The sequence below is a fragment of the Carassius auratus genome, unplaced genomic scaffold (assembly GCF_003368295.1).
Source record: "Carassius auratus strain Wakin unplaced genomic scaffold, ASM336829v1 scaf_tig00214653, whole genome shotgun sequence".
Classification (NCBI taxonomy): Eukaryota; Metazoa; Chordata; class Actinopteri; order Cypriniformes; family Cyprinidae; genus Carassius; species Carassius auratus.
In genome coordinates, this window is record NW_020527751.1 from 24,753 (window position 1) to 96,841 (window position 72,089).

General features: G+C 35.9%; 6 protein-coding genes and 1 long non-coding RNA gene across 9 annotated transcripts in view; 3 read left to right on the forward strand and 4 right to left on the reverse strand.

Moving 5' to 3' along the window:
• Positions 1–24,498: 24,498 nt before the first annotated feature.
• Positions 24,499–25,704, reverse strand: LOC113092544 (uncharacterized). Its single transcript, XR_003287599.1, has 3 exons — positions 25,623–25,704; positions 25,388–25,497; positions 24,499–24,723 (listed from the first exon to the last, which is right to left on the reverse strand). It is a non-coding gene; the product is annotated as an uncharacterized LOC113092544 (long non-coding RNA).
• Positions 25,705–27,340: 1,636 nt separating this feature from the next.
• Positions 27,341–29,989, reverse strand: LOC113092543 (beta-crystallin A3-like). 2 transcript variants are annotated; one of them, XM_026258150.1, is made up of 6 exons: positions 29,888–29,989; positions 29,110–29,176; positions 28,897–29,015; positions 28,659–28,800; positions 28,421–28,563; positions 27,341–27,786 (listed from the first exon to the last, which is right to left on the reverse strand). In XM_026258150.1, exons 2-6 carry the CDS (start codon positions 29,146–29,148, stop codon positions 27,639–27,641), a joined length of 591 nt encoding a protein of 196 aa, XP_026113935.1. In that variant the 5' UTR covers positions 29,149–29,176; positions 29,888–29,989; the 3' UTR covers positions 27,341–27,638. The 2 variants fall into 2 exon arrangements, with proteins under 2 accessions (XP_026113935.1, XP_026113936.1); XM_026258151.1 differs by having other exon boundaries at positions 29,897–29,976.
• A 1,153-nt stretch (positions 29,990–31,142) lies between these two features.
• Positions 31,143–34,295, forward strand: crybb1l3 (crystallin, beta B1, like 3). Its single transcript, XM_026258149.1, has 6 exons — positions 31,143–31,306; positions 32,372–32,445; positions 32,576–32,694; positions 33,627–33,759; positions 33,853–33,995; positions 34,104–34,295. Exons 2-6 carry the CDS (start codon positions 32,380–32,382, stop codon positions 34,267–34,269), a joined length of 627 nt encoding a protein of 208 aa, XP_026113934.1. The 5' UTR covers positions 31,143–31,306; positions 32,372–32,379; the 3' UTR covers positions 34,270–34,295.
• Positions 34,296–36,186: 1,891 nt separating this feature from the next.
• On the forward strand, positions 36,187–43,865 carry unc119a1 (unc-119 lipid binding chaperone a1). The gene is made up of 5 exons (XM_026258153.1): positions 36,187–36,627; positions 41,978–42,091; positions 42,281–42,380; positions 42,802–42,974; positions 43,075–43,865. Exons 1-5 carry the CDS (start codon positions 36,513–36,515, stop codon positions 43,185–43,187), a joined length of 615 nt encoding a protein of 204 aa, XP_026113938.1. The 5' UTR covers positions 36,187–36,512; the 3' UTR covers positions 43,188–43,865.
• Positions 43,866–45,248: 1,383 nt separating this feature from the next.
• LOC113092545 (forkhead box protein N1) lies at positions 45,249–52,459 on the reverse strand. The gene is made up of 8 exons (XM_026258152.1): positions 52,037–52,459; positions 50,846–51,163; positions 49,760–49,867; positions 48,878–48,996; positions 48,204–48,300; positions 47,570–47,777; positions 45,868–46,332; positions 45,249–45,781 (listed from the first exon to the last, which is right to left on the reverse strand). Exons 1-8 carry the CDS (start codon positions 52,172–52,174, stop codon positions 45,591–45,593), a joined length of 1,644 nt encoding a protein of 547 aa, XP_026113937.1. The 5' UTR covers positions 52,175–52,459; the 3' UTR covers positions 45,249–45,590.
• Positions 52,460–61,931: 9,472 nt separating this feature from the next.
• Positions 61,932–67,029, forward strand: LOC113092541 (proton-coupled folate transporter). Its single transcript, XM_026258147.1, has 6 exons — positions 61,932–62,378; positions 63,384–63,775; positions 63,858–64,318; positions 65,628–65,711; positions 65,813–65,969; positions 66,163–67,029. Exons 1-6 carry the CDS (start codon positions 62,091–62,093, stop codon positions 66,224–66,226), a joined length of 1,446 nt encoding a protein of 481 aa, XP_026113932.1. The 5' UTR covers positions 61,932–62,090; the 3' UTR covers positions 66,227–67,029.
• Positions 67,030–67,071: 42 nt separating this feature from the next.
• LOC113092540 (sterile alpha and TIR motif-containing protein 1) overlaps positions 67,072–72,089 on the reverse strand; it is a 10,100-nt gene continuing 5,082 nt past the window's right edge. For both annotated transcript variants that reach the window (XM_026258146.1, XM_026258145.1), the window contains 6 exons: positions 71,386–71,598; positions 70,331–70,422; positions 69,918–70,244; positions 69,237–69,426; positions 68,521–68,642; positions 67,072–68,332 (listed from right to left, as the gene is read on the reverse strand). In XM_026258146.1, the coding sequence (XP_026113931.1) occupies positions 68,212–68,332; positions 68,521–68,642; positions 69,237–69,426; positions 69,918–70,244; positions 70,331–70,422; positions 71,386–71,598 (1,065 nt within the window). In that variant the 3' untranslated portion in view covers positions 67,072–68,211. The remainder of the gene's footprint in view (positions 68,333–68,520; positions 68,643–69,236; positions 69,427–69,917; positions 70,245–70,330; positions 70,423–71,385; positions 71,599–72,089) is intronic.

A 72,089-nucleotide genomic window follows, 5' to 3' on the forward strand; every position in this document is an offset into this window, starting at 1 on the left:
ATATATAATAATATATTCAACTTAATAGAATACGATTAAATGATACCAGATTTAATATAGTACTGGAAATGAATTATCCTAAAAACTACAGGTCTTTAATCGAAATTTGACAGTCTTTGACAATCTCCTGACAGTTCATGGCATTAACCCTAATACTTATTTAATGAAGAGGAATATGACTGTCACAATTTAAAATAAATGTTATAATTTTAACTTTTAAATAAATGAATGGCAAGCAAGCATAAATATACATTTGTCCGTTGTGTTCTGTTAGTACTCATTTGAACAGAAACAACAGACAGAAACAAAATCACTATACTGGATTACATTGATAAATATTCGATAATATTCATCTGTGTTTCGATCAACTTAAAAGAAACTGTCAAAACAACTTAAAACCAATAAAGATTACATTTCATTAGAGTTCAGTTAAGCAGTGATAGTATCATCCATAATAGAAATGTATCATCCAATGGAACTGCTGTTTGAAGAACAGAACAAATGGTGTCCACTGCATGGACCAAGACAAAAAAAAAAAAAAAAAGCATTGCTATGGTAAAACATTCAGTGCTATGCAATTGTTCGTGAAGTGTTTGGCCTCAGTAGTCAGTTGAGACAGAAACAACATGAGGTCAGTTGCCTGATATATGATTAGGTGTCTGTGAGATGACCAGAACCCGGCTTCAGAATGTCTTACTCCAATCTGAATAATCACAAGAGAGCATTCTAGACCCAATCGATGCACTATCACTATTATCCTTTAAAAGAGCCGCCTCATTTTCCCTCAAGTGGGCTATCAGTGTTGTTCCTAACCCATACATTTCAAGGCCTGGCCGAAGTTTCCATCCTATCCCTCCCCTCTCTGAATGCATTTCAAGGCCGTAGCTCATTGCAGTCTTGCTTGAGAGAGAGCTTGCAGGTTTCTCCAGGACACAATGTGCTTGAGACCGACACTTCCCAACTATGATGCAGAGGTTTTTTTAGAATACAGTCAAAGCCTCAAAGACTGAGACATTGCACAGAGTGGACGGTTACACAATGGATGAGCAATCGGAAGGCTTTTAGAAGCGCTTCCCTTAAGGTTTTATTGAGGAATGGGGCATGAAGTGATGTTTGGTGATGTGGCTCATTATCTACATGAGGATCCTTGAGTAGCAGATCCTATAACCTCAATGATTCATTTAAGCTGTTGTATTTATATAAACTCAATCACTATTGACTAAAAAAAAAAAAAAAAATATATATATATATATATATATATTGAACACAAGCACTATTCAAGGTGAATCATTTAATCCCTAACATCAGGAATACGGCACAAATATGAAAAGCAATGACCAGAATGATATATTGCAGCCAAGAAAACAAGCAGTGTACAAAAGATCTCATGAGTGCAGGGGAAAAACCTGACCAGATATGCATATCCAAGTCTTTGTTTTAACAAAGAATTACATGATGTTACCATGATCGATTAGGCAGTTTACATTTAACATTTACAGATAAGGTTATAATCACAAAATGAAAGTTATGCATTGGGAAAACATCTCAACATTTGAAAGACTTAATAAAGCATTCTTATTTTTAGTCAACTAGGGTCATTTTTTAGCTGCATTTCATCCATAGAAATGCATTCTTCTCTATATTAAAGTGACTTTACTGGCTTTCTATGCACAGCACAGAAATTTTATTGGGAATTCTTTTCATTATCAATTAGCTGTTGCAGTCCTACATAAAACGTCTTTCTGTGGTCTTGGCATTCATTGGTGACTTGAAATGGGGAAGACAGACATCATTAGAATATTTTCTTCAGCAGAGTGGCTATAATAGGGCCATGGATTTTATACTTATTCTGTCTGAGTACAGCACATTGCAGCTTCCCACCCAAGCACCAATCATTATATCTAAAGCAGCTGTGACATTCATTATAAGGAGGCACCTTGCCTTGACCATTCTTCTTGCAGCCGATGTCATAAAAGCCTCCCCTCAATGCCTCGCTAACACTCTTATCTTATGACGGCAATGCAACAAGTCTGTAGATATATGCTAACCTGTTTAATTCCATTTTATTCAACTGTCTCCTTTCATTCTCCAACTGCTCCCAACCTCTTAGAATAATTCTTCAATGCTAAATGTTCAAAACCTCATTCTGTAAGCGAAAACCCTAAGCTAATGAATCGCAAATGTTTTAAATAAAACTTGATGAATTAAATTTAAAGAGATTACTTTACAAAAAAAGATTCACACACAAGCGCTTTAAAGAAACGCTACTGACAAGGAATTGAAATGAACTGAAAGGCTGAGAGGTCCGAGGCTAGAGGGTTTTCTCTCTTTTTTTGCACTACAGGTCTGTCTATGGCCCAATACTAAGAACTTAATGCCATCAGGGACCATGCTATTTGAATGCAGGGGCTTTTTTATCAGGAGCACAAGTGGTGCAGAAAAAATTGCTTGGGATTAATTTGGGTGGCGGGGAACACACAGCTGGGATCAGCGCGTGCAGCTTTTTGCACCCATGCTTGCGATATGCTGGGGTTGCATGGTCTGTTTATTAACGGTGACTCTGCTCCCATTGAGGAGCGGAGACTGGGGGCTGGAGTCAGTGGTGCAACTTTAAAAGGCATTTAGCCAATAATAACATACATGTACAATACGATAAGGAAATTAAACCTTTTTGGCCTCTCTCATCTTTGCAGCCACACCTAAGAACAGCCAGTCCCCCTCTCCTCTTTATCCATGTCCAATGCAGAGCTCGGCTGTATCATCTCAAAACATGCAGGATCATGTGTTCATGTGTGTAAATAAGGTGAAAGCGTATTGTGACTGTGTGTGAAGAATCAAAGCATCCAGTCCATGATACAACCCTATTGGGGATGTGAATGTAAATGCATGCTACTGTATGTTGTGGATGTTTTATTTCTCGGTCATACCAAACTGTTTCTGCAGAGTGCGGATGGGTACTGTAGTTAATGGACCAGCACTCTGAGGCATGGCTGAATTTCATTTGGCCTGACCATAGCACTTTTACAGCGGTAGTGGATGATAGGCTTTGAGCAATGTTTGTGGTTGGCTGTTCGTACATTTAACTTAGTATCTCAAAGCTGATGATGGTGGACCCACTGTGGAGAAAACGGCTTCATGGGTTCAGCGGCAGCTTTTCATAATGTAGTCTTCCTTTAGTGAACACCATACGGTTACTGCATGCAGAGACGATAACTATGGCTAAGCAACATATACAGTAACTGATTTTTTTAACAGTAAAATATAGTATATTATTTTACTATGTTATCATTGCATATGAGCATATGTTTTTAATTATTTGATTTAATCCTTTATCACTTTGTTAATTTAGAGATGAACAATTAGTAACAAAACAATTGATAACTTGGAAAATGGATACTTTTCCAGGATACATTTTTCACCATCACATTTACATGCTCACGTGATATTGCTGTGCTAACTGGTCATGAAAATGTACAGTTTACACGTGTTTTTAAGCATTGTGGTTTAAAAACAAGTGATTTTAAGCCATTGAAATGCAATAAGCAGCAAAGGATAACTAATTTCACTATATGCACGCGCTAGGGCTGTAGTACTCGAGTCCGGTCTTGGACTCGAGTCCGGACTCGAGACATTTTTCTGTCGTCTCGGACTTGTCTCGGACTCGTTGAATTTGCACTCGGACTTGTCTCGGACTTGGCCATTGGACTCGCCAAGTCTTCTAGTTGGTCTCGACCGAGTCCAGCAAAAAAAATAAAATAAAAATTTCTCCTTCAAAACAAAACCACATTTGCATGATGTCGCGAATGAAAACGTGTGGAAAACGCTAGGCGCGCCGCTCTCCTTTTTTCCAAAGCACTCTGTAATCTGCGCTCGTGCTCCAGTGGCGTCTGCTGTTGCTGGGCAACCATGACCCGCTCTTCATGATGACGCAGAAGTTTCAGCAAAGAATAAATGGAATTCCAGCACTTAAAATCCCTTGCAGTAGCTCTGCTAATAGATTCATTTAAAAAATGGCTATCCTTGTACAACTATGATCATCTGTTTCTCCATCTTGCCTTAGCTTTCAGTATTGTTCCGGGAAAGGATGTGCATGACCAGCGGTGCACTTACTGCGACCTGAAAAGTTTAGATGTTTCTAATTTAATTTTTTACCTGTTAGATTGTGTTTTATTTACGTCTACACCTAGATAGCCTTTTTTTTATCAATAAACGCGTATTAATGTATAGCCTTATGCAACAATTACATATGCAAATTTTAAAAACTTTATATATGACATTACATATTTAAATTGTCATGTAACAGCCAGTATTTGTATCTGTAACAATCACAAAATATTTCCTATCTGCATTCGGATACAACATCGTACAGTTACTTGATAAGACTGTTATGACTTCTTATATATTTTTTCGTAGTTATAACTGAACAAGTATGTCGTGTTAAACTGAAATAATTATTAATTTCTAAAATAATATTTATCATGCAAGCAGAGAGATGTCATGACAAACGTTTAGTGATCATTTGAACACGACTGAATTCATTCGATGCACACATTCTCATTACGCAGAACACTTTGAGCGAGTCTTAATGTTAATGAACTTCACTAAACAGATGTGTGTGTTCCGCGCAAACCAGCAAAAGGTAAATATGCAAACATGTAGGACAAGTAGACAATGTATCCGTATCGAAGCTGATTATTAGCCTACTGTTGAGAGAGAACTGATTTGGTTTTTGAGAGACTGAGACGCGCAGCGCGGCTGTTTGATTGGTGAGCGCGCTGTGCTTCGTATCATGGTAGCCTAAGCTTTCAATATTTGCCTTTTAAATATATACAAATAATATAACGTGTAGATATGATGTATTATTATAGGTAAAATTACTCTTGCAATGCTCTGATTTCTGAGAGATAAACAGAGAGGCGACGACAATGCGGTGTTTGATTTGTGCTCTTTTCACTCATAAAGTTTACATTCATTCACTTCTGGCGCTGATGCCCTGGCTCACCTGTTATCTAGCAAACACCAGACTCTGTCAGCTTCAGCCGAGTATTCAGGCAGAATTATTCCTTGAGCGTTATTCGTTTTTTAAGCCATTATACTTGCCATTCCGAATAAGGCATTCGGCTTCAGGCACAACCCTAATTATTACATATTTTATTTTTACATGCAACATAGATAAGGTCATATAGTAGTAACAGCTCCACGCAATATTGTAATTCTAAAATTCACGTCGTACTTGCAAACACTTTGTATGCATTATGGTTAATGCATGCTGGAGTAGTTGAGTGTTTCCGACAGTGCTCGACTAGTCTATGCAAGCACTAGCACAGTATGACAAAAATGTCGCTGTATTTATGTGCGCATGGCCAGTAGAGCCAAACGTATCCATTCTAGCCTTGCTGCGCGCATTTGTCATATCCCGAGCTTTGCGTGTGTCTGTGCACTGTGCCAATTAGGCATAGTCATATACATTTTTGACCACAGATATAATGTCAACAAAAAATAAAGTACATAAAAATGATTTGACCTTACAGTTCCAAACTTTGTTTGTTTATCCAAGTTTAGCTCCCAGGGTCGGACTGGGGGTAAAACCAGTACTCATTAGCAAGGCCCCAAAGGAAGAGAGGGCCCTTGAAAAGTATGAATCTGAAATATATATTTTTTACCTGGATATTTTCATGGGTGGGGGCCCATCAGGACTGCCTATGTATGCATAGGGCCCGGGATCTTGTTTAACGCCCCTGTTAGCTTTAACCCTAATTATACACACTTGAACCTAATCAAGCTCTTACTAGACACACTAATCTTCCAGGTGTTTTAAGGCCAGTTGGAGCTAAACTTTTCAGGACATTGGCCATCCAGGATGTAGTTTGGAGACCCCTGTCCTACAGAGTTGTTACTTTGCACATGCTTTTTGATCATTACAAATAATAATGTAAAATGATTTTCTTATAATAGGAGATATGCTGTCTCTCGCATCACAAACATTATCAGTAGTTAACTATGTGGTCTTGAAGAGGACCCTTTTTTCTTTCATTTGGACTCGGTCTTGGACTTGGACTCGAAACTTTTGGACTTGGACTCGAACCTCTTTGGACTCGGTCTTGACTCGGTCTCGACTAGTCCTGGACTTGGACTTGACTTGGACTCGACAAAGCCGGACTTGACTACAGCTCTAGCACGCGCTGTCAGAAAGGCTCATGTACTGGTAGTATTGGGAGTGTTGAGTTATTTTTGACACTTTATAGGCCTTAAACAATTAAATATTTACACTTATATGCTTCCAGATGCCCATCTTGGCAAGTACCATGGTAAAAAACATAATTTAGGTCTTGGTCGAAAACAAACCGTTAAGAAAGAAAACACATTTGTAACAGTATATTGGATCCAGTGACAGCACTCTAATATTCCTGTTGTCTCTTATTCATGTTAATCAAAAACAAAAGAGTAAAAATCTCTCACAGCTCCGACTAAATCACTTTTGGAACTTTAATAAAAGTTACTATTGCTTGTAATTAATTTATAATGAGCATTATTTTATTTATTTTATTATAACTTTTTATTTAGGCTTCTATTTAGTATTCATTTTTTCTGAAACTGACACTGGTAACAAGAATTATAAAATTTATATGGTATCAACATTTTTGATATCATAAATATCTTAAAGCAAAAATAATTATATCATGATATATATTGTGAACAAAACTCCTACAAGTAAATGAAATGTGTGACTGATGAAGAGAATGAATAAAAAAAATCCCAATTCAAATCCATTTTCGCCATAAATACTAATCTTGCACGTTTTCAACCAGAGGTCCATGTAAGCTGTAATAGGACACTTAAACAGTCAGTGACTAGTTCTCCCTTAGGCATCCATGGTTTCACTGCAACTATCACTGCAATAACGTGAAAGCATACTGCATTACACCCTCTTAGAGAGGTCACGTTCAAATGAGCTTTGCATCAGGCGTGCAGCCACACATATATGCACACATCCTGTAGATGAGAGAGAACTTAGAGGAAATAAGCAGCGTCTCACCGAGGGCAGAGTGCTATTTCACAGCATAACTAACTGACTGATGGCTCAGTATGTAGTAAGAAAAGATGAGAGAGGGACAAAGAAAGATACAGAAGAGACACATCCTCCATTATTCCCAATGGAAAAAGCTGTTAGGTTACCACATTATTTCTGGAAGCAAAACTCAGTCCAAAGTGTATATTATAGTCAGACAGTTTAAACAGAATTATGTAACGTACATTTGAACATACATTCATTATAATTTTGTCCTGAATATAGTTGAGCTACACTGAAGAAAATTTGTTGTAGAAACAATTTTTTGTAAATTACACGAAAATGATGAAGAAATGGCAAGTAACACATTGAATGAACAGCATGAAATTCTAGTAAAAAAACCTAAATGTTTTTTTTTTCCTTGTAAACAATCAAATAATCTTTGTTTACAACTTTGAAAAATGTGACCCTGGATCACAAAACCAGTCATAAGGGTTAATGTTTCGGCATTGAGATTTATACATCATCTGAAATCTGAAACATTAGAATTAATAGGTTTCCCACTGAAGTATGGTTTGTTAGGATATGATACTATTTATCAGAGATACAAGTATTTGAAAACCTGGAATCTGAGGGTGCAAATGTTTTTTTGTTTTTTGTTTTTTATCAAAATACTGAGAAAATTACCTTGAAAGTTGTTCAAATTAATTCCTCAGCAATGCATATTAATAATACAAAATTTAGTTTTGATATATTGACAGTAGGAAATTTACAAAATATCTTCATGGAACATGATCCTTACGTAATATCAATGATTTTTGACAAAAGAAAAATCGATCATTTTGACCCATACAATGTCACAAATCCTTATTCATGAAGTATTCATGAGAATGCGTATTTGAATATTTAGAATACACCACCATGGTCAATTTTAGTATGGTTTTTAGTATGATCACATGACTTTTTAAAAGACTCTAAATAATTAAATTTATAACATTTATTAAAATAAAAATGTTAATAATTATATAAATGGTCTGAATGACACTGAATTTTTAAGACATATGTAAACACTTGGTGTGTCTCTATTCTGTATCCTTTATGTTTATTGAACAACCATTTCTAGAAGCAGACAAGACTTCAGTTTCCCCTTTAGGTCTAAAAAAAATAATAATAATAATAATAATCTAATTCAAACTTAAATTTCACAAATTAAATTTCACAAATCTCACACCGCTCACTTTACACCTAGACATTTATGTCAATTTCTAAACAAACTTTCACTTCGGTCGGCTAATAGAATGTAAAGTAAAGTGATGTGAAACGTGAAACAACAACAGACTTCCAGTCTGACTCACAGGAAACCACCACATTCAAAAAGGTGGTCAGTAGAAAGCTCAAAATAAATCCTACCAACAGATCTGGAAAAGAAAAGCGTGCTAAACAGAGAAAAGAGAGGTAAATTGTAAAAGTGACAGGGTGAAAGTTAAACAATTCGAGCAGTTTGCGAGCATGGCAGTGCATGAAGAAACAGGAAACATTGTGTGCGTTGGATTTAGTAAATGTGTCTGAAAGCAATCAAACAATGTCCGGACCAATACCGGCCTCATCATGATAAGAGGCAGCCGTGAGGCTGAGTGGCTAGCAGGCAGCTCTCTAATCAGAGGCCGGACCGCCATAATTGCCTGCTACAATCTATCTCTGCCAGCGCTGGCTCCATACTTTCCGTTGTATTAGAAGGCTGCCCAGTTCATTTCAATACGCAGCGCGCCGTCAAGTGAAATTGGCAGGGTAAATAGGAACCGCTGTTTATTTCCTGCTTCCTTCTGTCGTACTGGGGCCAAACTCAGAGTAAAAGAAAGTGCTATTAGCTCCGGCAGAATCCACACAAACCGCAGAAATTACTGTCAGTGGGCGACCCTCTGCAAGCCACAAACAATAGACGGCATCCAAATTAAAGCACAATAAATCACAATGCGTTTAGCTGCGCCGAACCCGCCGGAGTCTCATCACTTTATATGCATGCACGCACGTGTGCATTTTGTTTTTCAAGGAGCCGAAGGCCTCAAGCACTGCATGCTGTGGCAGAAAACCTGGTGAAATCTTAGGTCATTATCAGGAGGCACATTCGACAATTCACCTCACACTGCTTTTAAACGCTCTCTTGAAAATAACGCATGTCAAACAAGTGTAATGGCTTACAGAGAAAATAAGACAATAATAGTGAATGGTTCTGGGTAAACAATGAGGTTTTGTTACTTATATTGTTGTTGAAGGGCGAATTCGGCTCATTGTGTGCAACACTAAGCCAAAGAATGGATTTTCCGTCCGGACATTTGTTTTCCACCTTGTCACAAAAAATAAAAAACATGCTGAAATGTTAACTTAAGAAACATACCTAACAAGTACACTTCAGCATCACATTCTCAGTCTGATGGAAGTTTTGCTTTCAGATAACTCCTGCCTGAACCGATCTATAAGGACAAGAAGACAACTAAACAAATGATACAGTTCATACAGTGGGGTGCGAAAGGTCAATGCAATCACTTTGATATTGTGTGTACAATCACAACATTTACTCACCGCATACATCCCAGTCACTGATCTTCAAAAGATCTGTAATTAAACTGAGTAATTACATACCTATACTTGTGTTCAGACACCTTCAGAGGTCCGATGTAATTAGTTATCATGACCAGCTCATAGTACGCAGGAAAGAACGAATCAATATCCCATTCTAAACAACCTCATGAACATGTTACAAACAGACAATAACACAAGCCCTGGAAGCATCCGCAGCGCCTGTAAGAACTCAAGGCTGACCGGATATGTATAGAAAAATCTCAGTTACCTCAGGAAGTCAAATGCTTGTGCCAATGAAATCTTTAGCTTTTTCTGTACATTAAGTCATTGTGTTGTAAGTTGAATGGCAAACATTTGGCAATATTTCGACAAGACTGACAGGGAGTATTTTACATCATCTTTTTTTCCCCAGGCTACTTCAGTGCTTTTACGAGGGCGCTTGTGCTTTTTCAATCAGCAATAACAACAGTATTTGGCGCCTACTATTCAGTAAGAGCTGCAAACAATAATGTTTGAACTCTGGGTTCAAAAGGCCTAGAAAAAACATCATTCAGCCTCACTTTTTCACTTTTTGGATGAATTCAACAATTGAGACTGAATGGTGGCTTCTTTCGAAATACGCTTCAGTGCTATTCCTGAAAATGACCTCTAATTACATGAAAGATATTTCGAGTCTTTTCAAATTATGACGTGTTCGCCATTGGCCTCCACTTAAGACTTTTTATATATTTTTTTGTGCTAAAGAAAATGGGCGAACAATTTGAGTTCTCTTTAGTCAACCCAAAATGGCTTTCCAAGTCGGTTTAGAGGGTCTGCAATTGGTTGGTGCAGAGCGTTGCTCCGTTAATTCTACTATCCACCGTTTCAAATTAACATGCTGAGCACAGGGTTATATCTTCCAGAGATAGACTGGGTTATGTAGGTTACAACCTTTATGTTCTTTTTTCTAACAAAAAAAAAAAAAAAAAATCCAGATGTGGTGGAAGTATTGCACTATACCACCTTCTAAAAAAAAATCAAGGCATTGTTTCATGTTCAAACTGCAATATTAAGACCACAATCTGCCCGTTATGTAGATCTTCTCAGATTAATTACCACCAAAGTCTAAGAAAAGGCTCTGGCATCTAAAGCCCAAGGAACATTACGGACAAGAGCCTTGACTAAATCAGATTCTAACTGCTAAATCAATGCCAATTATTGTGAGACAATTGACAGCGATGCATCTGAAATGAGCCTCTACATTATTTCTGCCACTCTTTAACAAGGACTAGAGGAAAATATAAGACATTGAAATGTTGGTTTGGGTGAACTGTATTGGCCTGTCCATTACAGGATTATACTGATTTACAGGAAAAGGATGCATCAAGTATGTGTGCATACATACAATATTTTCACTGGAGTGCTCACAAAACTGAATAAACCAATCTGTAAACACAGTCACTTGCTCCAGGTCATCCAGTCATACTGTCTTTGAATACATCATTATGAAAACAGTATGCATTCAAGAAATTAAGTATATATGATTCAACCACTTTGGAGGCTGTGTCTGCCGTATAACTAATTAAAACCTTGTCAGTTCCCGAATACTTTAAATGCATTTCTTTTTTTGAATTGGGGACGTGGGTACTTTTGCATTGGGGTCTCCAATGCATTGCAGCGACTCTCCATTTGGACACACCACAAATCACAGTCATACATTAATACTACAAGAGTAATCGATTAATTCTGAATGTTGGGTCTTTCACAGTACGCTCTATTATTTCTAATTACCCAACGGGTCACGGAAGTATGCCTCTGCAATTGCACAGCCCCTACCAGGTATATAAAAAAGGAGAAAAAAAAAAGAGCCATTCCAGCTCTCCTGTCCACTCTTTTTCCTCTCTCTTTCTCACAGGCAGGTCTCAGTGGCCCTCTACCAAAAGATCACAGCTCCACCTAGTGCAAGCTACAAGAAACATATGGCACAACTATGATCTCTGCAACACGTTTTACATCATATTTCCATTAGAAGTTATTCTTTAACCTTCAAAAGTATAGACACTTTTTTTTAATCGCTAAATGAGCAATTCAGTTAAAATTATCTATATTTCTATGCACAACTTTTTCTAGACGACTTATAAATAATAAAATAAACCAAACATCTACTGAAAGAAAGTACAATGCACACTACTGACTTTTACTGGCTGTCCTGACAGTGTTATTGAGACCCTAAGACCTTACATCTGAATCTATGTGTATTAATTAAAAAAAATAACAATGCACTATTTAACAATTGCAACATGCAAGTATATTTATCTCCCAATGTTAGTCTATTTACTACGAGAAATGACAAAAATCTGGTCAGATGCTCTGCTAAAACCTTTTCACAAAAGGAACAAATAAAAAAAATGAAGGTTTAAAAAAAATTTAATTTATTTTATTACACATTTTTTTGTGTTGGCACAATACTGTTGGCATATACTGTTCAAAATGGCAGGTTGTGTGTGAGTAATATATATATATATATATACACACACACACACACACATATACACACATATACATACATACATAATTATTAGTTTTAATTATTTTAGCTCATATCAATTCAAGTAACGACTTCCAGAATTTAGTTATCTAAGCATTATATTTCATTTCTTGCTATCTTTATATTTTGCACATATACAGCTGTTCTATGCACAGTAGTTAATTTAATTTAACTTTAACGGAAAAAAGTATATGAGCAGTATTTATGCATTTATGAACAGAAAACGAACATCTATTTTTGTACTGTCACATCTTGCCAATCAAGAGAGCAGACCAAGCTGGAAAATAGGCTCACCACACACACACACACACACACTTTCTCTCTTCACACAGACACCCTCTTCACCCGCTGAGTTCCACAGTCTGGGCCTGCTGCACCGAGAGGGAATTTACATTTTAATAGGCAGAGCTGCTCGCGCCGACTTCGAATGAGGGTATATGCTCAGCTGAACAGCGGGAAATGCACCCCACAGCAGAAGTTTAGAATGAACCTCAAGACAATTCCTGGTGCACAAAGACAGAAAATGATATATTTTAGCCCATCTCTGTCGTGTATACAGTAAAATATGCATACGTATAGAAATCATTTTCTACCAGACCTCATCCAAACCTCTCCAGGTTTATGCAACATTTCTGCATTTAAGCAGCAGCTTTCAATGCATCTTGTTGAGAACTCAACTGGGATCGAATGCGCTGTGTGGAAAAAAAGGTAGAGACCTGCAGAGACTTCCAGTATTAGAGTGCCAATATCTTGATTTACTAAAATAAATAAATAAATATTTAGTTACCAGAAACTTAATAGGTGCAGTTCTTGATATATATTTATATATATATATATATATATTCTATACAAAATATTGTGTTCGCTTTAGCGAAATTTCATTTTGCTTAATTCATTCAATTAATAGACTTTATTATACTTGTTATTACTACAACAAAGTGTCTTTAGGGTGTTTTCCATCTGCCCTTGACTGCCCTTAATTACTAATGCGACCACAAATGCACCTGTTTAAAGCATCCAAATTTACATTTAAGTTTATGCATTTCCACATTCTTGGAAGTAACCATTCTGTCCTCTCATCTTTCGCTTTCCCTCTCTTTTTTCGTCTCTCATTTCTACACCATGTCATGACTGAGTGTGAAACAGCACAAGATGTCACTGCTCCGGGCAAGCAATCAAGTGGAGGGCCCCTCCCAGCTCTAATTAATAACTATTGAACACGCTAACAACAATCAACACTAATTAAATACGAGCTTGTTGACAAGGTGCAAACCTTATCAAAAGACACCCCCCTTAAAAAAAAAACTTGCTTTGGAGAAGGGGGATGAGAGGAGGGTGCTCCTGTTTTCCGTAATTAGTTAACGAAGAGCCCCGGGCCACTCTTTCGATTGAGGACACCGCAAGCCAGTTAGGAGTTGTCTGACGCCCTGAACAGAAGAAGCAGTCAGCCTTAACAGCAGGTCACATGACCATGAAGAATCTTCACTCCGGTTTTATAGAGTAAACACTACAGAGCACTGAATGAATTGCTTTCGGCTTTTGAGGTATTTCAATGTTGAATATGACAGAAAATGTTATTTTTTTGTTGCAATATATGCAGGAGTGCAAAATAACATTCACCAAAAGCAAAATGAGAGGGAAAAAATGGCTTTAACAAGTAAAAAAAAAAAAAAACACTGCCTGAACTTCCTGTAGTTGTGTCTTACATTATTATTATATTTTTGCAATATTTTAATTTAAATATAAATTGAACTGTAGACAAAAAACCTACAATGTTATAACAAAAAGTCATAAATATATACAAGCAATAAGCATTGCTTATTCATTTCATATTTTTTATGCCCTACATTAGGCATCTTTAAATAAAAATAAAGACTAAGTTCTACAAAAAAATTTTTTTATATAAAAATAAGAATGTCTTATTTCTTGTTAACCCAAAACATTTGCCAGAGCAGTAGCAGTAGTAATAATAATAATAATAATAATAATAATAATAATACAGAATAAACAAATACAAAACAAAATACATTGATATAAATTGTTCTTTAAAATGATAAAATAATTATTGTTTGACACTCTTCCAACACTCAACCTAACTAAGTCCACTGCTACAATACAATATAAAATAAAGAAATGAATGAATTCACAAAAAATATGCTAGAATGCAATGAAAAAAGATCCAAGACAACAAACTGACAAGAAAGCCCAAAATCAAAGTACCCTTTACTTGTGGGCAATATATGAATGACATTATCTGCCAATGGTAGCAGCCAACTTGAACACACTCAGCAAATGTCACAAAAGGGCAGGTTTGTGGTTTTAGGAAGCTGTTCAAGGCAATACAGCTTTAATTCAGACTATGAAGAAAAGGAGTATAGTACAGAGAATTTGAAAGTTTGTTGAGCACAGACAGGTTACAGTGGGCAGTCAGGGGCACAAGTTTGCCCTCCAGTGCCCCAGTAACCTAACTGACATGTGTGTGTGCAAAAACAGTGCCTGACGCGCTCCCAAACCGGGAGTAATACTGAGTGACAGCTACCACAGGGTACAGCTCTTGCATCGACAGCAGCCGTTTGTTTCCATGATCGCTCCCTGATAGGCAATTGAATTTGTCAGTGACCCTAAACAATTGATCCGATGAGATCCAGCAGGCCTTTCCTCCCACTGGCCCCACTGCCCATCCTGATCAATACAGCCGATCAATGGCCAGCGGCCGATATTGATGACTATGTCCCGTCTGCTGCCTGCTCCACAGAAGCTTTCCAAGAGGGCAGTGGGCCTCTGTCTCCCTGCACTTGTTGATCTCTGTCGTCCATTGTTGGAACTGATGACTAAATAATGCTGTGCTCCAGACTAAATCGACAGAAACAGTCAAGCTGAAATTCCCTACCGGCAACCTCAAAGCATTGCAGCCAGTCATATGTTCAATCAAATGTAAATCAAACAAGATGGTGTCAAGCTTAATACTTATTATTAAATAATGAATTAACATTTAAATTATGATTATTATTAAGTATACTTAGAATAGAGTTAGTGACAACAGAAAATTTTATTGCTTTTTTAATCAATTGAGAAATAAATAATAAATTGGATTAATTTGGGTAACCCTTTGCAATATGGGTTCAACTTATTAACATTAGTAAAAATATTTTAAAGCAATGATAAAAGGTTTAATTTTGGTAACACTTTGAAATATGGTTCATAAAACAAGGTTTAAAAAATATCTAGATTAAAATTACTTTCCAAATATACCATTTCAGATTGTTATAAATTATTAGAATTACATATTATAGTTTTATAATAATAATTTTATAAAATTATAAACAAAATTAAATTGTTTGCTTTAATATATAAAAATACATTTAAAATGTCATACTTCTTGTCAACACTTTGCAAAAAGGTTAACAGTTTAAATATCTTGAAACTATTTTAAACATGAATCTAGAAATAATTTATAAAAATACTTTAATAACATGATAATTATAAAGAACTTAACGGCAAAATTGCATTAAAATAATTTTATAAATAATTTTGGTAATACCTTCAATAATTATGGTTAAATTTGTAAACTTTTTTATATCTAGATGTTCCTTTCATTTTAAAATAATTCAGTTTTACAACTTGTATGTACAAACTAACATTGAGAGTAATGCATTTAAAAAATTGCTCCTGCTACCCAATACTTTATTATAAATTTTAACAATGTATATATGTACAATATATTATTTGTATGGCCTGAGCACAGTAGTTGTCCATCTTGGACATGAAATGGCATATTTAACAAAAGTCAGGATTGATCAACACTATTCGGAGTTGGACAAATGTTCCCGATTTGTTGCTAGATGCTAGGCTGAAAAGTGGACATCCCTACTATGCTTTTCTGACATTTATCACTTTTATTTTTCTTCCCATTTCTCTGTACAAGTGGACAGCTTCATGGAATCAGTTTGTACATAGTTCTTTTGAACAGTGAACTGTGATTTGTTTCTGAAAGTGAAATTAAATCTGAATAAAAATGTTGATCACTGAAAAAAAAAAAAAGGTCAGAATTGATGCATCCGCTCAGTTCCGCTGGTTATTTTAAAGTAGGAAGTTTTCCGAGTTCCAAGATGTCTAGACGTCACATGAGTTTACTTTGCCACTGCAAGCATGGTCAATCGATCCTTCCTACAATAATGAGCACAAAAATGTATGTGCGTCAACGAGTGGAGATCAAGGAGACCCCATGAATCCAATCAGCACACCCCACCTGATCACCATTGAGCTTGGGATACTATAGTAAAAGCAATGGTTCAATAGCATCAGGTAGGGGGTTTGGAGACTGACAGAGTCCCAGCTGTGAGGCCTGTGCATCTGGGAAGAGTCTGGGGAAGCAGGGAACCATAATTAAAACCCTACCTGAGCTCCACTCTTGATTCAGAACAGGGATCACTAGCTCCCCATGCGGCATATCTACGCCGCCCCCTCTACGTCACGCTCCCCAAACCCTCGGCCTCATGTGGTTAAGGATTTTCCACCTTATTAGATAAATTGCTAGTGATCAAAAGTAGTCCTCCCAGTTCACATTTCCACCCATAAATATAAAGGCCTCTTGGCTACGTGGACCTGCCAAGACACACTGACCCAGAGACTGACACCACAGCAGATACGGCAATTAGACTTGACTAACAAAAAAAAAAAAAAAAAGATGTAGAGAAGTATGAGCAACATAACTTGCAGCACGTCGTTGCGAGATGATGTGGATTTTGTTTTCCATCCCATTGCCTCGCACATCTGTTTGTGTTTGTTGCCTTGGCATGGTCCCGCCATCACCAGAGCCAAGAGGAGTTAGTTCACCATGCTCATTAATTAACAGATTTAGCCCCCCTGAGAAAATGGCTCAAAGGCACCGCTGTCAAAGCACCAGTCCCCTAGCAAACAAGCCATCATAATATTCGACCGTTTAAATATTGTGTGCAATCAAAAAAAATGTATGCTACCTTACAAAAAGTTTGGGGGCAGTAAAATGTTTGGAATATTTTAAAAATAAGTCTCTTATGCTTAACAAGGCTGCATTTATATGCTTAAAAATACAGTATATTTTTTTTAAATATTATTACAATTTAAAACAACTGTTTTCAGTTCCAAACAATTTAAAATGTAATTTATGCTTGTGATGGAAAAAAAAACTGAATTTGTCTTCAGTGTCACATAATGCTTCAGAAATCATTATAATATGCTGATCTGGTATTAAAGAAACATTATTTATTATTATCAATATTGATAACAATTTGGATTTTTTTTTTTTTTTTTGAAAACTGATTTAAAAAAAGGTCAGGGCACCTTGATAAATAATTCAAAAGAAACGCACTTATTTTAACTAAAAAACGATTCTAAATGTTTTTACTGTGATTTTTGATCAATTTAATGTATCCATGCTAAATAAGTATTAATTTCTCCTTAAATAAATAATATGTATATGTCTTTTTAAAACACTCTCTTGTTAGTGGCACATAAAGGAATTTACCCAAAATTATAAAAATGAAAAAGGTCTGTCCTCATTTACTCACCCTGACATTATTCCAAACCTGTGTGACTTAGTTTTTCTAACTTTTTTTTCTTAACACACAATGAAATTCAAAGGCTTTCAAAACACTGAACACTGAATCCCATTGGCTTTTACTGTATAGACAAAAACACTGGGACAATTTTTTGTTGGTAATGGGTTCTTTTTTTGTGCCCCACAGAATAGAGGAAAAATACATCAACACAGGTTAAGAACAACATGAGGGTGAGTGAACAATAACAATTTTAATTTTGGGGTGAACTTTCCTTCTAAAATGCTCTAAAATAAGTCCTAAACATTGCTTACTCTTTCACAAAGAATGGGATGCTAATAGCGCAGCTGATGGGTATGTTTGATCCAGCCTTCCTTGAGAGGCCAAAAGAACCCTATTTATTTTCTCAGGAGTCTAATTAGCACCCAATCAATAATCATGCTTCCTCTAAATTTCTCTATCAATTTTCAAGTGGGTTCAGACAAAGAGGAAGCCTTGAACTGTCAATAAGGACTTCTTGTTTACCTTCGCAGCAATGTTAACGTTTTCGCCGAGGTCCCCAACCGAAGTTGTTTGCGCATAATTGGAATTCTCTCATTGTCTTTGAGTAACCGGGACGATCCACACCTGACTGGGCATTTGACAAGAAAAATGTAACGGTTGTTCATGTGATGCATCACAACAAAAGCAGCTCCAGAGAAGCTGTTATCCATTCAGAGTCTCACCTCTCCACTGTAAAACACACGGAGCATGACTGTTGCACCAGCCTGTCTTTTTTTTAAAAAGACAGGTCTTAATGAATGACTGTCATAACTTGACTATTAAAGATCTAGAGTATTTCCTTCTCTTTGTTTAACCAAAAACGGCCTGACTAATTATTAAACAGCTTGCTGTTTGGTAATACATTATGTATTCTCAGGAGTACGACAGATTAAAAATGAAAGTAAATACTGCACGTGTCATGTGCGTTTCAACAGTAAATTGTGATTAACAGTGATTCGGTCCTCTCTCCATACAAATAAAAACACATGAGATGGATTGACGACGCTTCATAGCTATCTTCGCTCTGTGTTGAAAACACCACAAGAGATCACATTCCTCCTTTGGGACGGCGTTAATGTTTTTTTGCAAATATCCTGTACTCGTTTGAAAATGAGTGATTGCTTAGTAAATCTCTCAAATAAAAGAAAAAAAAAATGCCACTTTATTCCAAGGTAGCTAATTGGCAATTAGTAAAACAATTGTGGAGCATTGTAGCATCAGCCTAATTGATAGCGTTTATAAAGCTGACTTACCCAGCAGCATGCTTTCAGAGCTGTGCACAGCAAGCTACATTTCTTCATTAGATTACAGCAAATTGCTAAAACAAGGAAATGGGCTCATTTACCTAAATGGTGTAAATGAATGTATGTTTATGAAGCTTTTACGAAACTAGCAATAACATGCTTGTCTATTTTTTAACGCACTCCTGTCTCCAGGCACAGTCAAAGAGCAACAAGCTCATTTAAAGCAGCTCATCGGGGGAAAGTTTTCAACACTATATATACAGAACTCACATCACACAGCCTCTATTGAACAAGCAAAAGGGTCAAATAAATCCTAAAAATGGCTATAAAATGAACAACAAACTTAAAAGGGGAGTATATATTCATAACTCTTTTTGCAATGTCCTGAAGGAAGTACCAGTGCTTACAAGACCGCAAAAGAATAGTTTTAGGTTAGAGGCTTTGGTTCTGCAAAAATATTTAAAGCACCTTATGTGATGCTTGTGCAATGTAAAAGGTACAAATGGGTAAATAGATCAACCTCAATCCTGTACAAATCCCAAGTGTGAAATTGCACAATTCAGTATGCATACATTATTATTTTGAATGGTAAACATTGAAAAAATGTATTACATGTATACTTTAATATTAAAGTAGAATATAGATATTTACACAGAAAAGAGATTTAATATTTTCTGTATAAAGTCTCTTAAGTTAAGAGGTTTGAAATTAATCTATTGTTGAAAATAAGAAAAAGATTTGTTTACTATCCAGCAATAATGCATCCAATTTAAATAATATAGATCAGGGAGTAAATATTGACATGTATAAATCTATAATTGCATACAGTTAGGTCCATATATATTTAGACACAGGCACACTTTATTATTTTATCTGTTGTCCAAAACATATTCAAGTTACGGTTATAATGAATATGGGCTTATAGTGCACACTCTGAGCTTTAATTTGAGGGTACCCTCATCAGAAATTTGAGGAAATGTTAAGGGATTACAGATGTTTAATTTGCACCACCCCCTTTTTCAAGGAACCAGAAATAATTGGACAGCTGACTCAAAAGCCCTTTCATGGACAGATGTGGGCTATTCTTTCATTATTTCTACATCAATTAAGCAGGTAAAAGGTCTGGAGTTGATTCTAAGTGTTCCATTTGCATTTGGAAGCTGCTGCTCTGAATGCACATAACGCAGTCAAAGGAGCTCCCCATGCAGGTGAAAAAAGACAATTGTCAGGCTTCAAAAACAAAACAAATCCATCAGAGACAGCAGGAAAAATGGCCAAATCAACAGTTTAGTACATTCTGAGAAAGAAAAAAAAAAAACAATGTACTGATGAGCTCAGCAACATAAAAAGGCCTGGATGTCCAAGGAGGACAAAAGTGGTGGATGATCGTAGGATCCTTTCCATGGTAAAGAAAAACCCTTTCACAACATCCAGCCACGTGAAGAACACTCTCCATGTGAAGGGCATATCACTGTCAAAGTCTATAATCTAGAGAAGACTTCACAAAAGCAAATACAAAGGATTCACCATAAAGAGCAAACAAGGCCAGAATAGACTTTTAATGGCTGAAATTAAGATCAACCTGTACCAGAATGACGAGAAGAAAAAGGTATTGTGAAGGCTTGGAGCCAAAGCATACAACATCATCTGTGTAAAATGGTGCAGTGGCACTGGGTTACAGTGATGACTTGACAGAGGACAGAAGCAGCTGGAAGAATTCTGACGTGTACATGGATATACTGTCTGCCCAGATTCAGACAAATCCAGCAAGTTGATTGGGCGGCACTTCATAGTACAAATAGACTATGACCCAAAACATACAACAAAAGCAACACAGGAGTTTTTAAAAGTCGAATATTCTGCAATGGCCAATTAAATCTCCTGATTTGGACCCAAATGAGCATGCATTTCGCTTGCTGAAGACAAAACTAAAGGCAGAAAGACCCACGAACAAACAACAACTGAAGTCCGCTGCAGTAAAGGCCTGGCAAAGCATTACAAAGGAAGAAAACCCAGTCTCTGGTAATGTCCATGACTTCCAGATTTAAGGGAGTCATTGCCTGCAAAGGATTCTCAACAAAATATTAAAAATGAACATTTTATGATTATATTTATATATTTATATATCAGCTTAAAGTCTGAACTTAAATTTCATTTTGATGGTTTCATTTTAATTCTATTCTGGTGGCATAGAGAGCCAAAATTTTAAAAAGAAATGTGATAGTGTCCAAATATACATCTAACTGTATATAAAAAAAAAAAAAACACAGAGACACACAAAAATAATGGATAAATTGAATACAAAAACTTTTTGAGCTTCGAGGTTTTTTTTTCACTAACATTCAATTTTCACTAAGATTGTATAATTTATAATAAAAAAAAAAGTGTTACATTTTAGTAATAAAAAATAGAAGCATAGTCAATAGTGATCTCAATCTTCTGGACTGATTTAAATTAACAGTATTTCGTTTTTTTTGCCTTGTTGTGATGTCAACTGCTTTAGGGGTCTGGTTTCCTTCTGCCACCTGCCACCCAAACCCTTATTACTAATCCGGTACACAATAGCAGGGAAGAAGACAGATGAGAGAGGGATGGAGTAAGAGGAAGGTGTGAGCTGCTATTCTGACACTCTTCGGCATGTGCAGCGTATTTGTAAACATCGTTAATCACAGATTAGCAGATGGGGGTGTTAATTGCACCTGTGGAAATAACATGACCCAAAGGATGCTTCTATTTACCGCCTTCAGATGGCATTTCCGCACGGGGCGGGTGAGATGGAAAAATAGGAAGGTTTTGCTTGTGACACAAGCAGCCTATATTTGAATGAAGCTCCAAAATGTTGTCACCCAGTCTCATGACTGAACCCCCTTCTCTTCCTCACACCTCACGTGTTACTCTAAAGTGAGACCTAGCATCACTTTGCTGTTCTCCCTCCCCTCAGACTGAGATTTTCCCCTGACCACCTGCTACCCACCGCACTGAAAACCAGACACTGTACACACTGAGCCAGTAAAATAATCTCACTGCCCACAACCAATTAGAGATGTGTTATTAAATATATGAATCAAAAATCTCATGAATCTGCTTGAAATACCCTAATAGTAGGAAACATGCAGAGTTTTTGACTTTTTAAATAACCAGTTGGTTTAAGTTACTTCACAGTCATGCAAATGGCTACTTGCCATTAATCAATATTAGAGGCAGGACATTAACATACTAGTATCTGATTGGACGAGAGCCTGTGTAGTGTAGGATGAGTCATCAACTTTTTTGGGCCTATATCCCTGAAAATTGTCATTTTAAGATATGTATATTTTTTCTTCATTCATTGTTGAATTATGATGTGATGTTTTGTCAGTTAACGAGAAATAGAAATATAAATTGTAGTGTATTTTGCAGCAGTAGCACCACATAAAATTGTAGCACCTTTATCTAGAGGTGTTTCCTAAACGCGACTACCAAGTTTACCAATAAAAAAAATATAAAGAATGATTTCAAACAAAATTTGCCAATGTTCTTTTTTATCACTTAAAATACACTGTTTAATAATTAATTTAACATTTTACATTATTCATTAAAATAAACATTTTAGAAGATAAAATACTGAGCTACTTTACTGTGATGTATAATTATAGTGATTACATTCTATCATATGTTCTATTATATTATGAAAATTAAGTTATTAATCATTTAATAATAGTTCTCAATATAATACTTTGCATTATATCTTGTATTGTAATATAATACAGACAAGACAATACTGCATTAAGAGAACTATTATAATAGTGCATCATGTCTCTATATAATATATTCACATTCACATCTATATGAGACAACTGTTTTAACTATTTCAAAAGTATAATATATTTTTAAAGGGACATAACACATAATATAGTTGGTCTCAATAAATTCTATGCTATCATATGATATTTTATTATGATGGCAATTAAATCTAATTTAATAATAGTTTCCATTATAATGCAATACATTATATCTACTATTCATAGAAAAAAAAGTATAAGCAAAAATAACTAACATACATACATAAATACATACATATATATTATTGCAATCTAGAGATTGTTTTAAATATTTTAAAAAGACATTTTGGCTTTATCAAATCACAATCACGTGACAGTTCCAGGTATGCATCATGCATGTGATATCCTTACAAGGTCAACAAATTCTGTGGTGTTTTTTTTCTGCTATCATGCAGTGAAACTAGTCCTTTGAACTAATTCTCAAGCAGCTGGCCACTATGTTCTCTCTCTCTCACACACACACACAGCTGCTTCCTACACTCGCATGCCCCAGCATGCCCCACGCCCAGCCTTAACAGCAGCTGCAGTCTCGATCAATCAGGCTCCTCCCATGCAGTGATTGCTAATTGATGCACTAATCCAGTCGTTAAGTACTGTGCCAAAGAGCTCGGGAGTGTGTCCAAAGTAAACACCTGTCGTCACTCATCAATGTGTTTTGCTTCTACAAAACGAATCGAAAGGGGACGGCGGAGTTCAACTCTTACCGTGCATGAGAACCAACACGAGGAGGAGGCCGAGATATGATTGCCATGATCAGTGTGATATGACAACACAATGCATTTCATAAAAACAGCATGAGTGACAGTCACTGAATACGAAACTTTCAGGCTAGAAAACAATAGTGCATAGAAGAGACTGAGAAAAATGTTTTGGATAAAACCAGATTCATTCACCTGGACAGTGTACAGACCCTCAAGGCAAAGAATATTTCATATATTAGCATATATAGATATGATGCTAGGTCTAACACAATGTCAAAAATGTGACAATCCCAGTTTGAGGTAAAGGATCTATTAGCAACGGGGGTCTGTTGAAGATGCATGGATATGGGTAAGGGTCTAAATAACAAGTCCTCGTTTTGGTTATCCCATCACACTAAATGGCTGTAGCCCCTAATGCCCTTTTTCATTCAGTGGAAAAGCAAACTCTAATATTATATGAAATTACTTCTGCAATTCTCAGTGTAATCTAACCTACTTTATTCTAATGATTGTCATCTTGACAGAGGTCTCTGCAGACTCTTCAGGTTGAGTCGCCCCTGAGTTGAAAGCTGCCAAATGTGACCCGCTACTACCACCAAGTGAAACAAAACAGTACAACACCCTGACTAGGCAAAAAGAGCTCAAACACATGAAAGAAATTGATGTTCTCAGATATTTTTACTTTCTTCATATGATTTTTCATTTTCAAATACATAAGATATTTGAATTGGTCACGTGCTTTAAAACAAATATCCAATGGTGGATGCAATGTGATTATAAAAAAATATGTAAAACATTTATGCATGTTCATATCAATAGCACTGTCATAAAGATATAGTGCAGGGATAGAAATATTCATGAAATGTAACAAGGAGATAAAGATCTATATAGATTGATATATATGAAAGAAAGGATTAAAGAAAGTTACGAAACATTAAATACACGTATATCAAAGAAATTAAATATGAGAAATAAAACGATAGATAGTTAGATAGATGTTCTACAAACTTGTGTCTGTTGACCAATCTCAGCTGTGATAACACTTATAAAGATGAGACAATAAAGAAAATGTAGGGGGGAAAGGAATAATAAAACTTGTGACAATAGCAGACAAAAAAAAAAAATGATGCCCAACTAACCTGGATGCAGGCAATGGCAAGTGACACTCGCCCCTTCCAGTCAGTTTGCTAACTCACGGGTAAAGAGCACATTACACAGTTTGCTGTAGCAGTAGGCTCTGAACGCGTGCCAGGATGATTGACCTGTGACCACATGTGTTGAGGAGGTTGAAATCCACAGACCACAGCCAATGCAGCAGGGTAGACAATTGCTCTGTTAGTTCAGTTAATTTAAATAAGTGAGAACACTGCAATCCGAACCTTGGTGTGCACCAAAGAAGCAGCAGACCAAAACCCAATTAACAGGCGAGTCTCAGTATACTTCCAAAAGCACTCTGGTGCAGTTCAACTAAAATATGAATGCATGCAACGTATGGACCAAGTCATCTAAACAAGCCAAAAACAGAACATGATGTCACAAGAAAACAGGACAGAATCCTCAAGCGAATCTGGTTCTTCTCATGATAGGAGCCATGTTTCCCATTACAGTTGGATGCTTTGGAACCATCATCTCCTTGCAGCAATGGTGGAAATAGACACATACAACAAGAGCATTTGACCCATCATGCAGCAGTTTTAGATGTTGGGTAAGATTGTAAAATACAGTACATGTCATAAAAGCTGCCCAATCATGTGTTCACAGTATTATGCCATTTGTTTTGTATCTTTAGGTTCAGTTAAAGATGACAGTGTGAATGCTAAGCAAACCAGCACTACATGTAGAATTTAATTTTTAGATCCAGTTCAAAAGAACTAAACTACAAATGTAAACTTCCTGAAAAAAATAACGAAACTCTTCTCAATTTACCTGCATTGTTAATGAACAAGTTGAGTCTTGAAATCAAACCAGCAATGAGAAACTTTTAAACTCTTCTGTAGGCTACCTCTCAATCTCTGCTCCTCACGGACACCATAAGCCTGACAAAACACTCACAGTTAGTCATTTCTAAATGTGTTCACCACCAATCATATTTTGAGTAAAATTATTACCCAAAAAATAATTTCCCATATAATTTTATAAAAAGAAAAGCCTTCCAACTTACCATCTCGGTCCCATGAAGATAAAATGACAGAACTACAGCTCTGTATAGTAAATGCTGTTCTCCCTGAAAACAGGTGATGGAGATTTACTGCTAATCACAGAACCAGCTAAACTGACTAAATGTGCATGACTATTGCAATCAATCACATTCGATTAATCGTGCAGCCCTACAGGCAGTGATGCAGCTCTCCACAGTGCAGGTGTAGAATGTTCTAAGGATGTTGGGGCTCATGACAAGCTTCCTCAGCAGTCTCAGGAAGAAGAGGTGTTGATGTGCCTTCTTCAGCACTGCATCAGTGTGTGTGTAGACCATGTGAGATCCTCTTTGGTGTGGACTCAGAGGAACTTAAAACTGTTTACCCACTCCACAGGTGTCTTGTCGATAAGTGTTCTCTGCTCTGTTTCCTAAAATCCACAATCCTGTAAACAGCACAAACAGCATTCCTACATAGGTGTTCTTATTTTCCAGGAGGGAGAGAGAAGTGTTTAGTGTGAAAGCAATAGCATCGTCTGTAGAACGGTTGCTATGATATGCAAATTGTAGCGGATCCAGTGAGGCAGGCAGCACAGAGCAGATTTAGTGTCTCAAAACACTTGCTGAATATGGGTGTCAGAGCAACGGGCCAGTCATTTAAACATTATTTAATTTTTTATTTTTTATTTTTTTTGTATAGGAACAATAGTGGAGTTTTTTTGAAGCACGAGGGAACCACAGACAGAGAGACCATGCCAGGTCAGATGCACTGGGAAAAGAACTGTGCTGTTATGGATCTTTCACTGCATCTTCAGAGATGCGCAGTTCAAGCCATGGGCAAGGCCATGGCCACAGTGGTCATTCAAGAGAGAACAATGGCTTAACTTGGCAAATCTCTCTGACAGAGAAAATGAAGACATTCTGTCACAGTATGACAATCAGCAAGCTATGTATGCAGCAAGCATACCGACCCGCACTGACAATAGCACAGACATTATACGTTGCAATTTTTTCAAGTTTAGGAAAGCACATGTTTTGCTCCGCTTCTTTCTCCAGCCTGTTACATTGTTAGTTTGCTAAATAGAAGCGACAGCTTCCTGAGCTTTAACTTCTGACAAACGCCGGATGGCGCTGTTCCTCTACGTCAGGCGTGAATCTCAAGAAGAAATGTCGCATTTCTCGAAGATAGCAGCCAAGATAGCAGCCAAGACCTATATATATATATATATATATATATATATATATATATATATATATATATATATATATATATATATATATATATATATATGTATATATTGGTATATGACAATTAATTATTATGTCTTGACAAACAAAATGTAAAACTGGTTCTGATTGTGATGATTAAATTGATTAAAGTAAAAATCATTTGAATCCAACTTTAATTCACAAATTTCTCAAAGTGAATTGTCAAAATGTATAATATTTGGTACATTGTTTTTGCATGTCACCATGACCTGTGACAGGCACGGAAAATCAACACTGCTCCCAAAAATAGGTGAAAATAATAACTCCTTGATAAATTAACTTTTATTTATTTTCATCCTCTTTTGTCCCTATCCTAATTTGTCTCAGAACTCAAAGATCCTTGGTCATTAAGTCTTTTTAACAATAGTTTTAGGATATTTTGGTGGTAATGATGTTCCAATTTTGTGACATTAGAATTTGGGCCTTTTAACAAAGCTTACTCTATACATGCATCAAACAAACACAATAAGTAGTTTCCATAAGTGTTCCTTTATTGATCTCTTTTGCACAGACTGCATCATGACAGCAATGAGGAGCAAAGCTTAAGTCGCACAACTGTGCCGCTCACAGTCTGCTTGAGTTCTTCCTCTCACTCTTCTTTCAAATCGATGGCACGCAGAAAGAAGAAAATGCTGTTAACATCTACCAAATGCACCAGACGTTCAGCCTGTGCCGGGCTTGCTGGTATCGAAATGAAGGGGTGGAGGTGAGGAAGAGGTGGAGGAGGAAGAGTAGGAGGTGGGGGAGGGAAGAAGGGAGCTGGGCGAGCTGCCATCACTGCTGAACCCGGCGGAGGGACTGCACCTGGAAGGTCTGAGCGTGGGAGCCCCACTCCCTGTAGTGTTTGTACTTGCCACCATGGTGGTCACACTCCATGATGTACTGGTAACCACGGTAACCGGGGTACTGGTAACAAACCCAGCTACATGAAGTGAGAAAAAACATGACAAATGCAAACTGAGACCCGAGTATTCCAAGCATCTCAAATATTACAACACCTGAATCTAATGGTGTATTGCAGGGGTGTCCCTAAAATGAAAAAAATGAATAAAAAAAATATTTAGGATATATTAGTAATCTAATAGATTGCATTAGTAACTATTAATGTCATCATGTAATTTGTAATCAGTCCAGACTATAATTTGTAAGTAATCTTCCCAGCACAAGTATGAATATTGGTAAAGTTAATCTTAATATGGTCATGTAAGCTAAAGCTTCAGTTGTGTTGTTTTACTGCCATTGACAAATCCTCTCCTATGGCCTCATGGGATAGCAATGTGTCCATCAAAGGTGCACTTCAGAATCTCTTGGGAAACAGTAGGTCATCCAGGTACTTTTCACCTACTATTTTCTGAATACTGTATAATCAGACATCCTTTTTTTTTTTTTTTTGGTGCATATTATAGAGTAGAGAAGTATTAGATTTTTTAGTGCAATACTTGTAATGGTTTGTTTGTGTTTAATTAGGGTCGTAGCTTAACTCTGCAGGACAGTGGCCATCCAGGAACAGGATTGGACAAGCCTGGTGTAGAGAGAGAGACAAGTATGGTACTCACGCCCCACTTTGCACCTGCATTGATCCGATCTCGTTGGAGGGCCAGCCCATGGACTGGAGAGAGGGGTAGTCATCGGTTATCTCCCACTGGTGTCCAATAAAGTTCTCCTGCTCAAAGACGGTTATCTTTGACTCCTTGTGGTTCTGCACAGATCATAACAACGGGAGAGTTTATATTTTATTTGGAGTGACTGCTAAACTGTTTCACCACTGATCAGTTGACATGGTTTCAGACTCACAGCAGAGCAGATTGGCCGGAAGGACGTTAGCCTCTCAATGTGGTAGGCATTGCTGCCACTCCAAGACTCCCAGCGAGGGTAGTCACCTTTTTCCAAGACGAACTGCTGCCCACAGAAACTGGAGTGTTCATAGCCCACCCAGCTGTTTAAATATAGACACATGCACACAGACAATTGGCATAATACAACAACAACATGGGTTCTTTTAAATGTGTGTGTCTGTGAGTGTATGACTTACGCGCCACACTCCACCTTCAGAGAGCGGATATTGTCCATGCCACATTCCATGATGTTCTGACAGGCTGAGGTGAACTCCATGCGCTTGCCTTGGAAGTTCTCTTGGTCATAGACAGTGAGCTATACACATATTCATAGACATAACAAAGATGGGATTCAAAGCATTCTATAGCATCATGCATCATGATTTCATAGCCATCAATTGTTTACTTGCCTTCCATGGCCCAAGTGGCATAGGGTTAGTCAGAGCCATCCTTGAAGTTATCTCAATGCTGATAGACCTGAAGAACAGAGATATGCAAAAAAATAAAAAAAAAAAAAATGTGTGGGTTCTATATCATATGTGACATCTGTACAAATAGCCTGGGGATAATGAACAAGAAAGTTATGGCAGCCAAATGCCTTTGTTGCTCCAACAAGTTAGACCTAACAAAATAAATCACACGCTGATTTAGATGATATATTCCAAACATAACAGAATAAAACCACAGTTTACTGAAATAGAAAAGACAGGTTTATGGCCAAAACATGAGGCCTTAAAAAAAGTATACACAAACTTACAAACTGCATAAATTATATCAGATTTAGCCAAAAGCATTATAAAAAAAAAAAAAAAAGAAATTGTCAAAGCATAGAATGCTTAATCTTTTTTTATTTTAAATACATTCTAATATTTTCTGAAATGCCAATAAGTCATTTTATTTTTTCTGAAATGCCAATAATAATCATTTTAATGTAATTTAATAATTTAATTGATTTATTTTAATTCTAATTTAATATTTTGTTTTACATAAAATTTTCTGAAATGCCAATATGTCAAAAACATATCCAAAAAATGTGTCCATACATGTTTTGTGAAAACCGCCCACATATATGCTTGCTATGTTTGAGATTTTAATTGTGTATACAGGATAGTGCAACCCTCGTTTGAGTTTGCAAATTATGCTAAAAGATGACCACATTGGCTGAAAGGACAACCATGAAGGGCTTACCTGACCTACCCAACAAATAGCTGCAAGCGCTCAGGAGTTCCACACAACGGTCTCCAGACCACCAACTAAGGGCTCTATTTATATGTAGCATGACAGAAAGGGAAGATTGGCCACAGGGCAAGCAGGAGTCAGCACTTTGCCCCATGCCTCATTGTTTTTGACTGAGCCTTTGGCTTTACCCAGCTCACAATGCCATCTGCCGTAGCCAGGGAGACATCGTGCCTACTGGCATCTGCTACAGGAGAGGATGCCAGCCACAATGATTCCATGCATGTTTTTACATATGACCGGAGCATACAGCACAACACACATGCTTGGATAAATACAAGCAAGCTGTTTCGACTTAAGATTGTTCTACCAAAGACAACAGAAACAGTGACTTCCAGGTTTTCGAAAATAGTTGGTAAAAGCATCACAACCACCAGTAAAGCTTAAAGATAGACAAAGAATGGTGGTTTTTAAGTGTTATCTGTCATTAAAAGTCCATTTTTATCCTGCATTGAGACTCGTCTACCCTCTTCTCACCACAGTTACAGGCACAGAGTGATTCAGAGACCCACTTCCACCTGCCTTTACATACTCGCACACATATGCATACATACACAATAGGCCCTTACAAGCACATCCATTCAACATCCATGTCCTGCCCACCTCTTTGACTTTATGCAAAGCAGGCTGCATGGATGGGGCCCAGTGTCGCACTAGGAAGTGCATGACTAAGTAAAATGAAGAGTGTGAATGATGGCATTCAAGTAAATAAGAAGATTAATCATTTCAGTGTCAATGTGGTTCTTCAATGAGACAAACGTTTTTATTGTCAAATGCTTTTGACTGTCTGAGTGATTACATGCATCACTATTTATAATTGTTTAATATTTAATAGTCTGGCATATGTTGTGCATCTGTTTTTTACTCCTAACTTAATCGCCAAATCATTGACATATTAAAATTTAACTAACCACCAAATAAAACTGCTGAAATGTCGCACAACCACAACAAGTCCTCTTTATCTCAGTGGAGAGGTCTGTGGCCAGTCTACTGAGGTCAGCACATTGCTTGCTATACTGTAGAGAGTGAATGAGTGCATGTTTGAGAGAGAGAGTTGAAGAGATAGGGGTTGTGGAGAGCCACACTTTCTGCTGATGGAGGTAGACATCAGACATCCAGCCGCGGCCTGAAACAAAGCAATGAGCAGAGTCAGCAGGGTCACAGAGATGAGCCTGCACTACAAACCCCTCCAAACACCCATCACTTTTAGCCAATAGCCTGGTCTCATTCTGCTCTAGACGTACTGCTGGCATATATGTATATAAAACCCTTTCGAAGCCTGGATCCCTTTTACATTCGGGCCTTGGCATCCTTTCCTCTGCCAGCACTCCTATTGCATTCCATTGCTCTGTGCCTGACTGCAAAATTTTGGTGAGATTTGATTGGGGAGGTGGACATTTGAGAATGGCCACACTTTAAATAAGCTTGCTGTGATTGGAGAATGTATAGCGATATATGTTTTTGACTGATTTGAGTACAAAGATTACTAGGTATTGGGATAACTTCTGAAGGAACATGTTACACTGAGGACAGCAGTAATAGCTGCTTTGCCAACAGGAATAAAGAATATAAAAAAATATTTTTAAATAGAAAATTGTAATAACATTTTTAAAAAAAGTTTTTTTTCAAATTCAGTAATCTATTAAATAAGCTTGTTGTGAATGTATAGAAATAGATTTTTTTTATTGATTTGACTGATTTGAGGACAAGGATAAAATATTAGAATAAATTCTAATAAATAATATTGTAGACTACTGCAATGACAATTTTGCTATCAGGAATAAATTATAACTGAAAATATATAAAAATCGAAAACTCTTTTTTTACTGTAATAACATTTCACAGTATTACAGTTTTTATTTTATTTCTTTAAATCTAATTTAATAAGAAACCAATTTTTGTTATTTCAGAGTGGCTGTCCTTTAAATAAGCTTGTTTGGGGAACATACTGTAAAGATATAGATATAGATTTAGATGTTTTTGCCTGATTTGAGTAAAGATTATTTAGATATTAAAATAATATCTGAGGGACCATGTGACACTGCAGTTTGAGGTAATGGCTGTAGTAATTTGGAGTAATGCCATCAAAATAATACATTAATATATATGTATATATATATATATATATATATATATATATATATATATATATATATATATTAAAAACTATAAGATAGTAAACAGTTATTTTAAATTATAATAATATTTCACAGTATAGTTTTTACCCTTTAAATAAACTTCTTGTGATTTCACTGATTTGAGTAAGAAAGATTCAAACTTATTGCTTTATATAAAAGACCATTTTAAAAAAATTACATAACTGATTTCCCAACACTGATGATGATTGTCTATATAGTGTGTGATTACAACAAATTATTAATCTTGAATCAATCTTTTATTTAAGCTTAACTTCAATAACTCTTCTGTTATTAACAGCTTCAGCCATGTCACACACTGCTGTACAAGGAAGTATGGGTAGTCGCTATGCCACAGGAAAGAGCTCCCACAGAGTAAGTCCAATCTGCCCTATAACATGTTCTTACTAGATTCTCACTTTTTCATCTAATATTGCCATTACATGTGTGATGTCAAAGATGCACTTGCTGAATTATTTCACTTAACTGTGTGTTCTCTAAACAGATATATCTGTTTGAGTATGAGAATTTCCAAGGGCGCATGATGGAGCTGAGTGGAGAGTGTCGTAACATCTGTGACAAGGGTTTCAATCGTGTGGGCTCCATCAGAGTGGAGTGTGGGCCGTAAGTACCCATGTAACAATTCATATGCATGATATTAATAATGATAATCATAAGATGAAAGAAAAATAGAAATATATGGGGGTGGTGATGATGATGGTGATTATTATTATTACTATTATTATTATTATTATTACACACACAAATTATGTACACTGCATTCAGATGTTTTGGAAACATTCATTTCAAGAGATTTGTTAAAACTGATCAAAAGTGACCGTAAAGTTTTCTGTAAAGTTGCTTTGCAATGATTGTATCGTAAAAAGCACTATACAAATAAACTTGAAGTGAATTGAATTGAATATTACAGTTTCCATAAAAATATTAAGCAGACGAACTGCTTTCAACACTAATTATAAGAAGAAATCTTTCTTAAAAACGAATCAGCTTATTAGAATGATTTCTGAAGGATCACGTGACACTAAAGACTGCTGAAATAGATACGTTATTTTAAATTACTTAATTGGTTTAAATACTGCACATTTAAATAACTTAAAAAATAATGCCAAATTAAATTATTAAAAATTTGTTTACATTTTACAATTTTTAATCCTGGTAATACTAATGGCTATTCATCTTTCATTTATTAATCTGAATTAGAATACTATTTCATACTATTACAGTTGTATTATTTATTTATTTATTTATTTGTTGGTTAATTTATTTTCTTTCTTTTAAATAAATAAGCTGCACTAAGCATAATAGAAAAACATTTTAAAAAATCATAACAAACCCAAAATGTTTCATGGTAATGTTATAAAGGAGAATTCATTTTTATTTGTTAACTCCACATCTAATCAATCACACAAAACCACTGTTAACTAGCACTGTTTATCATAAAATCTATTTCATAAAAACAAAATTTTCTCCATAGTGTAAATGCATGAGATCTAAACAGAGTATTTACAGTACATGTGCCCTTTACTATCTTTCAGATGGGTAGGTTTTGAACAACAGGATATGACCGGTGAGATGTTCATGCTTGAGAGGGGCGAATACCCACGCTGGGACACTTGGTCCAACAGCTACCGTTGTGATCGTCTCATGTCTGTCCGGCCCGTTAGAATGGTGGGTGACCGTTACATCACTCCATTTCCCACTTCATCCCCAACCAATCAACACAGGAACACAGTAACACACTAATGGCCTTTTTACATGCAGGACCCACAGGACCATAGGATCTGCCTGTATGAATGCATGAACTTTGATGGTCGTAAGATGGAGGTTTCTGATGAGGACATCCCAAGTTTGTGGTGCTACGGCTTCCAGGACAGAGTCGCCAGCATTCAAGTAAATGGTGGAACGTAAGTGATTTAGCATCTCTTATATATTACAAAAAGATGATTACCTACAGTAGCTATTTGATGTCATCTTATCAATTAAAATATGCTATGACCTATGACCTACTTTAGGTGGGTTGGATATCAGTATCCAGGCTACCGTGGATATCAGTACCTGTTTGAATTTGGATCCTACAAACACTGGAATGAATGGGGCGCACATCACCCCCAGATCCAGTCTGTGCGAAGAGTAAGGGACATGCACACGCATCCCAGAGGCTGCTTCGAGATGGCATAAGGAACGACAAACAGCATGGACAGGTGGACACAGTAAAACCTGAAGCTAATCAGAATCAATTTCTAATTAAGCTGCTAAACCCTGCAGGGAATAGTCTTTGAACCAGAAATAGGTGTAATTCAGCACTTCAGCATACTCAACCTTCTCCTGCATCATCACAGCACATCTTCTAGAATCTAGAAGCTCCACCAGTATCGTGACCATCAGGGTTCTCAACATGGCAGGCTGGATGGGAAGAGGAGAACTGCTTTTTTTCTTGTTGTTCCCAGTACAGATTTCAGTCATCCTTTATTTATGAAATAGAGGAGATCCTGCAACACTTTATCTTTCTCAGGGATGCTGGCATCTAAAAACACATTTACTTGAAAATAAATAAACAAAAATAAACTATGTTAAAGGTGTCATACAGTATGATGCAATTTCAAGTTTTCCTTTCTCTTAGAAACATTACAAGCTCTTGGTGCATAGAAGATCTGTAAAGTTGCGAAGACTAAAGTCTCTAATCCAAAGAGATATTCTTTATCAAAGTTGAGTCAACCACGCCCTCCTAAAACGGCTTGATCTAACACGCCCCACATGTGTTGTGGGAAGATTTGCAAAACGCTGCCCAAATGTTCAAGCAAAGAAAGAAGGTGTAACTTTTATTATTACTGTTGCCATATCCTGGAGAAGCTGTGTTTTTCATTGTAATAGCGAAACTACTTTGTTAACTTTCCGTCACACGCTTGAGGCATTCAGCCAATCACAACACACTGGATAGCTGGCCAATCAGAGCACACCTCGCTTTTCAGACCAATTTGCTATGTAAAAAACGACATGTTTCAGAAAGGTGGGTCATTGAGAAGAAAAAAAGAATGTACAGTATGTGGAAAATAATGTGTTTTTTTAACCTTAGACCGCATAAACACTATAACATTACACCAAATACACAAAATAATGCTATTTTTAGCAACATCATATAACCTCTTTAAAGCACAATTATTGTACAGTGTCCTTAATTCATTTTTCTGCTCTCATACTAACAGTGTTTAGACTTGAGAACGCATTAGATGAATACATTATTTATATCATTCATCATGCATAATAAATGAGGTAACAAGAAAAATGTAAACAACTGATACACACTAGTTTGTAGTGGATGGTTGATATGTGAAAAAAAATCCTTTATGGAAAATTAACTATGGTTTTATTATAGTAAAACTGTAATAGTAACCATGGTTTTTTTGTTGTATTGATTACGATTTGTATAACCAGTTTTACTACAAATACCATGGTTAAACTATAGTTCACGATCTTGCCTGCCTATCCATTCCTGATTGTTAATAATAAACAAACATGGCTTGCCGTACTTAATGGAAGCTCGAACCTGAGGCTCAGCTTCATTTAGTGTTGCAAAACCATGGTTAATTTGTGGTTACCATGGTTTAACTATAGGGCCATGTTGGGGAGGAGCTTGCATGGCCCCAGGGCGTCAATTCTTCCGGCATCCCTCCACCTCCCCATCTCCTCCTCTATTTTTGTTTTTCAGGTAGTACCGCAGTGGGGGTTGAACTTGAGCTGAAGCCTCAGGTTCGAGCCTCCATTAAAGACAGCAAGCCAAGTTTGTTTACCATTAACCATCAAAAGTGGACTGTGTGGGCACACAAACTCATGAATAGTAGTAAAACCAAAATTCATTTTCATAAGGGTTAATAGATAGATAGATAGATAGATAGATAGATAGATAGATAGATAGATAGATAGATAGATAGATAGATAGATAGATAGATAGATAGATAGATAGATAGATAGATAGATAGATAGATAGATAATTTCTGTGTGTGTGTGTTTGATATTTAAAAAAGAAACAGCAAACACTAGGCTACTTTATAACAGAAGTGACTTTCGAACCGTCTACCCACTTCCTTCCGCTAGTTAATTATACTGTTCATCTCTCTCGGGTTTTGCTCGCTTACATGAAGTGGTTGCTTTAATACCTTCAGCAGCAGACAGACAGGCAGATTACAGAGCGAGAGCCACTCGCCCTATAGGAAAGAAGGAGTAAAATATCTCAATATATTTCGAAGACTAACTGGCTGGGGGAGGTGAATGCGCTATTCTTGTATCCGTAAAAGCCTGCGTTAAATAACGACAACGAATAACACAGCAGAGGTGAAGCAAGCAAACAAACAAACGGCCCTTGCCAGAGAGGTTTGCTGCGAAGACTGCAAGTCGTGCACGAACAGCAGCATCGTATCGCAGAGATGAAAGTCAAGCAAGGCTGCGACGCGGGTGTCCCGTGTACGACTGAAGAGGTTTTGTTAAAAAGCACAGAAATAACGCCGGAGGATGTACTCGGGCTGCAAAAGATCACAGACAGTAAGTTCAGTAACATCAGTATCACTCTCTAACAGGAAGCTTCCGCTCACAAGCTGCTCTGCTAACTTACTGCACATTTACCAGTGCTAAATTTCAGGTTTCGCTCCTGCATGTTTAGTCTCGCGGTTTGTGTTTTATTCAGAATCGCGCTGTGACATTCTAAGTACGGAACGTCATTTAAAACGGGAAGTCTTCATTCAGAATGTGACTTCGATGTAACGATTTCATTTAGCGTCTGCGTCTTTGTATGGTCTTCATTTTGGCCGAGCCAACCCAGTGATATGGTTTATTCGGCTCTTCCTTGGCAAATAAACAACACTGTGGACGAAATGACATTTCCATGTAACCTACTGACTGAGAGTGACTGATGAATGGGCTAAGAATTCAGAAATATATCCATTATGTATGGTCGAAGCGACGGATCACCGTGGTAAAATACTCGGAGAGTGATTCCTTCATCATGACTGTTCATCAGCGTTGCGAATGAATGACTCTTTTGAGCCGGTTCTTTTTAGTGAATCAAAACACGTAATCACTGTGTATTAATCTGACGTAGGCTAGTTAATGAATGGCTGTTCATATGAAAACATCTAGTCAAAGATATCACTTTGAGTTGTAATCAGTGGCATTTCATAAAATAGTCTGAAAGAAAAAAGAAAGAAAGAAAAAAGGTATGAAATATAGGCTAGTTATTTTTTGTTTTAATCAACAACACATATGGCAAAATTTAAAGGACCTCTAAAAAGTCTGTAAAAAAAAAAAGTAATTAAATACAAAAGTTACATAGTCCTATCCGTTAACTGAGATAGCCTAACTGTTTTTCATGTGTGATTGTTTTGCAAAAATCAAATTTTCCAGAATCTAAATATAGCCTATCTTATATGATTAGGGGATCATGTGCATCCATTATTTATTTTTAATGAAGGTTTTTATGTCCATGTGAGATTACAGAGTTATTACTCTTGCTGAAGCTCATACTGTCTGGGAAGGTTTCCTCAAAACAGGCTTCAGTATTTACTTGAATTGCTGTTTAAGTACTGTAAGTACTGTAGTAAACACTTAAACATGTGGTAGGGTTATTACAGTTAACTCAAATTCCATTACAGTATTACTTGAAATAAAATCTATAAAAGCTAAAAATATCCAATAAAAACTTTATTTCAGCTAGTTAATCTGATCCTGATTTGATGGTGATTCATAATGCAGAGTGTTAGAATTTGATCTGACAAATTATATTCTGATTTACTCATTCAGGGACTGCTTCTTCTTCACTAGTTAGCTTACCGTTAAATTACAATTAAAAAGGACCTTGTTGGTCCTGTATATTATAATTTTTGAATGTATCACTTCACCATGAACTCAGATGCTAAGCTTTAGTATGGCTGGTTGACTCATTTTTGCTTTGAGCTGTTCTCTGGCTGTTCTTGCTCATTGCTCCAACATGCAAGCAACTCTATCTGGCACTTAAACAAAGATAACTGAGTGAAGACCAGATATGTTAAATGTAAATGCTCAGTTTCTACAGATTTCAGATCATTAACAGTTTTTACAACACTGGCACTGTCCCAACTTAAGACATTTGCATTACTGTTACCCTTATCTCATGACTTCTCACAGCCCATAAAGAATATTTCACGTGGAAATAATAGCTACTCTGTCTCATCTTTGTCATCACTTGTTGTCAGTCATTAGCTCTGAAATGTGAAGGGTTTGTGGTTGACAAAATAAACAGTGTATTCTTATCCTGAGCTTTGAAACATCTATTTGAATAAATATATGCACAAATGCGTGGAAGAGGAGTGCTGAGAAATCACTCTCTTTTATAAAAAAAAAAAAAAAAAAAAACAATGTCTGGCTAATCACTTGGCTTAGCGCTTTAAAAATAAAAGCTGCTCTTGATTAAGGATACAGGCTTCTGTTCTTAGGAAAGTGGAGATTTCAACTCATGTTACTGTTATAAACAAGAATGCAGAGTATATTTAAGTGATAAAATTGTATATATGTTGCGATTTCATTAGGGAAATGGGTTGACATTTTAGCAAATGGCTACATCCTTCTAACTTTGGTTTAATTGCTCCGATTGGCACTTTTCTTAGAGTGTTTGGAAACCTAATAAAGGATGAATTATATGGTGTTTAGATACGCACATTATGCCTCATAAATCTAAATGAACCTGTGTGGTCTTGTAAATGAACGCTTGATCGAACATAATCTGTGTTTGTTATATGCAGCCGTTCCTTTTGTTTACCCAAAAATAACAGGTGGTAGTTATCCTGGATTGGATTCAGAAGATATGTTGCTAGGTGACAGCATTAGAAGCAGTGAAGCGAGGCTCCTTGGTGGCTTGGAAAGAAAGATACACTGACACTTGACTGCCACATTGCTCTGAATATTTCTATCTTGATAATGATTTGCACACATTTGACGCTTTGTCACAGAATCTAACAATCACACAGATACAGCTTTATATAAATTAATTGACTTGGCTATGTTAGGTTACAGAAGCAAATAAATCTTTAAGGAACGAGCAGAAATAACTAAAGTAACAATAGCACATTTTCACTTTTTTATAGTTCACAAATAAAGCAGATGCTTTATAAACAAACCAGGAGCTTTGCCCACTTGATGTGAGGTTTTTCAGGCAAATGTCCTGATATTGGACCACTGGGCTTTAAAATCAAAACAATTTACACTAATAATGAGGCCTCCATCATGAAAACTAAGTTATGAAAACTAGATATTTATTCTAAAAATGTATCAGCCAAACATATTTATGATTGACTACACTTATAATCATGCATTCACCATAAAAATATTATATATTATTTTGTTGTTATATTAATATTTTACCTTATCAATATTAAAAAATAATTGACTACACTTATGACGCCTGCAGCATGAAAATGTTGTTATAGAACTATATAACTAGATAACAGTATTTTTTTGTTTATTTGTTTGTTTTATCAGCTAATTTAATGTTAAAAATACTGTGTTGTGTCCAGATTATCTTTTTGATTTTAAAGCATACAACTCACTAAATAAAGTTTAAATTATAGAGATTTACACTTAAAAGTATGCACTCTTATTTATGTTGACATGAACTGTGATCATCTGTAGTAACTCTTTACTTCTTCACTGACTATTTGTATTTTTGCACTCACACACAGCAGTGTTAGCACATGTACAGTAGATTGGTCCCAACGTGTGCCAATTCATGAGGTGAAGTAAACATAGCAAAACATTTCCCTGAACCATTTATTGAGAGCTATAAAATTGTTGATATAACAAGCAAGTTTTGTGGTATAAGCAAGTGCAGTAAAAAAACGGAGAAATATGCAAAGTATCTGTTTCTTGTCTATTCAAGTTTCAGTGATCCGCTCTGAATCGGCTCTTGTGCGAATGTGTCAATCTCATCGGGACATATTTGAAAACGACTAATTCCGTAGGACATTTTTTATATATATTTTTTTTTATATATTACTTTTTTTTAATGAATAATCGATGCTTGATTGCTTAACACTAACATTCTATCTGCATAATTATTTTCATGTTTGTATGAAATGGTTATTTCATTGATAAACCACAACAGCCAGTTTAAAAACAGCCTGAACAGATGTAAGTATTTTGCCTTCCCTTTCTCAGCTTGGCAGACTTCTGAAACAGACAAGCTATAAATATCTCAAGTGATTGGCTAAATCCAGTGTTGCCCATCTGTTAACTAACAGGAAGCTTGGGTAAAGGATAGGTGGGACGTCTGCACTGTCCCACGGGAAGGAAGTGATATACTCAGCCTGTAGTGGGGAGCTCATTTCAGTGTCATCCTAGCAGAGATGGACCTCTCAAAAGTTATCCCCTTAGCATCTCCCAATCTGTGCCATGTGATGGTGAACAATGTAAGCTTCTTAAGTATAATCCATCCTAGGGAGAAGAGGGCTGACACAGCTGCTCCTCGCACCTCATGTGCCTCCTCTGGGAGTCTGGCATGAGGAAAGAGGGACACATGATAAGACTGGACTGACCCTAGTCATTAACTGCAGGCCACAAATAAATCACCACATATAGTATTTGGACAGTTAAGTTGCACTGTCATTGCATTAGATTTTTAAACTGGGGTCCAGGGAGGAATGCTATGCTCATGGGTTGCCATAAAATTTTAATCTAAAGACTCAAAATCAGTTGACATTTATACTATAGACAGGTGTGCTCAGCCCTCCAGTACTAATTCCAAAACATCACTTTAGAACTAGTAACAAACGAACATTGAGTTGCTTCATTGAAAGCTGTTTTAAAAGCTCACTATGTATGAGTATGATGAGAGATGGACTAAGCAAGTGTGCATCTGATACATCATTCATTCTTCAGCTCAATCTCATATTCACAATAAAACATTAGTTTGAACGTCCACTGAGGAAAGCGCTATCTTTGTTGTACTATCCTTTCATCTTTTAATGATTTCCGATGACAGCATTGCTCAGTGCATTTGTTGGCCGCATCTTAAAATGTGTTGTCGAAAGCAAAAATATTATCTTGTTTCCACCCCTGTTTCAGTTTCTTTAAATATAAATGTCTTTACTGCTGACTCACTCATAAAACAGTCACTTGTCTCCATCTAATGGCAGAATAATGTAACTAAAATCACTGTCACAAACACATACACACTGTTTCCCAATACAAAATAATATCATTAAATAATTACTACTGTTACATAAAATATTACTTAGTATATAATAATAATTAATAAACATGAACAGCCATTATAAAAGTCAAAAGTACAAAGGCAGCCCTCTGATATACATATAAATGAATACACACTACTATATTATTGTCATTATAATACAGCACATTATTACTAAAGCAAACCACAAACCATCTGCCATTTTTTACATAAAACAGCACAATCATACTGTTAAAGACAGCTTCAATTTTGAATCAATAGGCATATGTTTATTAATGTTTGTCTGTCAGTATATCTCTTTTCCTGTTGTTCTGACAGTATTTCCAAACAGTATCAGTCCCTGCAGGCAGGTAATGAATCGAGAAGGTGTATGGTCGTCATCAATGTCATTTCCACACAACATCAGAGAGAACAGAAATAGCTCTTTTTGTCCCTGCAGTGTGTCACTCAAGGGTACGGCTCTCAGCCCTGAGGCATGTCTTTGATGCATGTGACCTATGTCACACACACATAACCAGTGTTAAAAGTGATTGGCTTTATATTTTGAAATGTTACGACAAGTCTGGAGAGACTCACATTGTGTTAATGATCCCTTCCTATTTCATTATCTTACAAATGATGACCTAATGAGAGTCAGAACTAACGGCACATCCTGGTTTGTTTTTGTTCCCACAGATTACCTCTGTGGTCCAGAGCAGAACATACACAAGATCGACTTCACCAGGTTCAAAATCCGAGACATGGAGACAGGCACGGTTCTTTTTGAGATCACCAAACCCCCTACAACAGGTAGGCAAGGAGCCAGCAGACCTCTCAAATTCACTTCCTCACTCCACCTACACAGACTGCACATTTAAATCCTAGGCTCTTTTAGATTTTTTTTTCCTATAAAGCCCTGATTTCCATTTAGATGCAATACGCTGCACAAGAGCCCTTCAAAGGCTTGTTCGGTAATGCCAACCCCTTTCTGATTCACAGAGAGTGGGGAGGGCAGGACGGACTTTGACCAGAATGCCGGGCGCTTTGTGCGTTACCAGTTCACCCCCGCTTTTCTCCGACTACGCCAGGTTGGCGCCACGTAAGTGTAATCAGTGTCAGGATTACACTTGATCTTAATTGCAACCTAAAATTAGCCTGAAATCACAGTTAAATCTGTTTGACTTGACCTTTAAAGGGGTCATATTATGATGTATCAACTATTTCTTGATATGAGATAAATGGGTTATACTTTAAAAAACATACAGGTTACTGTACTGTAACATGTGAACCATTTTCAAAGGCAGTAATGAGAAGAAAATATGATACCATTAGTCCTACACACAAGAATAATCAAAGATAACTAATGATAAGAGAAAAATGTATTAAAAAATTGATTGGTTTAGTAAAGCAATTGTGAGATAAAGATATTAAAATATTAAGCAGCACAACTGTTTTCACCATTGATAATAATAAGAAAAATCTTCATGTCCCCTTAAATGTGTCCTTTCCCACCTCCACAGGGTGGAGTTCACTGTAGGCGATGTTCCCATCAACAACTTCCGAATGATCGAGAGGCACTATTTCCGTGGGCAGCTGCTGAAAAGCTTTGACTTTGAGTTTGGTTTCTGCATCCCGAGCAGTAAGAACACCTGTGAACACATCTATGAGTTCCCACCACTGTCTGAAGATATAAGTAAGCTCTAAATGTTTTTATCAACTGTTTGCTGTTAATCAGTTTGTGATCTTTTGGGTGGACCTAATCTGTGGCACTGTGTTTTTGTATCCCTCCATAGTGCGTGAAATGATCCTTCACCCTTATGAGACGCAATCTGACAGCTTTTACTTTGTGGACAACAAGCTTGTGATGCACAGTAAGGCAGATTATTCGTACAACGGCGGACCGTAGGAAGTCATTCTCACCTTTTGCACTGATTTGCAGTGGACCGGCAGAGGAACATCTACTGAAAGTGTCATCTAATCTTATATGTGATGATGCATTCGGTTAAAACAAACAAAAAAACACCCCAATCTCAGGATATGTATGTATGTGTGTGTGTGAGAAAGAAAGAATGTTGCTCAAAATGGGCCAGTACTACTTTGTACTACCAATTTCCTTAGGATCGTGTAAATGTGAAAACTGTCTCTTCGAGGATATGAGTGTGCCTGTGCACATGTGCATTCGTTGCAAGCTCTGTTTTTTATGTTTTTCAAAGCCCAAAGCCAAATAATTTTAAACAACTGTTTATACAGTGATTTCGCTCAAGGCTTCTAAAGCATAAAAAGAGCATCACGTTGATTTGGTTAAAGATACAGTGGCCAATGCAGTGTATAAAGTAAGGGATTCCTTTTGGTATCTACAAATAGGCCTGGTTTTGCTTTATTTTTCTCACTTTAATTTTTGAATCTTCATAATTTGGGCGATGATGTAAGTCTATGTTATTTATATTAATATGCTCTTATTTATATTGATATATATGTTGTCACACATATTTTAATAGCAAATTTTGTCAAATGATAGTGATAGATATCTGTTTCATGTGATTTAACAAAAAAAAGAGAGAAATAAAAATAGTTCTTTAAATTATGATAAGTTTGATTTAATTCATTTTTTTTTTACACATAAAACTCCTCCATAGTGGTTTCGTTCATATAAAACAATATTTAACTACAATTTCATCCGAAGGTTTGAGACTGGTAAGAATATTTAATAATAAATCCCTTATGCTGTCCAAGGCTGCATTTCTTTTCACAATTATAGTAAAAACAGTAATATTGTGAAATATTATTTCTATTTGAATACATTTTAAAATGTAATTTTGCCCAAGAAACATTTATTATTATTAACACTGACAAAACTTTTTTTTTTATATATATAAATTGATAAAGATAAATTGAAAAAAATAATAATTTGAAATACATTTTTCGTAACCATGTAAAAGGTTTTGATCAATACAATCAAAATTCTTGCTGAATAAAAACTTTGATTTATAAAAAAAAAAAACTGACTGACTGCAAACTTAATTGTTCTGTAGAAAAGAGTAATATATGATACAACCAAGGGCAAAAAATAATAATAATTTACAGTAATACACATTGCTATATGCTACATGTTCAAATCCGTTCCAATACAGCAAAATGCATTGATCTGCTGTATAAAGTCTATTATTATAACACAAATGCCTTGATCGTTTATGCATCAGATTAAAGATTATGTTATGGTAGTGCAATAGATCAGATGAGCCCACCTCAGGTGTATTATGAAACTTTTAAAGAATTTTGACAAACAAAAATAACTGTGACCTATGCTTAGTAAAATCCTGCAATTCAGGAGATCTGATTTACTTTGTTATAGTGCTTTCAGTGTGTGTTGCTATGGCAAGTATAAAAGAGGCAACCACATCCCCCAGTGGATGCCATGGCAAATGCAACAATCAATACTAATTATATAAGTCTAGAACACCTTATTTAAATATTACTAATTCAAACACTTTTACACTTAAAAACACACAAAAGCAACTAAATATTAATATATTGTTGAATTTCCACAAACAATATAAGACGATTTTATTTAGGCCACATTCAAGTGATTTTGAGCATTAAATGCTTACAGAACTTTTTGGAATTTCCAAAAATACCAATGGAATTATTTTAGAGCCCACTAAGGGGGACTCCACAAACTTATAAGGGAACCTCAGAATGATTTAAGATTAACACAAGCATTAAAATAAGCTAACAAATAAAATATATATTTCTTATTTTAATTCAACGTCCCAAAACACAAAAATTATGTGAATTAATGAAATCTTATAACTTCATGGGAATTCTATATTTTTTTTTTAGTTATGCCAAGGTCTAGAATATTTTATCAGGTAGAAATTGTGAGTAAAAAATACTTATCTTTAACCATTATCTAGTATATCAGGAAAAGCCATGGCATCTTAAAATATTCTTCTAGATAATGGGGGTCTCTGAGTCAAAAAGGTTGTAACTAAAATAAAGATTACTGGAGTATGTTAGTTTTTCTACTAAATTGTTACCTGCTTTGTCGCTAACTAATTGTGAAATGTCCTAGCAATTTCGAAGTAAAAATAATTTCTAGACTGAATTTTTCAGTGTAGAAAAACTGGTTTAGTGGGATTTGACATTTATACTGCATTTAAGCAATAAAAACATTCAAATTAACGTCATTTGTATAACTCAAACACACCATTTAGCACAGAAATCATACTTTTAGGCATTCAAAAATATTAACTTTTTTTCTATTTTGAACAGCAAAGATGACGCCGGGTTTATTTGTTTTTAGTTTTTCTCAAAGCAGAGGAATAGGGGTTGTGTAGAGCCCGCTGAGATAAAGCTCAGAAATACTGCCTTGCATCCCAGCATCAGTCTCTGCTAAACCCCCACAGACCCCCACACTATCCCGGTTTTGATTAAGACCGTCCATGACTACCAGAGTATCCGGAGCGAGGCTGTCGTTCCTTAGCTCCTCCCAAAGATTCCCTTTAAACAAAGACAGACAACAAGTCGTGAACAACGAAGCAGCTCGACCTCTGCAAACGTGCCCAATGTTTCAAACCCGATCTTACCATGTATTTGTAGATCTGTGAGGCTGGGATTTAATGCATCGACATCATTACTGGTTTCTCCATCCAGCAGAAGCTCCTGCATGCTTGCTGTAGCGCTGTGACCAGCCTGCAGGGCGGTGCTGTAGCTCGGTGGGGTGTGTGCTGGTAAGGGGGAATCCAAGCAGCCTGTCCTGGGACTGGAGGGATGTCCGGCACTGGGCTGATGGGTGACAGGGGGGTAGTATGAGAAAGATAAAGGACCAGGGGATAAGTAGGGGGGAGGTGGGATGACAGTTTGAGAGGGTAAAAGGTTGTAGAGAGACTGCTGATGCGGGAAGCTTGTGTCATGGACAGGTTGGTGGCTGTAGGCTGGATGCATGGCAACTCTTAAAGGTTGAGAATGTGTATGGCTGCTTGGTAGACTAAAGTGAGCTCCAAGAGACTTCAATTTTTCAGGTCTCTCCCCAAGAAGACGTTCCAGTTCCTCTAAAACAATGAGCATAAATAAATATTTTTTAATATACATTATATAAATATATATTTTACCATATAAACAAGCAATATTGTGTAATATCTAAAACATCTGGGGTCAGTAGTTTTTTTTTATTTATTAATATTTTTATTCAGCAAGGATGCATTAAATTGATAAAAAATGACAATGTTACGAAGATTGATGACTCAAATAAATGTTGTTCTATTGAACTGAATATCAAATGTAACTGAATGCATCACAGTTTCCCCAAAAATGTTAAGCTGCACAACATGTTTCAACATTAATCATAAAAAAATATTTCTTGAGCACCAAATCAGCATATTAGAATGATTTCTGAAGGAGCATGTGACACTGAAGACTGGAGAAATGCCTGCTGAAAATTCACCTTTGCCTTTACAGAAATAAATTCCATTATAAAATATATTGAAATAGTAAACAGTCAATTTAAATTGTTACTTTACATTATCAATGTTTTTACTTTATTTTTCAATCAAATAAATGCAGTCTTTGTGAGCATGTATAACAACACTTTAACATTTAAAAAACATACAACACACACACACACACACACACACACACATATATATATATATATATATTATTTAACCATCAGTAAGGATGCATAAGGGAATCGACATACTTCTGTCTATAGAAAACCTACTGATCGAAATACTATTCTATGGAGAAAGTTTCTTAATTAGACAGTTTCAATAAATTGAATGCTCTCTCGTATCCTGGTCTTAATGAAGATATAGATTTTTCTCAATTTCTGTAATTATTAGTTTTGCTTTCATGTCCTTTTTATTTTTATTTGTTCAACAGTGATATATTTACCTAGCTTTTAAAAAATATACCTCTGCATACTTAAAAAAAAAACAATTATTTTTATATTTTGGACTGTTTGAATAATTCATGAAGACATCTAATGGCTTTTTATTTTGCTTACTATGCAAGTACCTGGATGTGGATCTCTTTGTATTTTGCTAAAGGAAATATATTTAATACTTTGTCTTTCTTTGTCTATTCTGAACATTTGTAAACATTTTAGCATTAAAATATATATATATTTTTTTATATAAAAAGATAGGAGCACACGCATTTAAAATAATCATCATGCATAGGTGAATTTGGGTAATCTGGGAAATTGATTGCACATTTAATGTTCAGACCAACAAATATGACCTTGAATATGACAGTATTTGCCTATTGGCATCTGACCCCTTTGCGCACCTGGTCGGGCCATGCTCCTCCGGACAGTCAGGGGATCTTTACGTCTCCACTTGTGAAGTTCCTCCTGCATCTTTTCTACCTTCGCTGGGTTCAGAGCCCACAGGCAGCCCTTTCGAGAAGAGTTCCCATTCTTGTTCTCCACTTTCTCAAAGCATTTGTTCAAAGAGAGGTTGTGTCTGACAGAATTCTTCCAGCCATCAGGTGCTGTCTGAGGAATAACAAAATAGTGGTTCATTATGGCATTGTGAAGAGGTTGTCAAGTTGGTTTCTAGAATATTCTAAGGTGTTCACAGAAACCCCATCATCTTTATAACTTACAGCCCTTCCCTCAGTGAAATCAACACTGGATCTGCATGTTTACCTAATGATGAGCCAAAATAATGTCACACTGTAAATCCCTTTACCAGCACAGCTTCAAGAGGAGGGTGAACCAAACCATCAGGTAAATAAAGATCATGCCACAACAGGCATTTTCCACAAAGCCTGAGGAAATTACTCCTGGTAAATAACTCTGATTGCATTCTGTATTTGTTACATTAATCATGCACAGGCTTCTGTCGGGATCCAAGGTATCACTGTAGATCAAAGTATATTAGATGTAAAAATTATTCTGAGATGCGGTAGTGCAGTTTACCTTAAAGTAGGGGAAATGCTCTGTCATGAAGCTGTAGATCTCACTTACTGGTAGACTGCCTGTTTTGCTATTCCTCAGAGCCAGGAAGATGAGAATACTGAAAAGAAATGTTCAACAATGAACATTACCAATCAAACTGTGATGCATTGGTTTATTTTGATTTGTTTGGATGTGGTGTAAGTTACATTTTTATGCATCTGGCGGGCAATTTTATCCAAAATGACAGTACATTCACATGAATAATGATAGGAATCAAATCGTTTTATTACAGACTGCTGGTTACATAGTTTCGCTGTCTGCAATTTAGTTTTTAAAAAGAATAGTAAAATAATTTTAAATAGAATGGCAGTTAGGTTGTACTGTAAATGTTTTGTTCCTGAATGGAATTTAAATTTAAATTTAAATTAATTCAGTGACTTACTCATTGTACTGTCACTTATCACCACCTACTGTATAACTATATGTAACCTACAGAAAGAATCACTGAAAAATCTCCATTACTAATGCACAGACTGACAGTCTGACTAAAACAAACTTGTATAATATGTTGGGCCCTGAGACTATTTAGAGCTAACAGGTTTCAGATGACAGTGAACAGATGTTTTAAAGAAAGAGCTGCTTTGAAAAGATGCCTGCGTTTACCAGGATAGAAGAGTTGAAGTGCGCAGACGTACCTGTAAGAGTAGACAGGTTTAGGGAAGAGTGTCTGGACAGAATTGTCTTGAGATGTTTTTGATGAGAGGCTTTGGTTATAGTAATGTGAAACAGTGTCTATTCCTCTTGAAGAGTAAAACTAGAGACAGACATACACATAAAAAACAATAGTGTGGTTATTAGTAGTAAAAAAAAAAAATTACATACTACACCCATATTGAACAAGAGTGAGTCTTTGTTATTTGTCAGTCTAAAGATGTAACAGAATTTCCTGCCAATGTTTTGACTGTGAACATGCATCCAAAACCATTTGATCATTTCTACCTTACACATGCCAAGGCTAATACAGCAGTCATACTGACTTCCTTATAATTTATAAATAGTCATACATTACAGTTTAAAAGTGCAGGATGCGTTTTTAAATTGTTTTCATCAAGAATGATGCATTAAAATGATCAAAAGTGACACTAAAGACTTTTATAATGTTACCAAGAAATTTATTTCAAATAAATTAATTTTTTTCAAAAAAAAAAAACATGAAATAACACCATGGTTTCCACAAAGATTTAATGCAACAGCTTTCAATATTGTTAATAAGAAATGTTTCTTAAGCATCAATTAAACATGATTTCTAAAGGATCATGTGACACTCATGACTGGAATAATGGGTGCTGAAAATCCAGCTTTGCCATTGCAAGAATAAATTACATTTTTAAATATTTCTAAATAGAAAACACATGATAATATTTCACAATCTTACAGTTTTTTCTGTACTGTATTGATTTGGTGAGATATGAGACTTCTCATAAAGATAGAAAATTCTATTAACCCAAAACCTTTGAATGTTAGTTTAAATAACCAGTATATCACACATTCTTTCACTCTGTCACTATCAGGTGTACCTGATGTTGTTGAGGACTGATGGGACTGTATGTCTGATGGTTCACTGACGTGTAGCTGGGAGGTTCTTCAGAGCTCATCTGAGGCTCATTGTAGGGTTGTTGAGTTCCCTGCCCCAAGAAAAGACCAGGATCTACTTAATGCTGACATATCATATATTAATGTGTCTTTAGAAAGTGTAATAAGGACATCTGCTTGCACATCTGCCTGGCTTTTCTCCTTTCCATGTCTTTTGCCCCTGGCAAGAATTTAAAAGAGCTTTCATGCCATGTAGGTTATCTTGACTTTAGTAGGACTGTCAGTTTAACACGTTAACTTAGTTATCAAAAAATAACGCAATTAAAATACTTAAACACAGTTAATTCACTGGCCCTGCCCCCAAATATGTACGTCATCTTACATTTCACACAGTTGCCTTTACTAATCTGATGCAGGGCCATAGCAGAATTGTTTCGCATCTCCAAGTACCACAGCGTTGTTTGGTTTCTATATCAATCTGCGTTTTGAACGAATCATGTGAATCAATGAATCAAAGGCCAATTCATAAAGAGAGCCATTTACTTAATTCCTGAATGAATAAGACGTTCGAATGAATGACTCATAAAGACATTTACCGCCACCTGCTGGCAGATTTAGTTTCTTATTTAGAGCATCATTTAATAAAATAAATAATAATAATAATAATAATAATAATAATAAATTAAAAATAAAATTCTGTCATCATTTACTCAAACCTGAATGATTTACTTTCTTTTGTGGAACATGAAAGAAGGTATTTTGAAGACTGTTGGTAACAAGGCTGTTTTGTTACCAATGACTTTCATTGTATGAACAAAAAATACTGAGATGTTTCGCAAATCATTTTTATGTTTCATAGTTTATGTTAGGCCATTGTAGCCTAAATGTTAATGTGTAATAACTTTTATGTTGAATCAAATCAAATAATTCTAAAGCTACAATTTACAGTCTACTTAATTTCTCATTTAACATGAAAATGGCTTAAAATAATATTTTGTGGAAAAATCATATTTTTTTCACCTGAACAAGAAATCTTAATTTTTTTGTGTTAAAAAGTCCCTCATTCTCACCATGACACTGGTGGTCTCCACATCAGTGTTCAGTGGAGTCCAAGAGGATTGTTCTTCCATTCCATCAGTTGTGGTGAGTTTTCCAACCAATCCAGCTCTTCTAAAACAACTGAAGGTTTGAACCTCACTGATGGCTCCTTCGCTGAACTGACGCCTGTATGGATGGTAGTGATTGTTCTCCATTAGGCCAGATTCTTGTCCAACAGGGCTTCCATCTACACTGTGTCTACGACAGCGCTCAGCACTCTTCTGCCTGTAGGGAACACTTTCTCTTTGGGAGTACGGTGCAAACCCTTCTCCAACATTGCTCTGGTGACACTATAGATTAAACAACAAAATCATGTAAAAACCTCTATCAAACCTGCATCAATAAGACATTTCATACAACCTAAAATTTTATGGTATCAATATATGTGAAACATATTCTGTGTAAAGCCGCACTGCAGTTTCATTTCTAATTAATGCACTCTAACATCAAGCAGTTTTCCAAGAGGAAATGCAGTAGCACGTAAAGATCTTTCATCTGCTAAAGAGTCCATAAAAGCATTTAATGTGACATACTGCCTTCCCTGGGGGCCATAATTAATTAATATTAAATCAAAAGGATTTGACGAAAAGGCAGGATGAAATACTTCTATTTCTGCCCTGGGGTCTTGTGTCCTTGAATAGTGCCTTGTGCAGGGGTTCGTGTCCTCATCAAACCGTAATAATTATGACACAGTGTCATAATCAGAGCAGCTGGTGAGCAGCAGTTTTTAAAAAGCGGCAACTACAGAACAGTCTGGACTTATCAGACAGTTTCATCTGGATTCACATACAGAAGATAGATTACCTTATATGTCATTTTTCCAAAACATTTTCAACATCTATCTATCTATCTATCTATCTATCTATCTATCTATCTATCTATCTATCTATCTATCTATCTATCTATCTATCTATCTATCTATCTATCTATCTATCTATCTATCTATTTATCTATCTATCTACTTTGTATTTCAATGTAAGTAGAAAGATAAAACATCTTATTTATTCATTCATGGTCTGTCTATTACCTACCTGTTTATTGACTGGTTGATAGTTCTGTAAAAAGAATAAAAAAACAAGTCTATAAAATGACGTAATTCAAAACAAAGTAATACAAAATTGATTGAAAAATGAAAACAAATCCCAAAATGCAATGATTAATACCTGTGATTCTGGCATCTGAATGCAGGGCAACCCTAGATGGTCGAAGGACTGAGGGTCGCCTGGAGAAGGAATCGGTGAGCTGCTGCTGCTGCTGCTGCTTACAGATGGGAAATGCAGGCCCTGGGACTCAGAGGACATCGTCCCTACAACCTGCTTTTCAAAATACCACAAGTATACATTGATAATTAGCCCAAATAGAGAAACTGTAATATGCAAATATGCCCCCCCCCCAAAAAAAAAAAAAAAAACCTGCAGCAATGTAGGTTACCCTCAAACATTTTCACACCCATGTGTCAGGGTCTGTGGTGTTAGACAGAGGAATGCTGTCATGCTTGTTGGCTTGTCCCTTGCTTAATTGGGGGCACACATGGTCCTGTTTTCAAGCACATTTCACAACATAGGAATATATACCCAGTTACACATTAATGCAAATACATCCAGTTAATGCAAAAGCATCTTACTGTGAATATTTGCACATTATTACCGCAACAATCAACCTTAAGTCATTTTTTCCTAAGGCATTTTTCATGTCTCCAAACAATCTGTCTCCCTAGCTATTTGGCCTTTGGGCAAACCTACAGTTTTACGTGCCATACCTGTGTAACTGCTTGTAATGAAAATCCCTTTTCAACTGTCTACAAATGCTTTTTCTACAACAGCGCTGGTCTATGTTCACTTTTGCAGTGAAAGAGGCCCGATTTGCTGTATTTCACTGCCCTGGCTGCTATCTGATCATAAACAGGTAAAACATAAGGCCACATAAGTATCCGGTATTCCGGGAAATTCAGGCCGCTCTCACTTTCTGTCAGCAGACTGTGCTGTTTGAGCCAAAAACTCATTAAAATTATCAACAAACCATGAAAGAGAAGCAGAAGTGTGTTAGTGACATGAAATGGAGATGGGGGAGTTTTGCTCCATCTGAAACATAGAGTGTAATTCGGTATTGGAGAGGAAGTTGAGCTGGCCTTTATGGTCCATCACTGTGACTTTTAATCTGATCATTTGACCTGTGATGGTTGAGATACAAGTTATTTCTTGAGAGAAAACAGCTGAATATGCAAAAAGGTCATGGGGTGCTTGTGTGTGTGTTTAAAAGAGAATTGGGCAAGCAAATAGGGCAGGATTACCATATTTTATGCTATATACATTTTTAAAGTGTGTGTTTTATAAGTCTTTTACTGTAAATAATCAAATAACTGAAATGTATAAATTAAGTATTTAATAAAAGTATATTTACACAGCTCTATGCTTCTGACTGGACATTTACGGCCATCACCGTCTTGGCTCAAGCAGATAATTGATATCATTGTCATATTGTTGGGATGCTTGTTTTATAACTAGACTGATGGTTTTGTATGTGGACTGTTTTCTTTCTTAGCAGAATCCTAAGATAATATAAAAAAAAAAAAAAAAGAATACTGCATGATTAGATTTAAGTTCAGTTAATCACTGCTTTGAGGTCAGTTTAATCAAGTCTAACTTCAAATGAAACCAAATAAGATTTAGCTCATGTTAATATGTCCTCTGGGATTAAGTTACATTTTTCTTGATTTATTAAAGAAGGATAAATTCAGTTATTCCTGTATGGAACCTGAACTCATAAAGAGCTTTACTACTACTTTTGGCCCAACTCAAGTACAACTCAAAACATGCTGCAAAATTAAAAGTGGGTTCTTATTTAATATCAATTGATCGGGTTGTGCTTGAATGAATTTTTTATTGAAATGTATTTGATTTGGCACACTGAGAAGTGTTTTTTTAGATTATTATATTTATATTTTTATTATATTTTTCCATCAGCATCAAGCAAAGGTCAGAAAGCTGAATGAGGTCAGTAAGCCATGCTATATAATCATCTAATATAAGTGTGTGTGTGTGCGCGCGCGTGTGTGTGTGTGTGTGTGAAGATCATCTGGAGTGAGTAAGAATAAAAGTGCTGAAACAGTTATATTCTAAAAGGATTTCATTTTAACACTGCTTCCTCTCTCAATATGATCACATTTATCTCACTTTGATCTGGTCTGTTGCATGTCCATACAGCCCCACCCCTGCACTAAAACTGCTTTCATCACATTTGAGTGGCATTTCAAATGGACTGTGCATCTTCCTTTACACCGTCATCCATCAAGTAATTGCTAGGATTTCTTCCCGTATGTCTACAACAGCACTTTCACTCCACTTCACTGGAAATACAAGGTTTTTTTTTTTTTTAACCTTAGATGTAGTACTTCCTACTTCCCCATATGTAGTCAAATTGCAGAATCTTCACTTAAGGGACAGTTCATCCAAAAATGAATAATCTGTCATCATTTACTCACCCTCATGTCGCTCCAATCCTGTATATATATTTTTTCCGGAGAAAATTCAGCGGAGTGTTGATGCTGCTGTTTTACATACAGTGAAAGTAAATGGTGACAAGCAGCTGCTAAATGCTAGTGTTTATTGGGAAAATTTAATTAAGAGATGTTCTGTACTGTAGAAACAACCAAACCCTGCACCTGATAGAAATGTCAGTAGCCTTCCAGCATAATCAAATAAATAAGACAGATATGAAAATGTGTAGAAGATATGTTTACATAATATGTGTGGCTGTACTGTGTATATTTATTATGTATATACAAATAGCATGTGCATGTATATATTTAACACACACAATGTGACCATGGACCACAAAACATAAGTCATAAGGGTAAATTTTTTCGAAATTAAGATTTACACATCATCTGAAAGCTGAATAAATAAGCTTTCAATTATTGTATGGTTATTGTATGGTTATTTGTTAGGATAGAACAATATTTGGCTGAGATACAACTATTTGAAATCTAGAATCTGAGCGTGCAAAAAAAAAATCTAAATATTAAGAAAATCGCCTTTAAATTTGTCCAACTGAAGTTCTTAGCAATGCATAATACTAAATTTAAAAATTACGTTTTAATGTATTTACAGTAGGAAATTTGCAAAATAACTTCATGAAACATGATTTTTGGCGTAAAATAAAATCAATAATTTTGACTCATACAATGTATTTGGCTATTGCTATAAATATACCCCAGCGACTTAAGACTGGTTTTGTGGTCCAAAGTCATATATATATATATATATATATATATATATATATATATATATATATATATATATATATATATATATATATATATATATATATATATATATATATATATATATATATATTTTTTTTTTTTTTTTTTTTTTTTTTTTTATATATATATGCATGCATGTATTTATATATACATAATAAATATACACAGTACACACACATATAGTATGTAAACTCAAACTTTTATTTTGGATGTGATGGCGATGTTTGACAGCTCTATTATTTTGATGGCATCAATAATAAGAAATGATCAGTTAACACTCTAACAATATGACAAGGTTTTTAGATCTCAGTTGCCATATCTGTGATCACATTTTTGTAACATTACTCATCAAATAATGAATTGCATTAATCTTATAACAAATACCTTATAAAATAAATCTCAGCTCTGAGCTTCTAACTGGGAAATTGTAAAAGGCTCAGTCCATTTGGCCCCTAGCCAACCTGTGGGAGCCACAAACCCACAGGGGATAGACCTGCTGCAACAGGTTTTCCCATACACACATACACATGTGCACACACGTGTGCGCGCAGCTACACACACTTGGGTCACTGGCAGCTGGGAGCCTCTCTCAGAGCTAATGAGAACATATTTTAAATGTTATATCAGACACATCCATAATCATGTCCTGGAGAAAATGGGCACTCTGCCCAACTTCAGCAGCCATAGGAAGACGACCCGAAAGAATCTGACTGCACCTGCCTTGCCTTGCCCTCTCTCTCTCTCTCTCTCCCCTGTATACCTCTCTTCTGTTTTCTAGATGAACTTCAGCGGAGATTTCATCCAGGTGGAGACAAGCCTAACAAGAACCCCGAGGGACATTTCTTGATGCCTTATTTATTGGTGCCAAACGGGATATGTTACAATAGTATCTGTGTAAGTGAAAAGTAAATCCCACAGATGTTTACACTGCATACCCCTTTCCTTTGGACTTCTTAGCTTAGATTGATCTCTTCTAGAATGTTATTTGTACCACAGTGTTGATCCTATTATGGACTGAATGGAGAAAAATGATGACTGTAGTGCATACTAAGAGCAAAATTTTTCACTTACCGTTGTGTGTGGTGCTTCCAGGCCCAGGTTGTGAATCTAAGACAGTCCGAGTCCACACAGATACCTGCAAACCAGCTGCGGATCTCCTCAAAATTCCCTCTCTGAGTTGTCACTGCTTTTATAATGACTGACTGCTGACAAGAAAAACAACTGAGAGGGATATCTATAGAGAGAGCGAGAGAGAAAGAGCAAGAGGGAGGGAGGGAAAAATAAATGTCTGTACAGGTGAGTTCTTTTCCTACCCTCCTTGTGAACCTGGGAGGCAGAACCTCAGTCCCCCTGAGCTGCTGTATTAAAATCATATTTTAATGTGAATGGGAGAGGGTTGGGATGGAGAGAAGCAAAAATATTGATAGTCAAAAGGAATCACTTACTAAAGGGCTTATGCATCGCTGCTGCTCGGGGTTTGTTTATGTAAGGCAATCAAAACTAGAAGGAATTAGACAGAATGACAGAATGTAGAAATTGTCATTATTAGTTTTTCCTAATGTGGTTTTACTTTAACATTTTAAATTAAGTGTTTATTTATTTCTGAGATATGATCTGTTTTAGATTGTTTTACAAAAAATACTATTTCAGTCTTTCTTCTTCAAAACTTCATGCTTAATTCAATGGCACTTACCATTTATTTTAATTATTATAATAACTAATTGAGAAATGTTTTTTTTTTAAAGTGTAAATGGGTGGTTTTGTTTTTTTTATATCAATACTATTAACAAAATATTTTTGGCTGAATCTGGCACATTTATATTACATAATATTATATTATAAATTGTCCCAGTAAAAATATTAGAAAAATAAAATAAACAATACCTTTATACAAATACATTCACATGTGCTATATTATATTATATTATATTATATTATATTATATTATATTATATTATATTATATTATATTATATTATATTATATTATATTATATTATATTATATTATATTATATTATATTATATTATATACAAGAATACATGGATGGATAAATGGATGGATGGATGGATAGATAGATGGATAGATAGATAGATAGATAGATAGATAGATAGATAGATAGATAGATAGATAGATAGATAGATAGATAGATAGATAGATAGATAGATAGATAGATAGATAGATAGATAGATAGATAGATAGATAGATGGATGTGAATTGAATTTATCTGAACTGAATAGATGGCCAACAGAAATAGCAGAAATGTTGAATTCCTTTAACATGTTGCAATAAATCCAAGACATGTTTCAGCAGTTATTCAAAACAATACATTACATTTCTATATTATATTTCAAGTTATCCTTCTTTGATTAGTCTTGATTCTGTATGCTCTGCAAATAAATCCTTGAAAAAACATGCCTTAAGCCCTGTGCTGTGTAACTGATCATGGTGAATAGTTTGGCACCAGGATATGGCACGACAAAGCATACTTGACAGAGACATTTCTGCTAGTCTTTTCCTGCTCCCTGGTTTGGCATCTCAACTCATGCAAAGTCAACAAACAAAAATAATACCTTTTTAAAATAATTCCTCCAGTAGTATGCTGGAAATCAGAAAGTATTTATGTAGATCAAGAAAATGTTTATCTTAAATGACTGTATGACAGTAAATCTGGAAGATTACATTCCTGAATACTGGTTCTCTGCTGCTGTGTTTCTCCGAAAAACGAACAGATGGAATATATGAAATATCAAACGTGCTTAACTATTAGCTCTCATAAATATTAGCTTTCATATTATCTCTCATGACTGAAATATTCTGCAGTTTTGTTAAGGGTGACAGCGAGATGTTTAATGAGCTCAAAAAAAAAAAAAGAATCTTGCAGCACCTGGATTTATGAAGCTGGGTGTTCGCATTTGGCTTAACTTGATGGCCATAAACTTTTGTATGTATTTATGAGCATACCTGAGCTGCAATTTTGCCTGAGACATGCAGATGAGGTCAGGTTTTTCTCTTAAAAGTGCTGCAGTCAATATAATTCTTGTGAAAATACATTTTGCTAACTCAAAGAACAGGAACTGAAAAAAAGATTTATGTTCACACCAAGAATGATAATGATAACTAGATTAGCTTTAACACCAATAGCTGATGGCTAGCTTTCTGTTTATTATAAGCATCTCTGTTTTTCCTGTTAGTTTAATTCTGATTGGCTGTCAATGTTTTTATTGTTTATCAGACGGGAAAAATCATTCTGAAAGTGATTCCAACTATACATTTTCTCTTTATCGTCAAAATAGCTATGCTGTGAAGTTCATTAATTTCCTAGAATCAGAATGGTAACAGAGTTATTACTTAAATATATAAGTATATAAAGGCAAAAATACCCCCCCCATCCCCAAAATTAAAATCTTTAAAATAAATAAATAAAATAAAAGCTTCAGAATTCATGGTTTCGAGTTACCTGAGTGCTTATCACAGATTATTTACTAGTGGATCCAGGGGTTAACAGTGCTTATAGTCCACCTCCACCGTGCACAGCTTATCGAATCTCATCCTTGCACTACACTCATCCACTCAAATTCTAATTTAAATATCATTGCATGAAAGGATTTGCCTTCTGTCCTCTCCACTTGGTCCACATCAGACATCAGTAGAGGTCACTGAAGCTGGAAAAGGATGCATGACCAGCAAGAGTGTCCATGTTTGCTCATTTTTACTGTTAGTCTACCCATCCATCCATCCATCCATCCATCTATCTATCCATCTATCTATCTATCCATCCATCCATCTATCTATCTATCTATCTATCTATCTATCTATCTATCTATCTATCTATCTATCTATCTTTGTCTCTCTCAAATGATTATTTTTTATGTGGATTATGTTTTACCTTGTTTTGATAGATTGTTTTGCTGCAGTTTTGATTGATTTTAGTTAAGCAAAACAATGAAACAAAAGCAAAAAAATCCAACAAAAAATCCAACAGCTAAACAAAACTGTTTTTTTATTGATCTCTTTGACAATACCTGCAATATTTATATTAACCTGTGTATGCCATGTTTATAGTTTTTGCTTTAGTTTTTTATTTATTTGTATTTTTATTTGCTTTTTTAATTGGTTTTTAATTTGTTTGTTTTTTATTGATCTCTTTGACAATAACTCCAAGATTTCTAGTAAGCCGTAGGCCATTTAGAAGATCTGCACCGTTCTGAGTTGGCTGGCGGCCATTACAAAGAAACGTCTGTATGACATCAAACTGAGCTCCATCATATTAGACATAATACTCAGCTTAATAAACTCTGCTGAAATTACAGCCTGTCAAGGTGCTATATACCATATATATTTCTTTATGAACAGAGATGTGAAGACACGTTTGATTCCTAATGTAGTTCTCACTCATCAATCGGGCCCTTGGGGTTTGTGATGGTGAGGGCAGTTGTACCATCAGTGCTGGCAGCATATCACACGTTCAGGCTCATCCCAACAGAAAGCCGCAGGGACTGCAGGTATAGAACCCTTCCTTACCTTCCCATATCACATATGTTCCACACGTAAGTCACCAAAGTGAGGTGAGAAATAGTGTGAGAAGGTGTATAACAGGAATGACCAAAGTCACCTTAATTCAATGAGGTTTCCTGTCAATGGGTGCAAAAATGAGTGACATTGACACAAACAAACACTTTAGACCGGAGGCTATACCATAAACAGTAACAGTTTAACAATATATTAGAAGTAAAACACACAGGGCTTCAAATTTAAAGTGATTGAAAACATACTTAACAAACTACATCTTGCACATGAAGAGGAAATTACTCAAAAATTCTAAAATCAAGTCAAACACCACAAATCTTTTGTTATAACAATGCTTACATTTATAAAGGTAAAAGGATGAAAGACAGCAGCTAAAATGAAAAGGCCTCTGGCAAACCTGCAGTGCTCTTTTCCCACTGTGAAACTGACAGCATGGGTGGAGCAAAGGAATAAATGAGGGAGAGACAAACTATTGATTCAACAGTTTGAGACAAAGACAGAGTTAATGGTAAATAAACACTGAGCTATTCAAATTGTGTTTATTTTATTATGAGATCAAGGGCTTTTAGTAAAGGTTATTCAAGTTATTCAGTCAAAGGGACATTCAAAAAAGAATATCTTCATCTCTACGTTAATGGTGGTTTAGGAACATGATTATCAAATTTTCAAAGATTTGCTTAATTTACCCAAATGTTGAAAGATGAACCTGGTACAGCATGTAAGGCAGGTAAATTTACTAGAAATTTTTAATTGAGGTAAATTCTACACCAATGTGTGTGTGTGTGTGTGTGTGTGTGTGTGTGCTCTTGTTTTTGTGACATATCAGGACACAACTCTGTATAATGACATGGGTATGACACTTATGGGACGTAACCCATGTCCCCATTTTTCAAAATGCTTATAAATCATACTGAATGAGTTTTTTTGATAAAGTAAAAATGCTCAAAGTTTCCTGTGAGGGTTAGGGTTAGGCGTAGGATTGGTGTAAGGCGATAGAATATACAGTTTGTACAGTATAAAAAACATTACACCTATGGGATGTCCCCACTTTTCACAAAAACAAGTGTGTGTGTGTGTGTGTGTGTGTGTGTTACTGATTGATAAACTGTGTAATATAACAATAAAATATCTTGTCTGAAATACTCATGACAACACAGAATCATGTCATGTTCCTTGAGAACATGAAGAATGTTATTGGAAAACCATTCATAAAGGTCAAGTGTTTGTATCTGTCAGTGTAATCTGTCTTTAATGAGGAGCTGTCATTACCTTGGTCTCATCAAATGACAAAGTGCACTTAAAAGAGGTATAGTCATCTCTCTGTCTTTCTCTCTGTCGCTGCAACATGATCTCATAGATATTATCAGAGGAGCTGAAGGTCCCACACAAAAAAAAAGGAAAAGGGGAAAAAAAAAACGTTTTTCTCATGGCACTCCCATGTGAGGACAGTGTGACATACATTTTATTGCTAACATTTTAATGACTCGACACCGCAGGTTATTTTGAAAGCACTTTCTAAGTATAATCTCACTGAGGTACACTAATGTTCAATTTACTAGATTTCACCTCTCTTTATCTTTGATATTCTCAACTTACAAAATTGTTGAAAATAAATTATTTTCATTTTTAGTATAAAGTCAAATTTCCCCAGAATTTCAAACTGTTAGCAGTTGATAAAAAAATAAAGCCACTACCATTCCATAAAACATTTCAGAGAATCAAAAACAAATTATTTATTCTATACAGTTAAATACACATATAAATAAATAAATAAGCTATCTTAATCATTATTGTACACAAAGTAAATTACTTATTCATATCAAGTAGTGGATTAGTTTGAAATTGGATTTCACAAAGAGAGTAATTTATCTTGAGCAAGTGAAATCGATATATCGGCCTGCAGAAAAAAAATAAATCCCATTTGAGAGGTTAAACCAAGTGCATTCCTTTTCAAAATCCTGTTATTACTTGAATCATGATCTGGCATGAATGTAATTAAATAAATAAATAATATTTCTACTATTTGCTGCTTCACATTGATTACAGAATTGGTTCACTAATCCCAATAGGTTTGTGCTTTATCTGATACGAAATGCTTGTAGAAAATTCAGGTATTTACTGTTATTTGAAATATAATAAACAACAAATACTATAAAAATGGTTTACAAAATAAATGGCAAAAGATTTTGTTTAATCTATGGATGTAGGCTATTATTACGCTGCTGTACTTACCAAGAGTCTTTTCCAACGAGTATCAGAAGGGGGCGACAGCAGCACAGCAAACTGCATGGAAACACAGCAGCTTCCGTTCTGTAACAGTCACTGTCAGCAGTTTGCAATAACTGTTTGTTCAGATTGGTTATGTCAACACTGTTTTGTCGTGGTCAGTGTGATTGAGACATTGGGACTCTAAACGCTTTGAATCATGGATGATTCAGACACAGTCGCTATTATTGCGGAGGACCTGGAGTCGAGTGACTCCAGCAAAGTCTGTTTTTGTTTTAAGGTGCCACAAAACAAACGTTCACCGCCGTGTTCGTGTCCGTTTTCTGTGACCGTGGAGCCCGTTATGTTCCTGTCCACGTTCTCCATAGCTCTCCAGATGCCTCTGTACACGCAGTACCTGTGGGATCGTATCAGTGAAGATGTGGGATATAATGGAACAAAGGGAGGGGGATGTAATGCATCTACAGTCCAAGATCCTCTGCAGAAGGTAACAGATATTTGACACTTTATCTGGGTCGTGAACCCAGAGCGGGTTTTTTTTTTCAGAAATCTGCCGCTTCAGCACTTTTGTTATAAAGTTATTTTCCAGTATACCAATCGTATGCTACGCGTTACCAGTTCGATTCCTGAACGAATCACACTTCTGTTCTGAGCAACAAAAAAATGAGGGATTCGAAAACATGCAATGAATCCCACCTAGTGTAGTCCTATTCCTGAATAAATTATTATCATGAGCCGCTTTTTCTTCGGTCAATTAAAAATGTAGCTCTACCGTGTTGTTAGATTCCCGACCGAGTGACTTTTCTGAGCCGCTCTGTTCAAAGAATGAAAATATACAGCGCTACCAGTGTAGCTAGTTCGATTCCCGAACGAATGGTTGACTTGTGAGTCGGTTCTTTTTAGTGAATCAAAATAAAATGAAATAAAAGCGTAATGCACAGTACATTTGAGTAAACCGATTCCAAAAAGTTTTTTTTTAAAATAACAAAATTTGACTTTTATATACAAAATCAAATTCATAACACTGATTTGGTTATTTTTAGTGAATAAAAACATATAGTATGCTCTACCAATGAAGTCTGATTCCCAAAGGAATTAACTTTGTGAGACTTTTTTTTATTATTCAGTAAATCAAAAATATATAGTGCAACCTGTCTAGTACATTATTGAACAAATGGTACTTATGAATCTGTCCTTTTTTAGAGAATCACAACAATGGACCAGTTTACCCCAAATCAAAAACAAATTGCAGCACCATTTAAGTCTGATTCTTAAACAAATTATACATGAACCAGTTAATTTTCCTAGTGAATTAAAAATTTGTGACTCATTTTACCAAAATATTTAGCCAAAAACCCTCTCACAAAAGGAGGCTGCTGCGTCAAGTAGCCTGCTAAAAAGACTACAGTAAATGTTTCCAAAAAGTAAACTCTAACAAACACTAAAGTGTCATAAAAGATGATTTAATATGTCTTTTGTTTCCCTCATCTAGGAAGTGGAGACTCTGACTGCACACTGGAGCCTGTACATCAATCTGGGTGGATTTGTAGTAGGGCTGATCATGGTGACCCTGCTGGGCTCCTGGAGCGACCATGCAGGTCGGCGTCTCGTTCTGATCATCCCTTCCCTTGGCCTGGCTGTTCAGGCGACCGTGTATTTGATTGTAATGTACCTGAAGCTGCCTGTGTTCTGGTTCCTCATTGGGAGAATCTGCAGCGGCCTGTCTGGGGACTTCAATGCCATTTTGGCCGGTTGCTTTGCATATGTGGCTGACACAAGTGCCAGGGGTTCTCGTACTTTTCGTGTGGCGATACTTGAGGCTTGTCTGGGATTGGCTGGTATGTTTGCGAGCATCATCGGAGGACAGTGGCGAAGGGCACAAGGGTATTTATCAATGTTTCATACATAACATTTCATAGATTAAAAAAAAAAAAAAATGTAAACAATGTTGTTTGTTACCCTCTAGGTATATCAACCCATTCTGGCTGGTATTGGCCACAAATCTTGCAACGGCCCTTTACGCATACCTTTTTGTGCCTGAAACGGTCACCCCTGACCCAGAGGCAAAGCTCCTCTCCACCAGGCACCACCAGGCCGTCTATCGCCTCTATGCATCTGAGGCACCGCAGGGGCGCAGGACTAAACTCTGGTTGTACACTCTCTGCTTCTTTTTGGTGGTGTCTGTACATTTCGGCTGCAGTGACCTCTATGTGCTGTATGAGTTGAGCGCGCCACTCTGCTGGGGTCCAGAGCTGATCGGTTATGGCTCTGCGGCCAAGCATCTGGCCTACCTCACTAGCCTGATGGGGCTGAGGGCCATGCAGTGCTGTCTGGAGGACTCCTGGGTGGCTTTGGTCGGCCTTACCTCTAATATAGTTGGCTTGATTGTGTTTTCGGTTGCTAACACTACAACTCTGATGTTTACAGGTAAGATCTCCTATTAATATATTATATATATATATATATATATATATATATATATATATATATATATATATATATATATATATATATATATATATATATGTATATAAGCCTCTTAAGTGCCAAATTTTCTTCTTAAATGAGCATTGTTGTCAGGCTTCAGTGACTTCACTTTAATGGCAATGACTAGGTTCCTTTCATTGCAATTAAAATGAATTAACTTAACATAAACAGCCTGAGAAAAATTATAATTTTAGAAGAACATTTCAGACAGCACTTAGAGGCTTTTACATCTGAACTCTTAATTTATATGTGTATATATATATATATATATATATATGTGTATGTGTATATATATATATATATATATATATATATATATATATATATATATATATATATATATATATATATATATATATATATATAATATGTTTATATGGGTGTTTTTGAAATAAGTCTCTTATGCACTTGCACAGCAAAGTATAGTTTATTTAATCAAAAATACTGTAAAAACATTCATATTGTAAAATATTATTGCACATTTAAATAAGTGTTTGGTATTTTAATGCATTTAAAATTTTCATTAATTCTTGTTGTGACAGCTGAAATTTCAGCAGCCATTCATGTGACACTGAAGAGTTCTGTCTTCAGTGTCACATGATCCTTCAGAAATCAGTTTAAAATGCTGATTTGGTGTTTAAGAAACATGAAACATTTCCTGTTATTGTTGAAAACACTTGTGCTGCTGAATAATTTTGTAGAAACTGGGATACATTTTGTCAGGATTTGTATTAAATATAGAGTTCAAAAGAACAGTGCTTATTTGAAATTGATTATTTTTGCAACTGTATAAAAGTCTTTATTGTCATAAAAGTATTTAATTAAAAAACATAATGACCTAAAACCTTTGAATATGTCTATACAATATGTATATTTGTGGTTGTATATAAGCATATTATATTTTAAAATATTAAAATTTATATAATGTAAAAAAAATATTTTTTTATTCATATTTATTAATTGATTATGCTAGTATATACTGATTGCACTAGTTTTATAATGTATTATTTACTGGTTAACAAAATCTTAAATATGCATTTAAGATATTAAGTTAATGTTCTACTATTTATATACTGTATAGTCCTACATTACAGGATAAAGGTCAAGGTATTGTCTCAAGACATTTCGAAATATATGGAGTGCCGATGCAACCTTACACTGTCCTCCAGTGGCTGCATTAGGTAAATGTGCATAAAAGAAATGAACATGCAGAAATGACAGAAACTGCTTATCTATCTGTTTTTGTCAGGATATGGGTTGTGCTTCCTTTTTATGGCCTCTACCCCAGTTCTGAGATCTAAACTGTCCAAGCTGGTGGACCCTTCAGAACAAGGTGAACTAGAACAGCCTTGCATCACAAAGAATAGTGTTGAATGACACAGAATGTTTTATTTATTATTAATTAATTATTATTTTTCTATAACTTCATCCTAGGTGCTCTGTTTGCTTCAGTGGCGTGTGTGGAAGGTCTGTGTTCACTAGTATCTAATGGGGTCTTTAACTCTCTTTACCCTGCCACCCTACACTTCATGAAAGGATTCCCCTTTATCTTTGGGGCCGTCATCCTCTTTATCCCAGCTGGCATTATCGGGTAAACCCTCGTTGGTCATTAATTATGCTTTTAGTTTGTAAAGTTAATTCAGGACAATTTACCCAGATTCACCCCGCCTAAATTAACCATTTAAAGATTATGTTAAAGTTTATATTGGATTTAGATTTAAGCAGAATTATTTATGTCAGGGCTATATATTAATCTAAATATTTTTTCTATTTGATTTGTGCAGGGGCTTGGGTTGCCAGGAGAAGAAAGAGAGCAGAGAAAACAGAGAAGGCTCTGGAATATCCTGACACTGACATTTGATGATTTTAGGTCTTTTTTAATTTTAATTTTAATTTTTTAAAGAAATTATTTTATTGAGTAAGGGCAGCCTTGCCATCACATAAATGACATTCTATTTTTAAAGTTAAAAATAGAAAGCACTTATTTTATAATAGTATTTTACAATACATATACTGTATTTTTGATCAAATTAATTCAGTCTTAATTCATAAGAGGCTTTTTTTTTATGAACCTCATCCGATTCCAGCATCAGCAGTTTTGGACATCAGCCATTTACAGTGAAAGTAAGCCACTGGTAGATAGATTTAGCCAAAAAGTGTTAACACTGTGACTCTGTGGTGCTATCAAAACAGTTTCTGACCGGCCAGACACTAGCTCAACCAATAGCGTGAGTTTGGGTCGGCTGAGTTTAGGAAGCTGTTTTTGTAATTCTGTTTTATGAAAATGAAACATTTAAAACTGTGGGTATTAATATTTGAGTAAAAGCCATACTACGAATTCAGGACACACGATCACAGCTTAAACCCACACAGCTACTATCACAGTGATGTTCCTCCTTTTGCTAACAAGCTTGTCAGTTGTGTTCTAGATATTTCAAATCTGTGAAGCAGGTGATAATAATGTGGATGTGAGACTCTTGAATTATGGCTGTGGTTTCCCAATATGCTAACAAGAAGTGAAAATGTGTAAAAGATCTTTGTGTTTTGTGTATGTCTGAATTTGTTAAAGCCAGTCATCTCAGCAGTTTAATACAAGAAAATACACTGCAAAAAAAATGTAAGAGAATAATGTTTTTGAATGTTTTCCAAAACAAGCCTTATTGCTGTTTATTTCTGGAAAAAGAACATTTCATTATTTAATTGTACATATTTTAAAGGCTGCATTTCACCTGAAAGACATTAGGATAAACACCATAAGGCAACAACAGGGAGCTTGAGGTGTTAAGAGCTGTTAGTAAATGTTCATCTGCATTTTCACAGTGACTGAAAATGCATCATTGACTTAAAATTGCTGCATAATATTCTCGGAAATTCTAAGAATGCCTCTACACTAGTCTTTTGAGTCCTGAAACTGTTGTTTCAGGGTTTGTTTCTAATACTGCGTGAAATGATTAATGACTATAATGATTAATATTGAGCTTTATGAACTGTTGTGAAATATTCTTAGAGGTGAAAAATGTGTCATTTGCCTTTTGAATGATGCACTGTACATGATATCAGAACTTGCTTAACAGCCTGCACAAACCTGTAGTTAGAAAACAAATTATTGACTATTTTTGGATTAATTAACTGAACTAAAATAAACTGAGGTTTTAACATTTCATAAGGCTTTCTTTCAAAAGTCTACTGACAATACTATAACGCAAGATTATCTAGTACTACCTGGCTATGGATTGACTATGCTTAGATTTATGCTGATGTCATAAATACAAATCGTAATGCAGAAATCTGTTCAGCTGCCTGAGTTACAGAAATGTATGACACAATTCTTGGAGCACAGTCAGTACAGTTTGATTACTAATGCACAATTTAAGGAGTGTTCAGTGTCATTTAAAGCCACAAATGCTGTCAACAGACATAAAGCTGTAAATAATATTTAAGGAGCGGTAACATATACTTTAGTTATGTCCCCCATGGAGATTTCAAACCGTGTTCAGGTTAGTCACACAAACTCACCACATCGACCAACAGACAGCTACTCGGTTTGAAATTGAAGATGCTTCATATATTGCTACACCATTGATGAGATGGACTGTTATTCCCTTGTAAAATACTGCCAAAACTTTGCTAATGTGGGTGCACCTTGTAAATTCCATTGTATCTTTGGATAGGTTACACTTATGTATCTATCTAGACCAGCTACATGCATACAACCAAAGGAAACAATGGCCTCTGAGGTGTAAGCAGGTGTGTTCTGATTACGCAGTGGTCATTATTGGAAACACCTACTTATTAGGCATAATAAAGGGGGTTTTATTGGTCAGATGTATGTATTATTTCTTTTGTGGCTCTTTTTTGTCTGTTTTGGCTCCGTCTGGTTGCTCTTGGCTTGGGCATCCCTTGAGGAATCGTAGAATCTTTTCAATAGTGGCATCTTGATACTCATGGGACCACCTGTGACATTGAGAAGAGATTTACGTTAATTCTTTGTACAATTAGATTATTTTAGATTCGTCTCTACATTAAAAGCTTTTATTGATCTGGTGGCCAATTTTAACAACTACAAGTTACTGAGCAGTGGAAAGCGTACTGTATATCATAGAATAACTAAACATGTTTAGTCAGGCAGAGTGTTGACTCACTTAATGCCATTAAATTTGAGAATGCTACTCATGTCCTCTGGCAGAGAGGCCGGATCAGGCCACACAAAGTTATCAGTGACAGGAACAATGTTCTTCTTCCCACTCAGGGCGGTGACAATCTCCTGTGGATAATATAAATCAAAATGTTTAACCTTACAGCTGACTGACAATATTAATACACCTAATTACATATTTCAAGGTGTTGGCAGAAGGACGTTTTGGCATCTTTTGAGAACAGATTTAAGGATCCTCAAATAGAGTTTATAATTGGGATAATGACTGAAGCTTTTAGGAGTGTATTTTCAGTCCAGTTTCAGCATGTGGCCTGAACTATGAGTAAATATGGCTTTATATTAGTGCAGGGCAACGATTAATCGCATCCAAAATAAAAGTTTTGTTTATATAATATATGTGTGTACTGTATATATTTATTATGTATATATAAAAACACATACAGTAAATATTTATAAAATATTTACATGTATATATTTATATTCTTGAAATGTATATTATATATATTTAAACATGACATATTCTTCTTAAATATATACATGCATGTGTGTGTTTTTATATATACCTAATATATATACAGCACACACACATATTATGTACACAAAAATATTTATTTTGGATGCGATTAAATCGTAATTAGTTGCTGCCCAGCACTACATTATTTATAAGTACAGTTAGATCAAAGAAGGGTTTCTGCTTCTAACCTTATGAACCCAGTCTTTCATAGCCACGTCGCCCATGCATTTGTCCAGCGCGTTGGCTGACAGCACCAAAATGAAGTTGCGTGCTCGCTGTACACTCGTGATCAGTTTCTCCTCAAACCTGCCAGCTTCCAGTTTCTCCACGTCGATGAAGACGCTGAAACCACGCAATTGTAGATGCACCTTCAGTAGGCTGCAAAGAAAGATAAGAACAGGAGACGTAGGGTTTATTTCAACCAATAACTGGCCAATATTCAAATTCTATACTACTTTGTGTAACTAAATAAATGAAAAGCAAAATACCAGAAACAATGATTTCAAATAATTCTATATTTGAACTTAGAGATCACTATATCATAATGAAAAATAGTACATCCATTCTTCAAACAACAGTAGGAAACAAGTATATTTCATTCGAGATCTGCAAGAGAACATTAAATATTACATTGAACGGTGTTATTAAAATTATAAAGCAATTTTAAATATGAACTTTAAGTGAGTTACATGATTGCAGATGTAACCTAAATGTAAAAAGTTAAAATAAAATAGGATAAATGTGCATGTGTAATCAATATGTACAGATATATTTTGCATACATTAACTCTCATTCAAATAGAACCTGGGTAACTAAATAGGTGCCATTACTGTAAAGAGACTTAAGAGCTGTTTAATTTGAGCTCTGACCTGGCAAGCTGTGAACCTGTAGTGCGACGGTAGCTGATGAACACATCAGGGCCCGCGGGTTGGGAATCGGTTAAGCAGGGTTTAGCGGGGCGGCGGACAGAAGAAGTGATCTTTGCACGGTGGATTCCATTCTCTACATTGCAGTCAGACAGCAACTGTTGCTCTGTAATGTGGATTATATTGTTCCGATCGACTCCTGACTGAACCAAGCCATAGGTGTACTGACGGAATCGTGGGTCTATATCAGCTAGCCAGTCTGCCAGGTTATTGGGGTCACATGTGGAGTAGTTTGCATAGGTTTTCAGAACACGCAGATCTCGAAGAAACCTGTACAGAAGTTATCAAAGAACTGCTATTGGTTATGATAATACAATAAAAATGCTTCTACTTCACTTATTTAAAATAGCACTTGCCTCTTGCGAGTGAGCCCAGAAGTCATGCCCAGATCCTGGATCAGATCCTGTTCTGTGATATTGAGCAGTAGATCTCCATCCACCTGCAGTTCCTGAAAGATATGGTACTGATCAAAACAGCAACAAACAACTTCAAGATATCATCATATCCTCCAGCTTTATCTGAGGTTAAGGCCCAATCCCAATTCTACCCCTTAGCCCTTCCCCTTTCTCGATTCTCTTTTGGTTGGAGGGGAAAGGGGAAGGACCAGATAGCCCTTCAAAGGAAGATTTTTCAGGACCACACTTCAAAAACATGGACATCTCGGAAACATGGCTGCTACAGCGAACAAAAAAAGACACATAAATATTTTTTGGCATAAATAAAGATTTTAACGAAAGGATTCATTTGTTTTATGTTACATTCATTTGTGAGTTCATATTAGTGTTACTCAAAGAAATCTTTGCAAAAAAACGCTAATATTTGCTAACGTCATATCATTACAGACTGCATGATAGTACCACAGCATATGTCTGATCAGGGCGATAACTGCCGTAGACATTGATGGGGGCTAACCCCCCTAATAATAAGAAATCGCTAAACCATTTTCTCAAATATTGCCTATTCGAGAGAGAGAGAGAGAGAGAGAGAGAGAGGAATGAAAGTTGCATGTATTCGCGTCTGTGCGATTATCTTTTTAGATTGAGTTTAATTACAAAACAGCGATGTAATGGATGTAATGTAGCGATTCAGTATTTAAACTGTATTTAATAAAAGTTGTGGGGCAGCGTTGACAAATTTATTTTCTCCTGGATGTGTGAGCTGCGCGATTTCCGATATGTGTCATGTCATATGTGCAGTAAGCACCTCATTAATTCAGAACGATAATTAAAGGCTCTAATGCACACCAGCACACCAGTATGTGTGTGTGCTGTAAGAGCTAGACGACGAATGATGGCGTGTGACGTCATGGTAGTGGTGTCCCAATCCTTAGGGGAATATTTTCTCCCCTAGGGGTATAAAATAGAATTGGGATTGGGCCTAAATACACAGGAAATGGGAGCTGTGTACAAACCTGAAACCGTTCAATGAATGTACTGAAGCCAATCTGCTGCAGCCAGGTCTGTACCTCTCCGCTCTTCCAGTTGGGTACAGATGAAAGGATACGCCTCGGGACGTCCTCGCTCATCATTGTTAAGGCCCTCTTAGCCAGAGAGCAGACGGTTCCATTACTGGAGTACATGACAATTCTCTTCAGGCTCTGAACAGCTCCAATCTCCTGAAATATCTGAGTAGAAAGATCCAGGGGAAAAAAAGTACAATTTAATGTAGGAATATTTTAAATATTACAGCGCCCTGCATCATACTGACTGAATGAAATACTTGTTTTTAACTCATTTTGGAGTGCTGATTTAAAAAAAATAGTATCTGTTTTGCTCTAGCACACTTTCTCACAATATATGATGTGCATTTCATACTATTTTTGCTTTTCGATAACCATTTGTAAGGTGAAGACGTCTGATATTATCCCATAATCACAAATCAGAAAAAAATCAGTATTAAATCAGAATCAGAAAAAAACGTGACAAAGACATGATTCCTATCTTCATCTCCGCCAGAGATGAAGATCTCCTCATGCATAATCCTGACTTCCACTCCTTTGCAGATTGTAAGCTAAATGATAAATTCTGAAAACTTGATATTTGCCTGTTATTCATATATTAATAAGTACAGTAAATATTTATATTTTAAATAAAAGTTTTTATTGATATTTTGGAT

Excerpts from the sequence above, each read along its gene's own strand:
- LOC113092543 (XM_026258150.1), bottom strand. The coding sequence starts at position 29,148 with ATGGCTCTGACTAACCCTATGCCACTTGGGCCATGGAAG. Across the intron at positions 28,801-28,896 it reads CTGAAGGTGGAGTGTGGCGC|CTGGGTGGGCTATGAACACT; the intron begins GTAAGTCATACA and ends ATATTTAAACAG. Across the intron at positions 27,787-28,420 it reads ATGCAGGTGCAAAGTGGGGC|CTGGGTTTGTTACCAGTACC; the intron begins GTGAGTACCATA and ends CACTTCATGTAG.
- crybb1l3 (XM_026258149.1), top strand. The coding sequence starts at position 32,380 with ATGTCACACACTGCTGTACAAGGAAGTATGGGTAGTCGCTATGCCACA. Across the intron at positions 32,695-33,626 it reads ATCAGAGTGGAGTGTGGGCC|ATGGGTAGGTTTTGAACAAC; the intron begins GTAAGTACCCAT and ends ACTATCTTTCAG. Across the intron at positions 33,996-34,103 it reads ATTCAAGTAAATGGTGGAAC|GTGGGTTGGATATCAGTATC; the intron begins GTAAGTGATTTA and ends GACCTACTTTAG.
- unc119a1 (XM_026258153.1), top strand. The coding sequence starts at position 36,513 with ATGAAAGTCAAGCAAGGCTGCGACGCGGGTGTCCCGTGTACGACTGAA. Across the intron at positions 36,628-41,977 it reads GCTGCAAAAGATCACAGACA|ATTACCTCTGTGGTCCAGAG; the intron begins GTAAGTTCAGTA and ends TTGTTCCCACAG. Across the intron at positions 42,975-43,074 it reads ACCACTGTCTGAAGATATAA|TGCGTGAAATGATCCTTCAC; the intron begins GTAAGCTCTAAA and ends ATCCCTCCATAG.
- LOC113092545 (XM_026258152.1), bottom strand. The coding sequence starts at position 52,174 with ATGTCCTCTGAGTCCCAGGGCCTGCATTTCCCATCTGTAAGCAGCAGC. Across the intron at positions 48,301-48,877 it reads AAACCTGTCTACTCTTACAG|TATTCTCATCTTCCTGGCTC; the intron begins GTACGTCTGCGC and ends ATTTCTTTTCAG. Across the intron at positions 47,778-48,203 it reads AGCATTTCCCCTACTTTAAG|ACAGCACCTGATGGCTGGAA; the intron begins GTAAACTGCACT and ends GTTATTCCTCAG.
- LOC113092541 (XM_026258147.1), top strand. The coding sequence starts at position 62,091 with ATGGATGATTCAGACACAGTCGCTATTATTGCGGAGGACCTGGAGTCG. Across the intron at positions 63,776-63,857 it reads CAGTGGCGAAGGGCACAAGG|GTATATCAACCCATTCTGGC; the intron begins GTATTTATCAAT and ends GTTACCCTCTAG. Across the intron at positions 64,319-65,627 it reads TACAACTCTGATGTTTACAG|GATATGGGTTGTGCTTCCTT; the intron begins GTAAGATCTCCT and ends TGTTTTTGTCAG.